Source organism: Rhyacophila brunnea, unplaced genomic scaffold (genome assembly GCF_057557595.1).
Source record: "Rhyacophila brunnea isolate RB1 unplaced genomic scaffold, BYU_Rbru_1.0 scaffold_1, whole genome shotgun sequence".
In the NCBI taxonomy this organism is placed as follows: domain Eukaryota; kingdom Metazoa; phylum Arthropoda; class Insecta; order Trichoptera; family Rhyacophilidae; genus Rhyacophila; species Rhyacophila brunnea.
This window is the reverse complement of record NW_028232751.1, coordinates 62,240,561-62,312,649: the sequence shown is the minus strand read 5'-3', so window position 1 is coordinate 62,312,649 and position 72,089 is coordinate 62,240,561. Positions and strand designations below refer to the sequence as shown.

Sequence of the window (72,089 nt, the reverse complement as noted above, 5' to 3'; positions counted from 1 at the left end):
TGGAACTTTTCGATCATCTAATTTTTTTTTAATGTGCAGATTTATTATTTTCCTGTGTAATGTTATTGCCTGCTGGGAATTTTAATCAACTTTTAAGATAACCCATTTTCTTTAAAATGTAACTTACATATATATAAAACAGTTAATATTTTAAATTAAAACACAAAACTTACCAGAATGTAGTGACGTCAGTATAAAAAGAATTATTATAAACTTATAAACAATGAAATAAAATTACTTTTAGTTAAATTGAAGTAGTTATGCAAGTATACAAAATACTTACAAAAAAGGTATAACATGATATATAAGGTATATAACTTAATAGATAATCACACGACACAACACTTAAATATAGGTATTACCTATAACCGCAATGAATAATTTAAATTATAAAATAAAATTAATGTTTCTGTCTAGAAATTTATTAATTGGTGAATTATTAAAAAATGTATGAACTCGCCAAAGGGAAAAACAAGACTGTATTAACAATTACATATTTAATTTGAAATATTTCAACCCCTTAAAAACATGTAGGTTATTTAGGGAAAACTTTTTACTATTTACTACAAAGGCTTTTGTCAGGGCACACATTTTGTCGGTAATAAAATAATTTAGCGAACTCATCTGCGAAGGTCTAACTACCTAGTTAGGTTTTTTCATGTATGCAATATTTATTTAGTTTACACTTTACAGCTTTAGTGTCTTTAGACAATGCATTTCGCCCGGTCGCCCGGAAGAATACGTAGAAGGTGAACACAAAATTTATGACATGCATTTGTTTTTTTAACACACACGCTCTTAATATTTCGGTGCGTACCAAATTCTTTTTAAAAATGAAATGTTTTTTCTGTGACTATAAATGGAAACAATTGAGAGAAATTATACAATTCTCTCCAGTACATAATATGCTCGTGTTTTAAAACAATTTTTTTTGAAGCCCAGTTTCATATTGTCTTGAAAAAATAATATTTTGTAGTTTACCCACCGTTTAAAACAATTTCGGACATTCTTAAGTACGTAATATGTACGGGTCATAGAAAAATCAGTGGTTCTAAACCAGTAAAATTATTTTTTAATTAAAAAAAATATTTATGTTTTTTATTTACCTATCAATTTATTCATTTTCGTCAATTTTAAATCTGACCCGGAACGTAATAATATTAAGTATGACGCTTGAGGATTTTACTAGACGACTCGCTGTCCGTCGGATATTTTACGAACCGGTACGCCATTTTCGAATTTTTAACGAACAGGAACGCCATCCTCGGAAATCCCACGAACAGGAACGGCGCTCCGGGGCGTTCCGCTCCATTCCGAGCGCTGATTTCAGAAAATTTAATTTAAAGGACGACCCGTTGACAAGGTGACCAATTATTCTTCTTCTTATTGGTGCGGTAATTCACAACTCGATGTATCAATCGTACCTAGTAAATGGATTTCGTATCCAGTCATAATTTTCTATATTTATTTTAAGGAGGGAAAGTAATGTGCAATATTTTCTTCCAATAAAGCTAAAATATTCTAATGTCGGAAATAATTCCCTAGGCAATGTTTTGGAAACATATCTTATGTTCCCCTATTATTCGATTATTTTTTTCCGAATTCCTGTCAATTTGTCAGTGGATGTCAATTTTTTTTTCGTTTTTTCCTTGAATGTTTGTGTTAACGTTGTGTAAGTAATTAAAAATATCTGCTAAATATGCCATTTTAGTACACCAATCAATCATCATTCTGAAGACATTTTACAAAATCATCAATACTTTCATTTTGTAATAAGATCATAGATGAGGAGTTCCCATACAAGTGTCATTTTAAAAAGGTACCACAAAAGAAGATAATAATATTACGAATATTATCATCTTATAATATTTCCTTGTAGGTATAAAGCGTTAAGACCGTTAACATGGATTACCGAATTTCACCCGTATTGTTATTGTAAATTGAGACTAATGTTTTATTTTAATAAGAAATTCGCCAAATTTAAGTATCATCACAATGTCATTCTCATTCCATTTTATTTTCGTTATTGTGAGTTTTGTCCTGTACCCAAAGCTTGCAAGCTATTATACCAAAAATTCAAGTCTGAGCGGACAGAGAAGTCGTCACCGGGCGGCTCTGGTTCGAGACCAGTCGCCGAGACCAGACCGATGTATGCTTGCTTGTGCGACTACTGGGCGACCAGGTGTGGCATGGTCCATATAACTGCATACATCGGTCTGCAGCCCTATGTTATAACTAGTGATATGAAGTCACCCGACGACATGGCGTAATTGTAACGTCAGCCAATACACGCTCGAGGAGTGCCGCCCAACGCACACGGCTCACCATATATATTATTATGCTGAAACACCTACTTGTGTATGGGGACAATGGATAACGCCAGTATTTTAGTAGCGTTAATTTCTCGAATGCTATTATCACTCCGGTAGTACGTCACAATGATGTCATATGACGTCATGTCGACCGGGCGACTTCAACTCGCAAGTTATAACATAAGGCCCCTCGGCGACTGGTCTCGAGACCAGAGTCGCTCGGTGTGCCTCGGCTCAAGCTAGATCGGGCTTACTCATAATTATTGCCAGGTCATTTTCGAGACAAATATTAAGTGAGCTTATATCGAGTTAAGTCCGCTGATATTAAAACAGTAAGTTTTAACACTGGCCGAGTCGCTGAATATGATTCATCCAGTAGTAATCAATGAATAAGATTAACAATTCATTCTTAAGTTCTATGAGTCGGCATAAAACTTTACCCCTAGATAACTAGGTACCTCACTTCAGTGTGAAAAAGCAAACATTCGTACATGGGTTCCATAGAAATAGAATGTTTTTTTTTTTAAAATGTGTGTTTTTAAAGGTCTCGATTTGGTTACAACATGGTCTAGTACAGGTTTTAGTGCTACTGGTAATGTTTTCGAAAATAGAAATTCTCTGTGTAAAAAACACTGCGTAGATATAATATTAAGGTTTCTTGTCTTTACGAGGGTAAAAAATCCTTTAAGTGAGCCTACCACTGACGGAGTACAAATTCCTACACATAACTCTCATCATGGGAGTTACGATCCCATGATGAGATGAGATCTTTCGTCTGATTTTATAATTTCGCGATGGACTTTTTCGGTTTTCACTATTTCGCGGATTTTTCTGCTTTTATCATTTTTTTCGCGGTGCATTTGCAACAAGCTGGCGGTGCACCGGTTAAGAACCACTGCTTTAAAATGAAAAAAAAAAATCATACCTACTTTTGTGTGGTCACCCGAGTGACATTTTTTTTCAAACACTTTGATACTTATATTTGGAAAGAGCATTTTAGAAATACCATATATGCCCCATCCTGGTACGTGGTAGCAAAATTTGCTATAACTAAGGACCGAAAAGAGTGGAGATGGTTATGGGGAGGCCTTCATCCAGTAGTGGATCGACCGAGGTTGCTAAGCCAATAGTGTGTTAGAGTCATTACAGGGAAAATGAGTTTAAAAAAGTACATCAGCAAAATTTATTCCGGGACAAATTTACAACAAAATACCTATATGTATATGAAAAAACCAATAAAAAAAATTTCAAATTGCTGCAAATTGTCACTAATGCCTTCATGGCATAGCACCATAGAGATATTAAATAAAAAGAGGGCAAGCAATCGGCTTTCTCATACAACTGAATGAAGCAGGCCAACAATAGCCAACTTACGAGAAATGGCGACGCGATAAAAAAAAATCAGGGCATCACGCAGGATTTATTTCGGTCATTATAATGTATTCATATAACATAATGTTAACGTGGAAATTTTGCCACAAATTGATCACCAGCCTGCCTCACCATACTTTTTCACCATACTTGCCTGCTTCACCATACTTTCATATAACCTGCCGCCCCTAGCATAGCACTGTTGATAATATATTTGTGCAGTATCTTTTTATTGAAACTGGAGGAGAACTTTTTCATGTTGCCATTCCCCTATGCGTGTGTGATTTGTGATAATAATGTATTTAAAAAAATGTTTTAAATGTCAAATACCAACTTTTCAATATTTTTAAACATGAATCATTTTGTTATATTCTAGGAGTTTATACAATGCCAAGGAATGGAAGACGTTATCGAGTTAACTCGACTTCATCGACGCCCTCTATTCATTCCAGCAGCACTCAGGATGACACCGGGGAGCAGCAGCGGTTCGTATAATTCTAAAAAATACCATCATTGTGTGGTGCTATTTGACAGGTTCATAGATAATCGGTAAACGTCAAAAACATGTTCTGTGCGGTGTAGTTCATATTTATTCCGCCAGGTTCGCCACTATATTTCTACTGCGCATGCGCAGTATCGTGCAAACATTCAAAAGCCGCTGAACCTAATAATAGATTCAAACATGTAGTCTTGCAACTTGCACGATAACACATGTTTACACTTGCATTTTCTTATGGCCGCGATAATACTTATTGTCAGCAGTAAACCTATGCACGTGTAAAACTGATCTATCCTTGAGTGTAACGAGAAATGCTTCAAACAACAAATCTTACTTACCTTTGCGCATATTATTGTGAAATGGCTGTTTACGCACAGCGATCTGAGTACTCTATCTGCTAAGAGGGACCATCATGGGCGCCAACAGGATTTTGTGTAAGGTAGTGCATGTGAGAAAATTTACATTCTCCTTCCACCAAATGTTGGATATTTCGCGTAGGCGTCGCAGTTTATAATTTGCAGCACCCCATAGTTCCCTGCATGACCCCCACACCCTGAAGCGGGCCCTCAGACCAGGATGTAAGACGGCCCCCCTACCTATCGCTAAGGTTAAGAGCGTTGTGGTTTTCTACAGTAATATACCCCAAAAAATGGTTTTTGCGAAACCTATTGATTGTTAAGGGTATTCCGTGTAATTTTAGCGGATTTTAAATAAATCTATTTGGTTTATTGAATTGTCGGCACTCAGCATCACATTATGAAGCACTAATATAAGTCATATTGGATAAATAGCCATTTTTGATTATTTTGATCTATTCTGCCAAGATAATAAAAAGACGGTACAGGATTTTGGATTGGATCTGCATAATATGTTGGTTGGCCAAGGATACGATGGATGTGCCAATATGTCTGGTCATATAGATGGAGCTCAAAAAATAATACGGGATTCATCATACTCAAAAGCCATGTTCTTCCATTGCGCAAGTCACCGTTTGCAAAATGTTAATAATTAAATTTGTTTTTTCTACGTAGAACTTGCTTCAATAAATAATATTGTTATATTTATGTATTATACAACAATTGTTAAATTTTAAATTAATTTTAATTTAATTTTTTTTTAAAACCACCATAATAAGGGCACGTAAAAATCGCTAATTCAATTATTATCAAACTAATACCGATACGTAAAATACGTTGCGTGGTTGGACAATAATATTTTTGTTAATTCTACATTTTTTAAATAATAAATAAATACTTTAAATAAGTACTTTTAAATTAAAAAAAAACTAGTGATGAGCTAACAAAGCTAAGCTAAAAAAATGTGGAAAAGTCCTGCCTTACTATTTTAACACTCATATAAATCCGAATAAATAAACCGCAAATAATCCAGTATAAATAATATCCCAGTACCAACAACACACTATCACTCTCTCCTTGAATCCAATATAATAGGGGATAAAAATAAGTAAAAAATAAATCCGACTGAGCCACTTTTGTACGCAAGATGCAAGGTATTCAGACCAAAACTCAATATCTAGTATTTAAATTTAGTTATAGTTGAACCATTCGAAGGATGCGGTTATAGTCTGAAGCAGTTGTCAAAATACTAGAATCAACAAAAAGGATTATTTCAAATAAATTTTATTATTCAAACAATCAAAAAAAGTCAACCTATTTTAAAACAGTTTATAACAGACAGCGGGAACAAATCTAATTATTAATCTAATATTAATCAAATCTAATAAATAAAAATTAAAAATAAATTTTTTTTTTTTTTTTTAACCCAGCTGGCACCACCTTGCACCATGCTGCCGGCGCCCATGGGACCCACTAATAAACTGATATAATTTATAGCGCAAGCTCGACCCGGTGGGGCATTACATTTTATTGTAAAAATATCTATTATAATGCATGATGTCATTTTTTAGTGAAATGTCTTTTATAAAAAAGTAAAATATAATATTTTTATGTTCAGTATTTTTTTGACCCGACATTTGATATATTTGAGATACCTACTGGTTTATTGAAAAGACATGACAATTTGTAGTTGTTATTCATGTATCTTCAGTGTAAAATGATTGCCCATTTCTGTTTAGTCAATCGTCTGAGTTGGCGGAGAATGAACGCTGGGTTGGTAGAGCCAAGTTTGTCGAAGTCTTTGAGCATAATATTTTTGAATCCCCGAGCACATTCTCTCTAGCACACAGCGTCACTAAAGAAATGGATTTGGGTTCTGGTGTTGCCGCTTGTTTCAGGTTTGTTTTATATTTTTGATTATTATTATTTTCTAACATAGATGTTAGTAAAAACCCAGTACCCACTCTAGGTGTGTGCGCGCGCACACAACTCGCCGAGCGCACAAAAGTTACACCAGCGTTAGGATGTAAGGGCGTTAGGATGAGTTCCTAATGGTTCCTAACCTGTTCAAAGTGCAAATATTTTCTTCAGGAGGAAGAAGTTGTTATTCAGCAGTATAATGACTTCAAGTTCTTAGTCTCGGAAAAAGTCAGAGGCAAACTGATAAACAACTTTCCAGATATGGTGACTTTGGCCTTTTAGAATGACTAATTTGCCGAGTTGGCAAAATTGATGGATATTTGCGGAACAATTTTAAGCTTCCAGTGCAGATTGCGAGCGTGGTTTCAGCCTTACGAACAGTTTGAAAACCATATTAAGGAATCGTCTACAGTTAGAACATTTGGAAATATTGATGCGTGTTAAGAGTTTACTTCAAGATGGAGGATCGATAGATCTTGATAAAGTTTATTCAGACTGGGTAAATTTGAAAGATCTCAGAGAAAAACTGCAGTCTGGCTAGCTATTGGATGAGGTTATATACTTAGGCCATTCAAATGTTCTAGGGTGGACGTCAGTAGAGGACCAACGTCCCAGGGGTGTGTCAATATGTATTACATTAAATATAATTTTCTATTTTAATGAATAAATTAATTGACATTACATATATAGTGTTATTTATTACTGTCATTATTAAAAATTAACCATTTCGTTTAGTTGTCTAAATACCGTTATGTGGCGCACAAAATTTTAAATAAGTTGCACAGCCAATGTCTTTTGCGCACATATCCTTGTGAAAAATAGAGGGAACATTGGTTGGTACCTATATTGTACCTGCACCTAATCACACTTGAATGGTCAAAGACATAGCTTATAATTAGTATCTTTAGAGTTATGTACTGAAATATGACTATATTCTAAAACATTAGAGCGAGAGGTTTAAAAGAATACTATTTTGTGTAATAAAAATACTTTATGCAGTCATCAAATGTTTAAAATAAATATAAAGGATAATAAGGCTTCAAAATTCTTTAAATAGATTATCTACAACGTTTAAGGAATGTCCAGGATCATCCTTTGAAAATAGAATAAAAGCCCAATTTTGACCTACGCTGAGCATGTCCCCCCTTAAGTCGTTAAATTAAGCAATATTTACTGTAAATTCATATTCAAATACTGTGCTCTATAATGTCGAGTCCAACTAGCTAGACATTATATATGTGTTATAACGGCCAAGTTCTAACCGTTTTTATTATTTATTATTATAAATCCTAGACTTATCAATTTGCTGATAAAAATAATGGACAATCATATCTAGATGTACCTACTATATTCCAAAAGTGTACTTATGGATAAAAATCTATTTATTATCCAAAGTAAAAAAGTTAACATTGGTCAAAAAATGCTATATTTCAATTGTTTATTATTTATTTATTATATTTTATTGAGATACAATATTATTATTATGATATATTAATCTTCATCAATTATTAGGTAACATAAAAATATGATTAATAAACACTACCATTTATTTGAAAATGTTACTCAATTGACAAAAATACAATACATATTACCCAGTATTCATGCACATGGAATGATCTTTCCCTGACCACCTGTACTAGAAACACCTTTTTATATGACAAAGATTTATTTTTCCGAAAAAATTTATACACAGAAAAATACGTTAAGAAATTCTCCACAAGATGGCATTAACAGTTAATTTTATACAAAAAATGGAGTTGGAATTATATGTGCTTGTGGTCTTCACGTGTAATACGGGCAGTCTCGTTTTGAAGCCGAGGATTAACGACATTATATGAATCCGAATTCGAAAGTGAGAGCGGTGCTCCCAATACACATATTAACGTATACAATATTATAACAGTATTGCTATTTCACTCATTCTCATTATCTCAAATCAGGATTACTGGAGCGCTTTGAAAATTCGCTCCCATGGACATTGTATACAGGATTTATAATAGGCGGTTAAAACACATATTAGAATTTGTTTTTGTATATGAATTAATGACTACGGTAATAGATCAGAACACTGTCTTTTAATAAATCAAATATAAATGAAATATTCAAAAAAAATATTTTCTTTACTCATAAATTGGGTGGGTGTTCAGCGCTCTAGCGCTCTCAAGGGCGCATCGCCACTGAATGTATCCATGTGTTACAACGGTCAACTTCTAACCGGTTTTCACGAAAGTTCACAAAACTATAAGTTATTGCTATCTGACAAAATTGATATATGTAATTCCGTGTTATTTTTGAAATTATGCAAAAACACAAAATCAATTTCAGTATTTGTTGGCTTGAATGAAAGGCCTGGGTTGTTGGAGCAAGCATATGGCAATTCATCTACCTACCAGCGGGTCTATTCTATCAAATCACTTAACTAAAGTCAATAAAAAAAATGATAAATAATAATTATTGCTATTATAACCGCTTTTTATACGGAATTGACCCGAGTGATATACGTGTTATTTCAGATAAAGAAAAATAATGGAAACATGTTTAGTGTTAATAAGTTGGAATAGCTGGTATGCAATCATGGAACTCTTTTCTTTTTATGAAATTGGTGGACACGTCCTGGCTTGCAGTTTGAGTAATTCTATTGATAATATTATGATTCCAGGAAGACGTTCAAACAAGTCGGAACTTTGATGGATCAGAATGTAGATACTGGCGGGGTGGCTGTGCTCAAGCGTTATGAAAACAATAACCAGTTCATTTACTACCTTGTTACTAGGCAATCCAGTACTCAACAGCTACACATTGAAGATCTTAAGTCATCCCTTAATGCGATGAAAGAACATATCCTATTGAATAATGTAAAATTCTTGGCCTTGCCTGAGATTGGTCATGGGAAAGAGAATCTGCAATTGGAAAAGGTCATAGAAGCTTTGGAAGAAACCTTCTGTAGCATTGATATAATTATACGGATCTATCACTATGTAAGTTAACCTTATTACAACGTTTTTCTTAGCTCGTATTCTTATTTGTCCGGTGGTTCATTGTCCGGTACAAATCTTGCAATCGATTTTTAACTATCTTCTCGACTAACATTTGAAACTTTAAGAATATATCAGAACACGATGCCAATGCATTTTTTTAATACTTTTAGCCATCTTTAAGTAGAATTGAATTCATTTTCAGTTAATTCTGTTTTGTATGAAAAGTTATTTCGACACCATTATTGGTTTCTAGGGGGTCTGGGGTCCTAGCAACTAAATTATTAATATATACGTGCGTTACTATGGAAATCAATGACATGTCAAAATGACATTTCAGTATCATTTCTATCAAGTACAAATTATTTTGATCGTTTAAGCTAGTCAAGTCAAGTTTATATGATTCAACAGAAAATTTAAAAACGTCGTATATAAAAAGTTCTTTTTATCTTGTAATTATTTTATAACTATTTATTAATTTATTCAACGAATAATTCACAAAATCGTCGGTTAGTAATTAAAGTAATGCCTACTTTGATTTAAAATACAAAACCCGATCGCTAATAGGAACTCAATTTGGAGAACGCTTCAAGAGTATTAAGAGCCTTTACTTAAAATTTGTCGCAATTAAGTATGGCGCCTATAGCATAGTGGTCTATGTGCATGAGCGCGAAACCCGAGAGATGCAGGTTCGATCCTGCTGGGTGTCTTACTTTTTTCAAAAAGGTTTTTTCTATTGGTTATAAGTGTTTTCAAAATTATGTATGTTCAATAATTAGAATGTTACATTCTTAAATCTGTTATGTGCCATTCAAATTCTGTAACTGTTAGTGAGTCAGCCAGTGGATTCGACCGGCTGAAATGAGTTCATTATTATTTTTACATGTTAAATCTTGTTCATTTCTTAAGTTCGTTGCATCATCTTTATTGTTCCTTTTTTGTAGTATTCCAGTATATAAAACACTCTTCAGCCGGACTTCTCACAAGAAACACACATTGTGTACCTAGTAATATTCAACCTTATATTAGTATACCAGTAAAAATATGTTATGTGATTTTGTGTTATTAACCGGAAATAAAGGACAACATTAAATACAATTAATAATATCTTTTAATAATTCCAACCCATAACAAATCTAGTGAATTATTCGTTGAATAAAATAAATAGTTAATTAAACATTAAATTTTACACACACCTCAGTGTGACAACTAATTTTTCTTCAGAATACAATCTCGCATTCGAGTATCAGTTCCCATGATTGATTCTCGAACAGTATCCATCAGCTCGTTAAACGACTGCTCTGACATTCTTGCATAGCTAACAAAGATTTCAAGTGTTATTTTAAGATTATTAATGTAACTTTCAAATACACCTTTTGAGTGCCGTTCGAGAAGCGGGGGGTGAATCCAATAATGTTTCTTGTTTCCCCCTTGGGTTTGAGAGGTAAATAATAACTGCATCTTCTACATCCATCTCGAGGCAGCGACCAGTGCGAACTGGCTGCAAGAATTTCCTGCTCCTTATTATGGTTGCCTAGTGCGCGGCCAGCCTTACGATACTAGACGTACCTAGTTATTTCTAAAATATAGATTCGATGCTACAATTGATGAATGTACAATAATGACAATGACATATGCCCTTAACCATTTTTGTATCATAAATTATTTTTATTATACCTACTGTAAAAGAAACTATGACTAAAATAAATTGTGAAATTATTCTGTTTCCCAGTAATACACGAATGCTGCCAGTTTACATGTTTCATAAATTTCAAAGTTTTCCAAAGTTAGGTTTTTTTAAAGAACACACAATATACGTTAATAACTTATAATCACAGCTCAAAATGGACCAGGACGCACCGGAGCCTGGAGCAGGTTACACAATTATTAATATATTTTTTAGTAAATTGTCGAGTGCTCTGGTTCGTAAAATTTTCTAATTCGAGCGCTGATTATAATAATACACGTTATGAGTTTTTACATGAATAATCTGGTTTGTGTCATTTCACTGTTGAATAAACGTGTCATGCGCTTGCAGTAATGAAATGATAGTTCAAAATTTGTTTGAAAGTTATTACTTAGTTCTGCGTAATGTACGTCCTCGTGCAGCTTTATTTTGTTTTTTAATTTTCCTTGCCCCGAAAACAATGGCGAGATGAATTTATGTACTTCAATTCCAACACATGTTGTCAAAGTCTTTTTTAAATGAGAGTGGGGAAAACGGAGAGGGGCTTAACCATATTCGAAAAAAAGAACACAGTTATATTGCTTCTTCAAACTATCGATCTCAATATAACAAAAACTTGCCTACTGATACCTATATAAATTGTGATACTAAACAAAGGTTATTTCAGTTAAATTATTCTCAATCATAATAATACTTATAACATTAATAAACTATTTATTTAATTCAACGAATATTAACACAATTTGATAAGCATGTCATTTAAAAACTACTAATTAATTTCATCGTAGTTAAGTAGGAGGCCCGCAGCTTAATTGGTAAAGCACATTGGCGTGAATCCAGTGCTTATAGGTTCAAGTCCCATTGGGCGTCGAATTTTTTCTAAAAAACACTTCACTTATAACATTGTTATATTTTCCAGAGGTCATCCACTGTTCGGCGATTAGAGAAGAAAAATAATATTCTTCAAAAGCAAATGGATGTAGTGGACATGGAGAGAGTTTCGGCCCCGATATATATTGCTTCCGTTAATGGTGATGTTACAGATGCGATGAGATGCCTTGACAGAGAGCACCACTTTATTGAAACATATTTGACAATACATAAGCAATTGGGTAAGGTCATCAGAATCCCCGGAGTGGACATTGTGACATATGGGTTCATCTGCTTGAATGAAGATGGAAAATTGTCATATGAAATGTTCGATAAATGTCTTCAACAATTTGCTGACCTGTCTATAATGGATTATTATTTTTACGTAGGTATGAGAATTATTCTATCGCCTACTGATAGTCTCATGATGAAGAAAATTGAAAACCTTGTTCGTTATTCAAATACCTCACATTCACTTAATATTGAGTTTTGGGAATGTTTAAAGCAAATTGAAAATATTGATGTAATTAATTCTTAAAAGTGTTGACAACCAACCATTTGCAAATTTATATCCTCGTGTTAATTTAAGGAATTTATTCACCCGATTCAGACCGGCCGTGGTACAAGGCATTAACTATTTTTTTTAGTCTATATTATTATGTAGCGGTCAATGGTCTCGGCCCTTGTCTGCATTATTTCTGGAATATAAGAATTAGCAAGTCATTTAATTATTGCATAATCATCACAGATAGTCAGTATATTCTACACACTTGACATTCTTAGATGGCGTTCTACTGCCTCGGGCTAGGTCATCATAACGCTCGAAGTTGCAATAATTCAGAGGCTAGCAGATTTTCCAATTACAAACTATATCAACAATGTTTATAAATAGCGAGTCATAGTTGATGAGATAGTCGTAGTCTTAACCTTAAGCTCGCTCAGTACAGTAGTCTTAGTATCAATCTTAATCTCAGTTCAATCTCAGTCTCCGCATAACATCTCATCCACCAAGCCTTGGACCTCGGACTGGTAACGTAACATTGAATAATCATTTCACTAATGGCTACGATACTGAATAAATCGTCATTTAAAAAAAAATGATTTTGAATACCTACTGAATTAATCGTTTCTCCTACCTATCGATCGATTCCTTATTTATATTTTTTGTTGTCATCGCATGTTTTTCACCCCCTTTTCCTTGACGCTTTGTCTCGTTGCAGATAATGTAAAAGTATCATTTCCACAATTAATATTAAAGGAGGTCTTATAAAACCTTCCAGTAAATATTTTTCTTGCTTGCCAAATGTTCTCCATTATTTTACGAACCACCAACAACTAATAATGTGAACGTATAATGTATTCTATAACTTTTTTTTGTCAGTGGGATTCGAATGATAGCAATGCTTTTTACATTTGTTTTGTTCATCTGGCATGTCATAATGGGATTGAAAAATAATGATTTTGAAATTGAAGCTGCGCAGAAGACCAGTGCACATTTCAGATTCTAAAACTATAATAATTATAAAAGATTATATTAATCAATTAAGGTCATTTTTCTAGAGCTCTATTATATTTACATAAGTATATTTGGTTGCCAATCAATCAACCTGTTTATAATTAATTTAATTTTATATAATATCTATTGGCTTGCTCTCAATTTCTAACACCCTGTTTTTATTTCATTCATTATTCATTCAATTCATTTGTTCATTTTTATGCATTACCAAAAATTTACACATATTGGAAGTACCTATAGTGTTAATACATATTAGACCCCTGCAAATATATCCCATTAAAATGTATTTTTTTTAAAATACATACCTATTCCTCTTTTGTAAAATAACTAATTTTTAGAATTGGGCTCTCACCTTCTAAATTCTAGAAGCTTGTACATTTTTGTATTCTTTCTCTGCAAGGTATTTTGTGATTTCATTTCCACGAAAAACTTTTCTCAAAAAATTGTATTATCCTCTTTTCATTCATTCCCTTAACATCTACCTATCTTACGAGACGTCACTGCTCTATGGCATCACCAGAGAAAATATCTTAGGACTGGCAATCTTAAATTAATTATATCGTGATTTAATTTCCCACCTACCTAACTTATTTGAGGGTTGGTAACAAAATACAACCCCATAGATCCACACATATTTATCATATTATCGTTGCTGTAGGATTAGTTTGTCGAATAGACCAAATAATATAAAATGTTCAGGAGATAAAAAACAAATTGCATCATCCTATATTTAAATACATGGAGTTATTTAAATTGTTGTTTTTACAGCATATGAATGCTATTTTCATTACAAAACAATTTAAAGAAAAGGATGATTCTGGTCCATTTAGATACAAAAAATCATTCTGCATTAAAAGGTCGATTTCTACAAACCAATCCTATAGCGACGTTGTGTAAAATCTGTCTAACCTTTACATATCTACTTATTTGAATAATTCATACTTATTAATAAAATCAGCAATCATAAATATATAAATAATTGTCTAATCTATATCAAGCATAGTAGCCTATCTTTGTCAATAGTGTCAAGTAGTATTGTACATAAATAAAAAAGCCTTTTTATTTCTTACAAACAAAAGTAAATCACTGTTAAATGACTATAGCTAATGAATATATATATATAACCTATGAATATATATCTATCTGTTATCTACTTATTTTCTAGTTTATATACTATTAATTATTATTTTTTATATTTTTGTATAATACATATATATATATATTAAGATTTTTTATTTTTGTACATAATACTATTAGATAATGTTTATAAATTAAACAATGGCATTGTACATAAGTATTCCAAATGAAATTTGACTATAATATAGAAAGTCCAAGGTATGCTAAATGTGAATACGTGAGAATGTCATTCCATCCCTACAAGTGTTTTTAGTCTAACTGATCTTGCTTGAACAACTAATAAGTTTTAATAATGTTTCATTCTACACATTTTGCAGTAAAAAAATCAACAATAATTATTGATAGGTAATTGAATATTTTGAAAACTCGGCTTCAGTGGATTGTATTGTAAAGATACCGCACTTCTACTATTTTGTTTTAATATGGCAATAAATGCAGATAATTTTTCCATAGCCTACGTCCTCCACTCATCATCGGTTTGTGATAATTTTACAGTCCATTACTTCTATCCTTTATAATTAGTAGTTTATAAACAATTGTTTTCCTAGTGCATATTTTCATTTTGACTGACATGTTCAGATCTAGTTCTTATCCCAACATTGGATTCAACTTAACGTTCTTAAATAATCACAAATTTCGAATCCTAGAATATACCTACATATTGTTTTTCAATTTGTGTTTGCAGTCAGAGTATGGACCTAATAGGTTGAGCAAGTAGCTAACATCCATTTCTCGTAAAAACAAAAATCTGTCAATACAAACCTCTACATTGTGGAGGTCCATATGATCTTATTAAGATCGCACATGGTATAAAAAATTGTTAGTAGTAGAATGATGGAGTAGAAAAACAACAATATTTTTTTCAATAAATTTATTTTAAAATCGTTACTATACCTACTTAATTTCAAAAATTACAAGTTATAATGTAATGTAATTATAATGTACAATGGTAACTAATTATCTATACGAAAAAACAAAGTTATTATACAGAATAGATCGTAAGTAGATTATATAATGATTAAAATTCATTTGTGTAATATGTTAAGTTTGACAGGGATTTTAGAAGTACAAAAATTTTAAGTCTTCCCGATTGAGATATAATAAAATTAAGCGTTATACATAGTAGTCAATGAAACATCTCGAAAAACCATATGCAAGTGACTGATAGTTCTTAAGAAAATATTATATAAATTTTACTGTCACCAACTGCCATTGACAGAAATATGCAGAAACAAACGATTGTTGGAAATGTTATTGATGACATAATATGAAGCGCGCATTTTGAAATAGCCATACGCCTGCGATTCATTTTTTAATGACATTTTTGTGTCTCAAGCGTGGCATCAGTAAGCAGTTGTAACGTTCCATTATGTTTTATTCATTGTATTGTATTTTAAAATGGCATTAAAAGGCATTTATCTATAGGTATTATTTTTGCATTTGGCGGGTTCTGGAAGTTATGGATACAATAATTATAATATTGTCTTAGATTGCATAGAGAGACATGAGGATAATATCCTACATATTATTATAATGTACTTATTTTTTGATAGATTTTGACCATATTATTTTGGTATACGTATCTATTTTTGGATGTTGTCACTTCATTATATGATAATCACGGTATAGACAGGATTATCTTTTCTGAAATATTTTATTGCAACTGACAGGATGTTACAATATATGTATTGAGATTGCAACTTTACAGCATGGATTTACAAAAGGAAATGATAATATTTTGTAATAAGTACATAAAAGTCAAAATATGTTTGGATGTTGATATTTATTTTTTGTTCCTTCCAATTTTGAAACATATTTAAGATACTGTTTGAAAGTTTGATGCATGATTTTAATTAAATTTAACGCTCTTTTGTATTGCTTTTACTGTTGTCAGATTATTATTTTCATTTGACATAATAATATTATAGTCCCTATACAGTATACTACCGGTTAAGAAACTATGGTCTAGTGCAAAACCGCATACTTCAGCTGGTATGTATATATATTTTTAATAACATCCTTTCAAAAAAGTTTTGCCACGGAATATCTTTTACAAATGGGAATTATGCAAAAAAAAAAGAAAATAAAATTATCAAAATTTTTAATCCTCAAAGATAGTTACTTAATAATTTTTGCCAAAATGTTTTCTCCACCACTTTTGCATAACACTATAATTTATTATTTATATTGAATTGGTACCTGGGCACTGTTTTTATTAAATTTCTTTGGTTTAGTTACATAGAAAAAAAATTGTAATAGAATAAATATTTTAGAACTGTACTGTCAATGTAACTAAGCGAATATATATATAAATCCATGCTTATAATTCATGTTAACATGCTGTATATTTTTTAATAGGTAAACCAACATTTTGAATTATGTAGGTACTTATTATTTTTAAATACAGTACTTTGAATTGCGCTGTATCTTGCGTGCGTTGCTATTGCTGAGTCGATTGATTGAGATTTTACTTTATTTTTTAATAAAACAGTGTATCCTAAGCGTATATTCTTGCTTAAATATCATTATGAAGAATGTGTTATCAAATAATATACAAATAAATCATTTTTTTTATACATATGGTGCATTTTAATTTTTCATTCACCAAAAATGAATAAGTGTGACGCTTGACTGATTCCATTACATAAAACGTCTTGTTTTTCCTACATTACTTTCCTGATCATCTCTCTGCTAATCAATTTATCCAACTTTAAATTTTCCTTGGCAATCTCCAAATGCTTCCTACCACCCACTTTAAACATGGTTTTCAGTGCAAATGGTTTATGTACGCTGATTGAATGATGTTCTTAACTTAATATTCTCTAAGCCTTACGATATTACTACGGCAGTATCTGACAGACTGCAGATTTTTAACGATACACGTTGAATGTTACTGTAGAGCTTCGCTCTTACTACTATCGTTATAATACCGATAATTTGTGGCTTAGTATTTCATTATTATTGAAACAGATGTCATTGCGTGTTTATTCTTTTTAGATTATGCAAATCAATCGACAGTGGCTAGTAATTTGAGTTTAAAGTCGGGCGAGATAACTGGCGAAATTTGTAAGTATGGCCTCATAGAGCGAGGTAACTCGCTGAAGGCATAGAACACATATTTTTCAATATAATACACTTATATTCATTATATATTTCAGTCATTCCTGAGATTCAGTGTAAAAGATATTTTTTACCTGAAAATTTTCTTTTCTTTGATTTTTTTTTGATATAGACACGAGATATGACTATATTATGGCAAATGATTATTTTATGAAAAATAACTCGGTAATAAAATCAGTTTATAAAATAATTGTTTATACGATATACATTACATGGCAGTTGGTATTAAAAATAAAAAGACTTATAAAATAATATACGCTTTAAACTAATGGCACATTATAACACCACTCGCATTTGGTTTTTGTAAGAAAATAAAAAAAAAAGTTTTACATTTAAACGTAGTACTTACATAGCTTTGTTAAATCACTTAAGCTTCCTAACACTACATAGTTGCGTACTAGCATGATAATAATATATATTAATTATACTTTTAAATTAAATAAAATTCAATATAAAATTAACAATAAACAAATATTTATATAATATGTATTTAGTACTAAAAAGTAAAGTGTACATAATATGGATTATAATAATATATTTTAAAATATTATATTACGATTTAAAACGTTCTTCATATAAAACTAATATTCTTAAGATAATATTATTTTAATTTTATGTAGGTATCCGAGAAGTTTCTACTTTTCCAAAGAAAGAATGCAGGCATATATTACAATATTGTGTTTCTTTAATTAAACGTCATAATAACTCGGCAAATGCAATTGTATACCTACATGCATTACGTCTTATAAGTAGTACTGGAATTTCAAATTATTATTCGAATAAATCTTGTGATGGTGGAATTGGATTGACAGGCTTGACATTTGAAATAACAATAGCACGTGTGTATGAACGTAGGTACATTCCGGTTGGCCGAATTTCGCGATTGTGCCTGTATTTAAATATTTTCATAATTATCTACATACCTATGTTGCTATGTTATTATATTAGCAATAATAAAATTGCAAGTCTCAAATATAAAAAATTCGAACATTTATTATATAAGTATAATTAAAATAAATAATCATCGCTGACCACCCCTGAAAGGTGATACAATATTAAAACAAAATGTTTCATTTCATTTTTTGATAACCTTTGGAGAAACGCTTCATCTTAGTCATGTCGAAAGTAATTATAAATTACTAACAGAGCCAGCCGGCGGTCGCCAGTTTGTCTCGCTAGGTCTTGCAGACGGCTTGGCTGTGTTGGATATTAATATAATTGTGAAGTATGCATAGACGGCGCCATAGTTTTCCCTTCGGGATGGATTTACATTTACCTCAGAACGTTTGACATTTCGCTGATTTGTCAGTTTTACGATTTGCAAGTCGTCACTGCCAATCTAAATTTTGGGTCATGTGCGAAGTCTATTCAGGATGGCCTTCACAATATCGTCTGACACCACTTCAGATTGATAGCCCTAGCAGAACAGCTGGCAATCGCCGATTGCTACCACTGACATTTTAATAGAATATAATATGTTTATATATTGCACTTTTTCATTCATACTTATTTGTTTTCATTGAACTAAGAATACATATTACACATGTTGTTGGTTAGTTTTGTATAATTCATTAAACCCTGCCTAAACCAAATAATAGTAGTTAAAAATATTATTCTCTCTATTAAATATCTAAAATGATGTATGATTTAATGGCATAATTTTAAATATTTTATAGACAGATGCACATTATGGCTTGGGTTCCCAGGGTTTAATTGAATTTTAAAAACTAACCAACATCTGTAAATTGTAGTCTTAGTTCAGTGTAAACAAATACGTATAACCATGGCCCCCACAAGGGGGGGGGGGGGGGGGCTGATGGAGCTCTAGCCTGGGGGCCCGGTGTGGCGACCAGCTAAATGAGATGAACAGAAAAAGAGACTTTATAAAATATATTGACCTTAATTTAGTCATGCAACTAAAATTAATTATTTTATTAGGCACAACACAATTATTCCTTCCATCATACCGACTTATTTCGGCTCTTGTGATTTACAATATTTATCGCTGTCTATAAGCAGTACGCTGTACGCACTCTTGATTTTTAAAGCTCAAATTGCAAAAAACAATAAAAATACGTAGCGACAAAAAGCGATTACTTTGCCTGTGGTATTTATGAATTTATGATATTAGGTTTTGGGTGTTTGTTTTGATAATTAAGAGCATTTGAGTTAATGCATGCCGGACAGTGTTGCCAACCGTACTATAATTTTCGTCTGCGTACTATTTACGATATAAAACAGGTAAAGTACGCCCAAAATACTATAATTTTGAGAAATCGGAAAAAAAATTGCCAATAGAAGCAAAACAACGCCAAACTAATCCATGAGAAGAAAGAAAAAATAATCCACATGTCTAAAAAAAGGTGACGTTAATTACTTAAAACAGCGATTTCCAAACTGGGAGAAGCAGAGTGTTGCAAAGAGAGGCGCGAAAAGTTTAACACAATTAATGTACCACAGGTTTGCAGTTTGCAAATGCATAGTTCATAAAACGGCCGCTAGATATAAACTACACAAAAAAACAGTCCTATAAAAGGTTGTTTGCAAACCTTTCTGCAAATATGGAGACTAATTTTATAATCCCTCACTTCTATACTAATGTGAAGCGCAATGGCTATCTCGTAAAAAATGAAATAAAAGGGTCAAATTAATCATTATGTTGAAATTTGAGGCAAATTTGTTTAGGAACAATAATTTTGTTGTTAAACTTGTCTATTTGGTTGAAATTTAAAAAAAAAATGAGTGAGTAAATCAATCCAAGGACCACTAATGCATTCACTGATTTAAAACGACAAAGTGAAGGCATTCATAACAAAATGGAGCTTCGGAAATCAAATGACAAAAAAAAAAGTTCGTCATGTCTCCACTTTTAAATGATTTCTACGCCAGATATATTGAAGCAAACAAAAATCTATATACTGAGTTCTTGGTTAGTTTGCTAATGTACTTTTCACATTATTTTATTAAAAGTAAATAAAGTCGCCTATGGCGCTGCTTTGTTTCGGAACTATTAAATATTTTAAATATGTGGTTGAAAAATCCTGACCGGGGGGTCTGCTTCAGGATGTGGGGTCCATGATTGAATCCATTTGTCAATGAATAAGATGAATTTGGATTGACTACTATTGAAATTGATTGTGCAAATAAACAAGCGCATTCGTCAAAAAATAATGTAATATTATTAGTAAAACCTTGTTTATTTTTTTTTCATTTTTGTATTTGCAAGTAGGTACATTGTTGACTATTTAAAATGTGTCTGTATTATTTAATGAAATAAGGGGGGGGGGGGCGCCTAGATTGATTTTTTTAAAAGGGAAGCGGAGTAACATAAAGTTTGGAAACCACTGACTTAACATTTTAATTTTGTCTAAAAAACGAGACGTTAATAAATTACCCTTCATGGATATTTTGTCTAAAAAAAACAAAAACAAGACGTTAATTACCCCACGTTTAATTTTTTGAAAATGCAGAAAATTATTGGTCACTTAACGCGTACTATATTTTTTGCCGAAATACTATAATTTTGAAGTCACTGTACTATAACTCCACTTTCAAAATATGGCAACACTGCTGTGCAACAAAGTGAAGTTCATTCGTTGTACTGTTGTAGTGCGAGTGCATTCCCCCTGCCCTGCCTCATAGTGCAATAGTGAATAGTCATGTGTAGCGGTCAGCGGAGCAGGTTGCTTGTGTATGTGACGTGTTAAGTTGATCTATCCTGCACAGTCTACTACAATAGGTATATATAATTCGTGTGATATTTGACATTGTGTTATGTGTACTTAATGTTGGCAATCTTTAAACAATTCGGCTTCTAATTAATTGAACATACACAATTTTGAAAACACTTCTGAGAAAATATATTATAACCAACAGAAAAAATCTTTTTGAAAAAAATAAGACCCCGCAGGAATCCAAGCTGCATCTCTCGGGTTTCGCGCCCACGCATATAGACCACTATGCTAATGACGCACACTTAATTTTCCGCCCCTGTGGGGGGCGCTCCCATAAGGAGTAGTGCCTCCCAACCGCTCGGTCTGATCCTGGTAGTCAATGCGCCACCGGTTAGATAATTACGACCCTCGACAAAGCAGAACAATTTTAATACATGTAGAAGTCCCGCAGTTTGCTCTGGCAAGTCCCACCACTTCTCAGAGTGAACTGTGGAAGAGATAAGTCGGTCGCAGACCATGTAAATATAAGGTAATAGGATTAAATTTAGATTAAATACATGTTTAGTTAAAGGGTTAATTAAGTTAGATTAAATGTAAGATATGATTTGATTTGTAATTGTAATGTGTAATGTAAATTGTAATATAATAGGTAAATTTAATATAGATATGCAATGGGTTAGTCAAATAATAAAGCGAGATGTATAGATGGGCGTTAGTGGTATATAGTAATTAAGGAATTAATGTAATTAAAGTAATATTAATATTAATCATATTATGTACATCGATATCGCTATATGTTTGGTTGATAGACTGACATCCGTCAACCTTATATAAATGTGTAGCATATGGCGGTATCGGTGATCGGTGTGAATTGGTAAGAAATACGACCACCCCTAACGGATAAAAAGGCCAAGATCAGTCTGTTTTGTGGGTTCCGGGAGTCGCCTCTGCAACGCTTTGTTGCCCCGGGACCCTCTCGATCTCGTCTGCATAACTAATTAGAAATAATTAAGTTTATGTTAAATAATTAGTTAATAATAATTAAGTTGATTTTAAATTAATTAATTAATAATAAATGGATTAATTTTAATAATTAAACCGACAACAAACCATCAAATTCAAGTGAATGTATTAATAAATACAAAAAATCGCAAAACATACAATAAATACCATTTGAAAAAACGCTATTTCAGAGTATCAGACTCTCTTTGAGCTTAGCGATAGGTAGGGGGGGCACCAAAGATCCTGGTCTGGGGTCACCCTTCAGGGTGTGGGGTTCATGTTTTGGTGTATAAATTGTTTTACGTGTGGTGCGCCGCGGAATTCTGGGAAGACCTTTGGTGCGCCGTGGGTGAGAAAAGGTTGCAGAGCACTGCTATAAACCACAGGTTCTCAAACTTATTTTGACCACCACCCACATTGAGATTTAAAAAAATCTAGTGCCCCCTAGATGTATCTATAGTCTAAGAGTGCCCCTCAACATATATTTTTCAACTTACCTTTTTACATTACCATCTGTTGCGTATCTTAAAAACAGTTATTGCAAATATAATTTTTAAACATGCATTATTATATGGATAGGATAGATAGGGTGTGACTCATATCCTATTTCTGAGATCAAAAAATGTTTCAATGAGAGGAAATAAAACTCATACTTAATCATATTTAGAAGTATTTTTAAAAAGAAGGCTTTGAATATAAAACTTATCTAACGTGAAGGATGAATCTTCGGATAGGGATGGGATCGCCGCGACGACCGAAAATTTTTGTATGAAAAACCATGGACTACGTACCTACATGAAATATAAAGCTGCATCCACATTATTACATGCGTAAGCGACACTAATTTATCGCATCTCAAGTGGTGTCGTTTAGATTCCGTCGGATTTTTATACATAAAATTTTTCTGCCGTCGCCTCTCTAGATTTCCTTAACGCCCCCTAATTTTCATTGAACCTTCTACTGCTCCCCTGAAAGCCTCCAGCGCCCACAAGGGGGCGTTATCTCCCACTTTGAGAAAGACTGCTTTTGACAGAATAATCTTACCACACAATACACATATACAAGCCTTTGCTGACGATACAGAAAAAGACACCGAGGAACTGGAATCAAAAACCAATAGTGTGCTCCAAAAAGTAAACTCGTACGGAGAAGATGCAAAACTAACTTTCTCAGATATGAAGCGCTTACTTTCAAAAGCGGCTAAAACGGTTTATGCAATTTTGAGATAAATTGAAATAACTTAATAAATGTTATTTCAATTTATAAGACGAATATAATGTTTATCAATAAAAGGAAAATACGGCCACCACAAATGGAGAGGTGTCGGCGCGTGATCGTCCAGGATGGAGGAAGTTTTTGAAGGAGGCCAAAACCCGCCAAAGGTTGAGTGATGATACTTACCCTGCAACTAAGATTCCTCGACAGCCAAATCTTCTGGAACATGACTCTCAGTCATGAGACCTGACGAAGAAGAAAAATTCACCAACATTTTTTGTAGTCTTTTGTTCCAGACTCTAGGAAACTGTGTGTGCATGCCTGCCAGTATTCGATATTTTGTTATTTAGTATCGTGAGGTTTATGAAAGGCTCTAAGAGCCCTTTTTAATATCGGGCAATCGTTAATGACATGCCACCCTAATTAAGAAGTGTTCAGACATGGAGAGCAGTCATCATCTCAGTTTGAATCTTTTTAAATAGGCTATCAAGGCTGGTTCAGACTGGTCGAGTAATTTAGTCGAGTGGCGAGTGATTCAGTTACCACTAAATTATTTAGTAACTGAAAAGTGTCCGAACACAAAACATCAGTGAGTGACGTGTCAAAATGAACAAAGCAAAAATAAATAATGAATTCAACGAATAACTCACAAAGTATTCTTATTATTGAAATTGGTATAATTAAAAAAAAAAATAGTTAATAACTTCATATATTAGAAGAATGGGAGGAAGAAATTCTACGACAATTAATGAACTTGACTAAAGATAACGTGTTCAGGCTTGTCTCATATTCGCTACTCGACCGAAAAAATGGATCGACTCGACTAAATGATTTTACTAAATTTAGTTTAGTTACTAAATTACTTGACCAGTTTGAACCGGCCTTCAGTGCTCTGTGGATTCTTGTCATGTAATGATGTATTTGTGTAGATTTTGGTGAATATTGTATACTTAGTAATTAAAATAAATCACAATAATATTATGTGATACTGATTTCCCATAATTTAATAATCATGATGACCGGTCTCGTTTATGTTAAATTGTATGGTTTGAATATTGTGTTTTATTTCAATTACTACAATGTTTTTTCATCAAGAAATCAGGCGTCTAATAACAAAAACTGATAAATCACACGTCATATCGATTAAAACCTAACAAAACATGTGCAAACTCACATTATGAAAAAAATATTTAAAAACGATTTATAGAAACCAATTATTTAAAATGATATAAATAATCTTGTCATGTATTTATTGCAGAAAGACCTTCATCAGTTAATAGAAATGGACATACTGTCCTAGTTTGAAAATAAAAGAAAAAACTAAGGTTAAAACCAATCAGTTACACTTGACGCAAAAAAACATCATTTTCGTCCTCCTTCTTTTGCCGACGTTTTGGGCTCGTTGCAGAGCCTATTCTCAATAGAGGAAGAACACACAGCGGAGACCCAAAAATTCATTACGATAACAAAGAATCGTGAATATCTGTTATTGAATTATCGGTTTTTATAATCAGACGCCACAATTGACAGTCAATATTTAAAGAATATGTATATCAAAAGGGAAATGGAATGTGAAATAAAAAGGCAGAAAATAATTGCAAAAGTTTATTAAATTTTTTAATACAACAACAATATCAATGTCTACTAAAACGAGACATTCGATCACAGCAAATAAGTTTCATACTATATATTTATCTACTATCCACAGTCAAGATTTTATCACATATTAAATGGCAAGGTAATTCAAAATTGACTATAAAACTATATTAATATCACGTGAATAGTAAGTACCCAGTAGTAAATTGTAAGTTTTTAAATATTATATCTTAAATTATGACAAGAATAGTATTGCTAATCAAAAAACTCCTAAAATTACAAATTCAAGTGTTTGATAACTTTTTAAACATTAACAATATAATAATAACTAAGTAGTCTTGTAAATTCTTTAAAGTCTTCATTCTCGTCTTACATATTAGCGTAGTACGGTATGGTATTGGCAGGTTCAGGACAATTTAGTCCGAGTCGGAGGAGATAATTATTACCTCCGCCCGATTATACTTTACCCACCCACGGGTTTCATATACCTGAAAAAAAAAAGAAATAGAAACATTAGACTTTTTGCTTTAAAACTCTAAAGAATGTATACAACAGCACAACGCACAATTAATTATTGATTCCTAATTATTGATGACTAATCTCGACAACAGATGACATTAGGAGTATGATAGTTTAAATCATTAATATCTCAAAATTAAGAATAAGGATAATGCTATTTTTCCAGAGAAGGGTTCAATTATTACTCGTGTGCCACTATATTTGACAAGATAATCAGAAATGTCGGCAGAAACATCTCCGCAAGACAATGCTGATCGAAGATTTATACTCGTAAATTGGCTAGGTATCAAATATTTTTGTTAGTCATTACAACCATGCACTCAATGATTATCAAAAACAATTAAAATAATAACTTACTCCCGTGAACTCCGGCGCTAGCCGAACCCGTCTTCTCCTAGGCCTCCTCGGCTCGCCATTTGGCACTAGCCGCGGCCGTCCCCTTCTCTGTAACAAAGAAAAGCATGTTGTAAGTGATATTATCAAATAATTAAGAGTCAGTTTTTTAGTATTGACCGACACACACCTGCCTGTAAACAAATGCACACTGTTTAAATGCTGTTTTAATTAAATTGAGCAAAATACTGTCCAGATTATATTTAAGTCGATAGCAATGCTTACAGTGTTTCTGCGAGTCCACTCGTATAGAGGTAAAAGTATACAGACAATTGTACAATTTATTTACACGAATGTGTACATCGGCCTGTGCTAGAGTTATTAAAAAATGTGGCAATATATAATAGAAAAGTATTGCAAACTACACATACGATAATAATATGGCGATGGGGCTTTAATAATTAAATAATGTTATTCAGAGACAAAACCACATTCTAAAATCTAATCAAAATATAGATATTAAATACCCGGCTATCGTGTGATAGATAATTTTTATCGATACCATTTTCATTCAGATTTAACTTTCAAGACGGCAGCTCAATATTTTATTTTGAATAAAAATAACGTTAGGAAAGTCAACAAAAACAAATTTGAATCCGCCTAATACAACGATAAATATTTCAAAGTATTACGCAACCCGAATGCAATATAAATTATCATACAAACAAAATAAATTATGTGTTACGTCGGCGTGTCACACGCCAAAAATACACTCTGATCTGTTTTCCCAAACACGCCTAAAGAAGTATAACTTCAAAAAAACTACTTAAATATATTTCATTTTAAAAAATTGCTTACCCTCGCCACCAATGGCTGCGGCTCTTCGGGTTGTATTTGGACATTATTATACGGCGGGGGGGGCAGTACTTCCCCTTGAGCCATCTCTGGCGATGCCGGTTGGTGTCGCCTCATCAGCGCCACCACCTCGCTGGCCCCTAATCCTTCCCAAAAACGGATAATATCTGCCACAGGGCTCTGAAAATAAAGAAAAATACATTTTTAGCTGTGAAAAAATTATAGTACTACAATAATACGGTTTAAGTTTGAATGATATTATACAGAAACAAAATCACAAGCACCGTCACAAAATATAGATATTAAATCGTGCCAAAAATGGAGCAGAAAATGTTTAATAAACAACAATCCTAATGTTGTTAAAAAACCTACTTAAATATATTAGAAAACATATACAAAATAGCTGTGTACCGATGGCGACTCTGGGAGGTGCTGGTCTGCGAGGGGCTCGTCTGCGAGGGGCTCGTCTGCGTGGGGCTGGTCATTCACCAACACAGCCGGCACCACCACGTCTCTGGACGGCGCTCTTCCCCGTCCTTGCACTTCATCGGCAATGCTCTGAAAATAAGGAGAAATACAAATTTAGTTATGCGTGGTATTTTTTACTTAACGGGAGACCAATTTCAAATATGAATTTCATATTTCAAATATTTACGCTAACTAAGTTACGGAACACTGTTATGCTACAGAAGATGACATTCTAAATAATCTTACTCATTTACTTCGAAATGTCTTTTACAATCTTAGAAAAATACAAAATCGTCAAAAAAATACTTGTGTATTAATGTAAGAATCAAAATGAACGTATGCAATGAATTATTAGAAAAGTTTTTTCGCTTACCCGTTCCGATTCAGGGAAATCTCTGCTTCTCGGCATTGTTTAATGATTTAGATCTTAAAGCGCACCGCACAATGACAAATGTCGACCGACCTCAACGATATCAATTGTCAGACTGAAGTCTGACAGTTCTTTGTTTTCATTTTTCAAACAATAGATAAAAGATAGAGTATTGTGGTAATAAACAAAAATATTTGCGAGACTCTGAATATCTATGATCTATGAATGATTATTAATAAATTATAATTTACCCACTATTATCACTAGTCAAACTCTCTATTTAAAATATGTTTTCTTCTTCCGATAGATTTTTTTTTACCTCCTACCTAAAAATATTGTAAACTTTCAGAAAACCATAGACTAATATAGTTTTGGAAAATTATATCCACCGCTTGGTAGGTAATTAGTAGTAGGTAGGTAAGAGTGAACGCAAATGAAAGTGAACTATTGTGTTACGCCGCCTTAGAACTAATACAAGGGGGGGGGGGGGAAACTGCATTTTTGATTTAACTTAAATAAAATAATAATTACTATTTATATTAGTTTTCATATTTTAAAAAAAATCGCTAAAAGTAAGTATGGCGATATTACATATTATTACACATCAAATTAATAGGCATTTCCATGTAGGTATCAAGTCATAGCTAACTTTGTGAATCAGTGACCGCGACAATAATCTTTGTATATCTGTTCTCACTTAGTTAGTTAATAGCCTAATTATTACATAATTATAAGTTGATAATATAATAATCAGTACATCATGATTGATAAAAAGAGAATTATTCGATTGTAAGTTTTCGACCGAAGCACATCGCTCTGTGCTGTGATTCACATTATTGTAACAATTGTACATCTGTACTTATGCAATTGAAATAAACTCACACCCTTCATAATCACGACAACGACTTCTCATCTCTCCTCGTCACAACTCCATCGGCCCTCACATCGACGACCCCCTACAGAGGTGAACCCGACGTTCCACGCAACCGCAAATTCAACATATTCAAGACAATGCCGAGAGGATATGACGACACCCACAGCCCCGCCGCAACCAGTAACAGCGAACTTATGGAAGAACTGATTGAGACCAGGATGCGGAAACTCGCATTGTCATTGCAGGAGCAAATGACAATGATCCGAGATGAGACGGGCAAAGAACCACGGCCGGCGATTCCACAGCCGCTCACGAAGCCGTACAAGTGGACGTTTATCCAGCCGCAACAGAGAAGATACCCAAGGCAAATGCTGGTACCACCATATGTTCGGAGCAGCCGCACAGAAGTGCAGACAACCCTGCAGCCATCAAGAGGGAAACGCTCCGGGCAACCACTGATAGCGGCCAGTGAATACAGCCCAATGCCAAGCCGCTTATTTGTCACCTACCGCAACACGAAAATACAGTTTCTAGTCGACACAGGCGCCGATCTCTGTGTGTACCCACGTTCTAAGGTTCCGGGACGTTTAACAAAAACAACATACGAGCTGTCAGCGGCGAACGGTACGGTAATCGCTACATACGAGAACCTTCCGTTGACATTAAACTTGGGCCTACGACGAGACTTCACATGGAGGTTCGTCATTGCCGTTGTTAATAAGCCCATAATTGGAATTGATTTTGATTGGAATTGATTGTTAGTCGACGCCAAGAATAGACGTCTGTTGGACCAAACCACTCATCTCACCACTTCCGGAAACCGCAGTACGGGAGAGGTCCTGTCGATCAAAACCGTTTCAGGCAGGTCTGCGTATCATGACCTGTTGCAACAGTTTCCAGATATCACACGTCCCGATGGCAATGGTCAACATAATCACAGCATGTAAGACATTTTAAATGAAATTTATGCTAAAACATACTTCTTGGTTAGCTAATCCATGGAGCGGTCCGGCAAGTCCATTCATACCAGCAGCAAACGATAGGTAAGGATCGCTAAGCGCAGACCCAACCAAGTGGACAGTATGGGTAGATATATTTCCTCCCTCGTGGTCACTGAAAGAAATAATCATATCCTCAATTGCGTGATGTTGGTCTATGTCAATAACAAGGACGAAAAACATATCCACAAAAAATGATCATTATGGCAATCATGTTATGATCGTTCATTCCAAAACATGATACCATTATAGAAAACCAAGACATTATTTTACCCAAGCAAAAGCGCTTGCCATATTATGCTTAACTGATATAATAACATCCTACAAATGAGATATTAAATAATATGATAATCCTCATTGTTTTATTCGTATAATAATGTATGTTTAGAATGATTAATCACCAGCTAATGTATCCGCCATTGAAATCTATTTTTTTTTCGATAAATAAATTATCTACATTTATATGTTCGTAATCATTGAAATTTTCCATTAGAAAATTTTAGAGAAGAGAATAGAAAAAATATTGAATTCCGTATTATATTCTATACATACGAGTACATTGTTTTTAAGTGACATATTTTGTGTTTGCGGTGAAATTAGATCATTATAACGACCTAAAATCTGGATATGACCTATAATTACTAAACATAGCATGAAGTAAAATCATTAATGCAACATTTATAAAAATACTTACTGTCGTATTATTCTCTGCCGTGATACTGACTTGCAAGAATCTAGAAAAAACAAAATACCAATGAAGTAGTCTGAGTTAAACGACTGTCTTTCCTCTACGATGTTATGGACGAGTTTACCAAATGGGTAAAAATAGCCACAGACATGTACCTTTGATTTCATTGGACGGCCAAGAGAACTTAGAAACAGATTGATTACATCAGTTTATGGGTGAAAATACATTAGTACCTAATAATATGCATACATACAAATCCCACGATATTTAAACCTGTCAATGAGTATGTACTTACTTGGTAAATTATTATTTAGTGATGTTTTGAACGAGAAGTATTTAAAACTATCACTAAAAATTACTAGCAGTCTTGCAATAGAAGAAATTTCTCTATGACAGCTTAACCAACATAATACTTTTTTCCGGACTCTCGTATCAAAACCAGTTTTGCATAATGTGCATCCATTAAATTATTTTTTGTCCGTAGGTACCTACTATTACTGCTGTTAATACTTGAACAGGCAAAAAATATGGTAATTGTGTCGCAAATGTTCGCATGAGCTTTTATGGTTTTTTTAAACGAAAACAGTTTAGGTATGCCATATATATAGAAAATTGTATTAAATTTTAAATTGATACCTTTTTCTGTCGGCGCTTTTAGATCCAATAATTGTTAATTTTAAATTTTCATACATTTTAATGCATCATTATCATAAACTAAGATTGTATTAGGTTGGGGTAGATTAGGTTTAGTTAGGTTAGGTTAGGTTTGGTTTTGTCTAAAAAGAAAATGATAAAATCTCATGCGAGCATCTGCGGCATATTTACCAAAAATATATTTGTCCTTGACTGCTCAATTGAATTTAGCATAACAAACTAGTGGCCCTAGCATTTTTTAATTTTAATTTGACACGACGTAGTGAAACCTAAATAAGTTGATAGTTTTTATTTACTGCTGAAACTACATTCATGATGTTTCGTAAGGTCTGAGGCGTGTCAATAAGCGGTCCTCAAAGTCATCAGAATCATTATTCCTATAAACTGGTGGGGGGCTACAGCAAAATAAATTGTAACAGCAAAAACGATTAACAATCACAGATTTGAAAACTTATCGTTATCATGAAACGCGATGTGTCCTAAGATTGTGCACGGGCTGTTTGAATGATAGTTGGTTTTGGCCGTGTTCGGAAATTTGTACGTATGCACTTCCTGTGAAATGTTGTATCAGAAATATAATAATAATTATGGTCGTATATTAAAGACCGTCCAACCTATTTGGGTCACATATTACTGAGATAAAATTCATGTCTAAATAAAATACGGTTCTTGTCGGTATAGTATTTGTATATAAAATTATTTGACAAATAAAAAAACATAAATTAATCTAATTTTGGTGCATGGCCCCTACAAAGAGTGAGCTGACAGGACTCTTGCCTATGGGCCCAGGCTCAGGGGGGCCGACGTGGCAGTTCAACCAGGTAAGTGAGATAAATACAAATTACAAATTTGCTCTAACAGGAAAAAAAAAAGTATACACACTATTTGACTATGTTGGTGTTAATATTTTAAAACATGTGATTGTAGGTAACAATTTATTATTATTATATCAATACTTGACAAATAATAAAATTATTCTTAATTAAATAATAAATATATGCCGATTTTTTTTTGTGAACTTCGGGAATGACAATTCCGACTTTTTTCTCTTTTGAATAATTGTGACTTACGTCCGATTAATGAATTTTACATTCGACTTATTGTGATTGTTTAACAAAATAAAATTTAATTACCTAAGAACATTAAATAATTGGACCTCTTACGATTAATTGTGAATTACGTATGTGAACAATATTGATAATATACTCGTTCTGAAGTTAACTAGTGTTTTCTTGTGTATCGACTTTCTTTTTCTACCGTAACTCCTTGGTTACTCCACGTCCATGAGGTTCCTGCCTGTTCCTCCACATTAATGAACCTCCACTTCCAAGTGCCTGAGCTAGTCAGGAAGTCGGAGGCCTTCACTAACTTACCTTTTTAAATAAAAACAACGATAAATACTTATATAATTTAGTAATATAAGTTAAAGTGTATAGAAATAAACCAACAGCGTTAAAATAAGCGGTCTTTTTTCTTGAGTGTGTAATTTAACAAGATAATTAAGAGCTAGTCGAGGAATCTAGTATATTACAAGTTTGTTTTTGTTTTGTTACGACAAATAAGTATAACTTTTAACGCGCGTACATAAGTAAACACACCGATTTTTTTCTATTGGTTATGCTCATTCTACTGGTCATTGTGCTTAGATTATAGAAAAATTGGTTATGTTATAATATATTTTCTCAGAAGTGTTTCCAAAATTATGTATGTTCAATAATAATTAGAATGTTGCATTCTTAAATCTTGTGAATTATTTGTTAAATAAAAAAATAGTTAATTTAATTATTAATTGTTGCTTTGCATGGCTTTGCAATAACTGATAATATAATGGATTATATTATATCAACTTTGCAGAAGTATTTCATAAACAGATTTAACGATTTACAAAAACATTTTTTATGTGTTGTGTTGAATTTTGAACATTGAGTAGATACATAATTATGTACCCACGGTGGACGCGCGGCTTAAGCGTTGGACCATCACGCCGTGGGTCTCAGGTTCGAATCCTGGGTCTGGCAAGTACACATATTGTTTTTCAATTTGTGTTTGTCAGGGTATGGACCTAGTAGGTTGAGCAAGTGGCTGACATCCATTTCTCGTAAAAAATAAAATCTGTCAATACAAAACTCGACTCTGTGGAGGCCCATATGATCCTATTAGTATCGTACATGGTCGAAAAATATAATAATTGTGGATTTAGAGTTAATCGAATTTAACAATTCTGAAATTTGGAAATTAAACTTCAAAACTGCCAGAGATGAAATTATGAAAAACGAAGACAATTATCTTGACATGATTACCAAAACGTGGAATGAACTCCCAGACAGATTTCATTGCATGAAAAAAGTCACATTCGCTCTTTTAAGTGTTTTCGGTACAACGTACTACTGTGAGAAAACATTCTCAATTATGAAATATAGGTATTATAAACCCGTATCGAAGTTGTTCAACTGAAGAAAATTCGGAAATGTGCATAAAATTAAAAACTTCAAACAATGAACCAAATATTGAGGTGTTAGCTTCCAAAATTGAGTCTCAAGGGAGTTACTAATGTTTAAATATTGTAATTTTTTCATGTTTTTATGTAGCGTAGAGTGTATTATTATAGTCAAATAAAATTGTCTATAATAATTGTCTGTAAATAGATTTAAGTAAGTACTAGTTTTATTTCAATGGCACGCTGAGTGTCCAGTACTTTGAATTACTTGTTTTGTGGCACGCCAATGCATATTTGAGAAATTTGAACATATTGCATGAATAAATTGAACGCATATTTTTGGGCTTTCGCATTTATTTATAAAACATTGTAAGTATATTGCTCGACGATAGAAGGCTATGATCGAGACCCATTTTTCTTTTTTACCCAAAGTAATCACAAAACTGGAGACACGCGGACTTCGCTTAAAGCATACATCAGTGAAATGGCAAATACTTTTCAACAGTAGGTGCCACGAAATTTCGCACTCGTCGCCGATTAAACACATTATTGTAACTACGTAACTTCTTGTTTCGAACAAAAAAATAGTAATTAACAGTTTATTTAGGAATAGTTAAGTTCGCAATAAAAATCGTTTTTGTGTCGTGTTTAGTATATTAAATTTCATTGAATTTGTAGTTAAATTGAATGGGATATTGCAAGACAATGATATGCCGCAGAAACATAGTTTGGAGATATGAGCAATTTAATGTTTTTGTTCGTTCATTATTGTAACAGGAAAAATTACTGTCCTCATTAAAATGATCGATATATCTCATCTAATTATACCGTTTGGAGCAGAATGCGTGGATCAATTTTGACTGGCATGGCATATCATATTATTGTTATAACCATTTTTTTAGCAAAATTTGAATTTGTAAGAACCACACATTGATCATAATTATTGAGACATCAGTGTATTTTTTTTTTAAAGTGTCTTAAGTAAAACTTGAGTGTATGCTCTGGGAATTGGTTTTATTCAAAATCAACAAATTCATAAAACTTTATATTGATAATTTTCTTTTTTTGTTACTGTATTAGGTATATTAATGACGAAGATTATTATATTTGTTATTCGATTTTTTTTATCAGTAATATTTGGTGAAACGGATACTTAATAATATCAACGATTTTTTTTTCCATAAAAAACTCAATTTTTTAACCGAATACTTTTTAGTGAATATTTTAATGATAATGATATTATTTTGTTACATAATGAAATCCTCACTCTTATTTGATCGATATTTTGATTTTAAAAAAATTCATGAGAGAAAATGATGAGTCACATTAATATGTATAAAACGTCATGATAAAATTCGAAGATAGACGTACTTACCTACTTTAAATATGAGTTAGATATTCAGTACTTTCCATATACCTATTTCAAGTGTGTCAACCTAACGTCATTTTGAAGTTCAACCAACTGTAAATCGAAATTCACCACATCCATTGGAAAAATCATTGCGATGGTTTGAGCTAGACTTGCCACTTGCGAGAGGGTGAGTTTAGGTGGACGCCATTTTATAAATTCTTAAAATAGGGCCTCCTTAATAAACTCGGTGTACTTCTTTGAACTTCTATAGATGTATAATTGTATTGTCAGTATTGTCACTGCTTTTGTATGTTTATATTATGTTCTCTTTTTATATTTTCAATTTTATCGCTTTTATTACCTTTTTTCCCTTCTTTATACTTAATAATGTTTCATGTCATGTTATGAACGTCTTAAACTTATAATTTGTAATGTCCACAATATGCTAAAAATAAATAATTTGAAATTTGAAATTGAAATTATTTTCGTTTATATTTAGAGGTGATCGAGGTGATCATAAGACACAACAAATTTTATAAAGCTCATAAACCAGTACACCTTTTGTTAAATTGATCTAATATTTCTTATAACGTAGTGGATATAGGTAATTTCGTTTTTACCAATCGAATTTCATTTCAAATTTTAAAAAAATTAGGTCCTTTTTTTTGTAGTTTTGATAATATCCTGGGTCATAATTAATTCATTTTGAACGAATTGACTGATGATATCATATCAGAAATTTAGGATGTATCATAATCTAAGCTTATAATATAATAGCGTCTCGGCCAGGGAACTCAGAAATATCTGTTCTGTGGTCTCGGCCTTCGCCAACAGAATATGATAAGCAAAAAAAGGGTCACTCGGGGGCCAGTGCCAGTGGCACCCGTGGCATAGGTTGCCGGGCGCTGTCCTATTGCATGTTTTGTTAGGGTGTATGCACAGTTATCAGAGTTACATAGAAATCCGTTTTGAGACACGTAGAATATTTTTTATTGTGCATATAAACGTATATTTGAGACGTTAGAGCGTATATTTGGGACATTAGTGCATATTTCATAAATTAATGCATATTTATGGGCTTTTGCTCTTATTTATAAAACATCGTAGATTGCCCGACGATAGCTGTGATCGAGACTCATTTCTTTTTAACCCAAAGTATTCTAAAAACTGGAGGAGACACGAGGATTTTCTTTAACAGTCACTTGGCATTGTTAGATGTTAAAACCATATTGTCTTTTGTCTTCCATCCCAGGTGTGATAGGAGGCAAATACGAAAAATTCTCCAATATAACTGAACAGGTGTGGATTTATCAGAAAATTGAAAACTTTATTTAAATTTTGCCCAATCATCTCTGTGGACGTTGAGAGGTCGTTTTCCGTATATAAACAAATACTGGCAGATATGCAGGAAACAATAATGCCAAAACGCATTAAAAAAACCTTTTTTTTAAAGTTAAGAATATAATAATATAGTTAAGTGTGTCGTTTTTGTTTTTTAAAGCTGTGTTTGGTTTATATTGTATTTCTTATTTAATTTTTTGCACTTATAAAAAAACAATTTTGAAAATAGAATGTAACTGAATGTAACATTAGGTATATTGATCATTTAAATTTGTACATAAGTACATAATTTTGAAAACACTTCTGAAAAAATGTAGATATATATATGTATAATATATAATATGTATAATATAACCAGGGAACTTTCTTTTCTGTGAATATAACCAATAGAAAAAATCTTTGTGAAAAAAGTAAGGCAACCCGCAGCAATCGAACCTGCATCTCTCCAGGTATTGAGCCAGCCGCCCAAAGACCACTATGCTAAAGCTGTCATACTAATTACGAAATATTTTAACTATTATTGGCTCTTATAATACTCTTTGAAGCGCTTCCCAAATTGAGCTACGATTGGCAATCGACTTTTGTATTTTAAATCAAAGTAGGTATTACTTTAATTACTAGCCGACGTCACGGATTACTCCAAGATATTTTTGTGTTGTAACTTACTTGAATTTGCTAATAATTTAATAAACTATTTTTAAGATCTAATTAACTAATATAATAAACTATCTATAAGATTTTTTCTATTGGTTATAAATACATTTTTTCAGAAGTGTTTTCAAAATTATGTAAGTATGTTCAATACTTAGAATATTACATTCTTAAATCTTGGGAATTATTCGTTGAATAAAAAAATACGGTACTGTTCGGTTATACCGGAGACAGCGGAAAACGCATTTTGAAAATAGCCGATAAACTGGATTATTTGTTAGTTTGGGTTAGTTTAGGTTCGGTTAGGTTGGGTTAGGTTAGGTTAGGTTAGGTTAGGTTTGGTTAGGTTAGGTTTGGTTAGGTTAACCTAACAAATAATCCAGTTTATCGGCTATTTTCAAAATGCGTTTTCCGCTGCCTCCGGTATAACCGAACAGTACCAAAAATACTTAGTTTATTATTTTAAATTTTTGTTTTTTTTTTGTTATTGTATTATAATGATTAAAACTTCGATTATAGGATTAAAACTAATAATTCGTTTTCCGTTTTTTCATCATTTGGGCGTATTGCCTATCTACATTTTCCCCATATAAAACTCCCCTTTTAACTGCAATTTTTTTCGTTTTAAGTGCTCATGTGCATCCATATAATCATGTTTTTTTGTTGCATATAAATCCGCTCCCTAGATATAACTTCTAATTTATAAAGAAAGTGGATAATAAAAAAAGAACAATATTTTAAGTACTTATTAGGAATAATTACTTTCTCAGCATTAATAATTTGACCAGAAGCCTTGCCATTAAATTCGTGCCTAGCATAAAAAAAATCATTGACAGCTTTATTCCGCAAAAGCACTTACCTATTTATATTAAAGTCGTGCATAATAATAATTAAACACCTATAAATTCATTTGTTCCAAACCATCCAATGTCTAATGAATGCATTATTAATAATTGATGAATGAACTCATTCAAAAACTCAGAACATTACATCACCTTAAAAATGTGTGTCCGAAAGATTTAAGACAGTACTTACATAAAAAATATCCCTACCTAATTGTTTCCAAGAATTTAAGTAGGTATGAGCTTCGCCCAAGACAATATTTATATATTACAACCCCATGTGGCATCCATGTGTTTGGGACTTTGGGCAGTTTGGAAGTATTTTAGGCGATTTAAAAGGCAGCAAGGCCTATTGTTTATTTAATTGGTATGCCGGTCTTTGTTATTGATACGAAACATGAATTTGGTAGGTATATAATAATATGCTTTGAAATAAGTAGGTATATAATATTTATAAAAATTACTTATTTATTTGACACCCCTAAAACAATGAAAAAATAATAGCGTACATAAAAGGAATGGATATTAAGTGTATATAGGCGGGTACTTTTTGTAGTTATACCTATGTTATAAGTGTAGATATTATAATTTGCGCAAGAAAAAGAAAACAGTTGGTCAGAGTGGGTACTAATACAAAATACAATAGTCATATTAAAATACACCTTTTCAAACACTACTTAGAAATCAATGTCTTTTTGACACTATTACAAGAAATAAAAATAAAGCTTCATTTTTTCTTTAAAAAATATCAAACTAAATTTTAAATTATTGAGTATATTTTATCAGTGTATGGCAACATTAACATATATAGCAAGACCGTACATGTCATCATGGACGCTCTAAGACAGTCTAAGAATTGAATTTTGCAAAGGGATAATGACTTGCTTAATCTTTTTTTCTTCATCGCAAAATTTTGCAACGTTATAAAACAATCTCCCTGGCAGGTTCGGGTATTGGTTTTCCAGACTTTGAAGTCATTTTGTATGAGATATTGTTAAAATACTGGAGATGTTCGCGGTAAGTGTTTACTGAATGGAATGTGTCGCTGCACATGAGTGGACCTACCACTACCCCCACCTTTCGCACGTCTTTCCTCTCACCCCGCTTCATCTCGCGGGTCTTATTATGCCGGTAGAGCTCTACAAGCTTCGGGTTGAAAAGCGCTACCCTTGTCATTTCCAGCGAAAGAATTTTTGCAGATTATGATTTTTTTTGTTGATTTTCGAGAGTTGATTGAAGCCTCGCGGACAAACAAAGGACATTCGGTGATCGGTCCGCGACCCTCGGCAGCGTCGCAGCCAGGGAACGTCGCAGCTATTTATTGGTGGGAATTAGGAGAACATTATTATTAGGTAGCTATTCAAATAAAACACAACAATAGGTACCTAGTTAGTTAGTGTTCATTTCCAATGATTCAGATAGGTACCTACCTAGGGATATTATATTATGTTAACCGAAATTATAAATGTGATGCTGATTTTAATCCTAAGATGTCATTTTAGTACCGTTATTACGCGTGTCCTCCAACTCATAATTCAGGGAAAGGTAGAGGGTAGCACCAGTAGTGGAAAGAAATTATCTTTATAATTAGAAAATTATAGTTTAAATGGTTTAAACAGATTCATTTGCAATGTTTGAATAAAAAAACATTTGTTATGTGAAAAATGTCCTCTTAGGTAGGTATATAAAAATAAATCAAATGTTTCTCCTACCTACTGTCGCACACTGAATTTTCTGCCCCTGTGGGGGGCGCTCCCATAAGGAGTAGTGCCTCCCAGCCGCTCGGTCTGACCCTGGTAGTCAATGTGCCACCGGTGGAATAATCACGACCCTCGACAAAGCTGAACAAAATTAACATATGTAGAAGTCCCACAGTTGGTCTTGTCGAGTGTTAGCACCCCGCAAGGTGAGCTGTGGAGGAGATAAGTCGGTCGCAGACCATGTACATATAGGTAATAAGGTAATAGGGTTAAAATTTTGATCAAATATAATATGCTTAGTTAAAGGGTAATTAAATTAAATTAGATATAAAATATGATTTGGATGGAAGATAATATGTAATGTAAATTGTAATATAATAGGTAAATTTAATGTAATATGCAATGGGTTAGAGAAATAATAAAGTAGGACGTATGGACGGGCGTTAGTAATATGTAGTAGTTAAAATAATTAAGATAATTAAGGAATTAATGTAATTAAAGTAATATTAATATTAATCATATTATGTACATCGATATCGCTATATGTTTGGTTGATAGTCTGACAATAATTCCGTCAACCTTATATAAATGTGTAGCCAGCATATGGCGGTATCAGTGATCGGTGTGAATTTGTAAGAAATACAACCACCCCTAACGGATAAAAAGGCAAGATTATTAAATCCAAAGTCAGTCTGTTTTTGTCACTTGTGGGTTCCGGGAGTCGCTTCTGCGATGGCTTGTTGCCCCGGGACCCTCACGATCTCGTCTGCATAACTAATTAGAAATAATTAAGTTAATGTTAAATAATTAGTTAATAATAATCAAGTTAATTTTAAAATAATTAAATAATAATATTCGAATTAATTTTTAATTAATCAGTAATAAATGTGGTTATTTTTGTGACTTCGGATATTAGTTGACTCTTGTTTATTGAGACTTCGAACTGTGAACTTCGAATATTAATTGATTTGACTTTTTTTTTCCTTACTAATTGTGGTGTATGGATAATAACAATAAATCGAGTTTCTTTTAATTATTATAAACTTTGGGACTTTCGATACCAATGTGAATGATACCATTGGACTATAATCCTTGATGAAGGAATGCCATAAGGCCAAACATATTCTAATAACAATAAAATACGAGTTCTGAAGATTTCATCTGGTGTTTAATTGACTTTGTGCCCCGTGACTTCTTGGTTACTCCACGTCCATGAGGTTCCTGCCTGTTCCTCCACATTAATGAACCTCCACTCCAAGTGCCTGAGCTAGTCAGGAAGTCGGAGGCCTTCACTACATATAAAATTTGCGTCTGGACGATGGACTAGTTGATTTGGAACTTATTGTAGGTAAGTAGGTATTATTGGAAATACAAATATGGTAATACCTGCTTTAATATAAAAATAAATGTACCTACATATAAAGATTAATAGTGTTATTTAATTCATTTTGGATATCATTGACCGTTATAGATAAGTACGTAGTATTTACCTTAATTTTTACATATTCTGATGATAATACATCCATGGTGGCAGTTGGTGGAGCGGTCATATTTCAAGAAGTGGGCTCGATCCCGCGGATATAGAGAAATACATGTTGTTTTTTAAATATGTGTTAATCCAGCGTAAAGACCCAATGTGTTGGGCGAATGACTAATAAGTCACAACTCTTCTTTGTAGTAAGTCGATTAATATAATCTTCATTTTGTGGAAACCAATACGTTCCGCATTTCTGTTGATTTAATTCATTTTAATATTATGATCATGAGGACAGGCAGACAGACTATGCGCCTCATATGGGCGGCCATTGTCCAAAAGGTTACCCGAGAAGGAACGAAACAGTTCATTATAAATTATTCATACACATTTTACATGTATTAATTATTTAATAATAAATTCAGTTTACTTTGTGAAACAACATTTTCTAAATATAATTTAAAAAAATATAAATAAAAAGGATTTTAAGTTATAGGTACACATTTATATTTTTATAAAAATCAATGTTTTTTAAAATAAATATAAAAAATAATAAAACGATGAATTAGTCAAAAATCTACAGGGTAAAAAATTGAAAACTTAATAAACTAAATTTTAATAATGACCATAAATGTAAATAATAACGTAACTCGTGACATAAATATTATGTAAGTAACAAATTTACATTTTTTTAAATTAAGTAAGTACTTATTTTTAGTTTAGACTTTGTTGGCTATGACTATAAAATTTCGTTATTACATCTAAACTTACGGGCTATAAATTTCTGTCTGATTGATGCCATGCTTTAGGCGGTAACAACATGATACCAATATATATTACAAAAGGAATTATAAATCTGGATTTAGGTAAAAGAAGTGGCTTTGTCAAAATTTTCTAATATGTAAGTACTAAGTTAAGTGTTGAAAAGTTCTTAAAAATGTTCAAAAATGCTTTATTTTTTAGTCTTTTCCAAATTATTTACTTACTTGTATTAAAAACAACAAAAAATCTATTGTGCATCATTATTGTTATAATTATCAATTAACAAGTCTGAAAGGCATTAAACAATCGCTTGTACTGGAAACATGACATCGATATAGGTACTTCTTTTACCAAAAGTCCAGAAATATAATAGGTATTATTATTTATTTACAATACTGAAGTAAATAATGCTATTTCGGGTAACCTGTAATATTCATGTATAAATAAAATATATAAAACTACGTAATAAAACCATCGGAATATAAGGGAAAGACAGAAGAAAATAGATAGGCTACATTATAATTACAAACATATCGTATAATATTTAATTTATGTAGTTTAATCAATTAAATTATTTAAAACCAATAAAGACATCTCATAAAATTAGTATTAAATCTAATTGGAATATTACTATTTGCAAACTATTGCCGCATTTTGTAAGATACGTGTACAAATGTATTCCACGGTGAAATGTTCAACGAAGAGCTCGTCATTTGATTAAATGTTACATGAAGACAATATGTTTCACGTACTGCGGCACACGAATAAATGTCCTGCGGTGAACTGTATACGTACAAATTTCCGAATACGCCAAAATCAAACGACATAACTCTTATTACAAATTAAACAGATTACATAACAGTCAAAGAAAAGAATTGTTAAAGAAACGATATATATACATTTAATTTGGTATATGGAAGAACTGTAGGTAACTCAAATTACAAAATGGAATTTAATTTTTTCCATTTCGAACGCTGGTTAAAATCAATTAATGTGATACCTGAGATTCTCGGATTTTGCAGATTTTAGAAATATTAGGTCGAATATTTGATATAGCTATCCTCAATTCTTCGTCTAACTATGTAAGTCTTTCTCGTTTTATAGTTTTTATATTAGTTATTTTATTCTTGAGAAACCGAGCTCACACAAATATGATGTTGAAAACTGTAACAGATTTTCAGTGCCAGATGTTCGACTTGGACAGAAATCCAAAATTTCTCCATAGTTACATATTTCAGAAAATTTAATTTAAAGGACGACCCGTTGACAAGGTGACCAATTCTTCTTCTTATTGGTGCGAAAATTCACAACTCGATGTATCAATCGTACCTAGTAAATGGATTTCGTATCCAGTCATAATTTTCTATATTGAAGGAGGGAAAGTAATATGCAATATTTTCTTCCAATAAAGCTAAATGTTCTAATGTCGGAAATAATTTCCTATGCAATGTTTTCGTTAAGTGAAGGAAACATAATATCTTATTTTTCCCTATTATTCGATTTTTCCACGGAGTTATTTTTTTCCGAATTCCTGTCAATTTGTCAGTGAATGTCAATTTTTTTTTCGTTTTTTCCTTGAATGTTTGTGTTAACGTTATGTAAGTAATTAAAAATATCTGCTAAATATGCCATTTTAGTACACCAATCAATCATCATTCTGAAGACATTTTACAAGTATTTCATTTTGTAATAAGATCATTGATATACTACTAGATGAGGAGTTCCCATACAAGTGTCATTTTAAAAATGTACCACAAAAGAAGATAATAGTACGAATATTATCATCTTATAATATTTCCTTGTAGGTATAAAACGTTAAGACCGTTAACATGGATTCCCGAATTTCACCCGTATTGTTATTGTAAATTGAGATTAATGTTTTATTTTAATAAGAAATTCTCCAAATTTAAGCATCATCACAATGTCATTCTCATTCCATTTTATTTTCGTTCATGTGAGTTTTGTCCTGTAGGTGACATTTTTTTTCAAACACTTTGATACTTATATTTGGAAAGAGCATGTTAGAAATACCCTCTTCTATTCTTGATGTCTATGAGATACATATATATGCCCCATCCTGGTACGTGGTAGCAAATAACTAAGGACCGAAAAGAGTGGAGATGGTTATGGAGAGGCCTTCATCCAGTAGTGGATCGACCGAGGTTGCTAAGCCAATAGTGCGTTAGGGTCATTACAGGGAAAATGAGTTTAAAAAAGTACATCAGCAAAATTTATTACGGGACAAATTTACAATAAAATACCCATGAGTATATGAAAAAACCAATAAAAAAAATTTCAAATTGCTGCAAATTGTCACTAATGCCTTCATGGCATAGCACCATAGAGATATTAAATAAAAAGAGGGCAAGCAATCGGCTTTCTCATGCAACTGAATGAAGCAGGCCAACAATAGCCGCCAACTTACGAGAAATAGCGACCCGATAAAAAAAAATCAGGGCATCACGCAGGATTTACTTTGGTCATTATAATGTATTCATATAACATAATGTTAACGTGGAAATTTTGCCACAAATTGATTAGCAGCCTGCCTCACCATACTTTTTCACCATACTTGCCTGCTTCACCATACTTTCATATAACCTGCCGCCCCTAGCATAGCACTGTTGATAATATATTTGTGCAGTATCTTTTTATTGAAACTTGAGGAGAACTTTTTCATGTTGCCATTCCCCCATGCATGTATTATTTGTGATAATATTGTATTTTAAAAAATGTTTTAAATGTCAAATACCAACTTTTAAATTATTTTTAAACATGAATCATTTTGTTATATTCTAGGAGTTTATACAATGCCCAGAAATGGAAGACGTTATCGAGTTAACTCGACTTCATCGACGCCTAATGTTTATTCCAGCAGTACTCAGGATGACACCGGGGAGCAGCAGCGGTTCGTAAAATTCTAAAAAATACCATCATTGTGTGGTGCTATTTGACAGGTTCATAGATAATCGGTAAACGTCAAAAACATGTTCTGTGCGGTGTAGTTCATATTTATTCCGCCAAGTTCGCCACTATATTTTTACTGCGCATGCTCAGTATCGTGCAACTTGCAACTGTCGCATGAACATGCAAAAGCCGCTGAACCTAATAATAGATTCAAACATGCAGTCTTGCAACTTGCACGATAATACGTGTTTACACTTGCATTTTCTTATGGCCGCGATAATACGAGGGTGGGTCAATAAGTCCCTAGAAAAGCCGACAGGTGGCGCGACTAGTACTGTAAGCGGTTTGTTTTCATGCAGCGGCACTACCGATTCAGTATGCTGCGAAGTTTCAATCAGATTGGTCGGGTTGTTGTGTGTTTCTCGTACATTTAAAAAAAAAAATTGCTTGTGGAAAATGGAAAAATGGAAAATGGAGAAAATTTAGTTTAGAGCTGTTATTAAACATTTTAATATAAAAGGGTTAACAGCAAAGGAAATAAAAAATGAGTTGGATTTAGTTCACGGCATATCTGCTCCTTCACTTGCAACTATTTATAACTGGTTAAATGAATTTAAACGTGGTCGTACATCAACAAAGGATGAACCACGCTCAGGACGTCCTGTAGAGGTGACTACACCAGAAATGATCAATAAAATCCACGATATGGTGTTAAGTGACCGAAGATTAAAGTTGAGTGAGATAATTGAGGTTACAGGGATCTCAAAAAGTAGCGTCATTTCTATTTTACATGACAAATTGGGCATGAAAAAAGTTTCTGCAAGATGGGTGCCGCGTTTGCTCACAGTCGACAATAAACGCAATAAGGTGGTGGCCTCTAAAGCCCTGTTGTCGCTCATGCAACGCAATCCGGATGATTTTTTTCGTCGCTTTGTGACTGTAGATGAAACATGGATACACCACTATACTCCCGAGACGAAAGAACAGTCAAAGCAGTGGATTGCGAAAGGCGAACCATGTCCAAAGAAGGCGAAAACCGTAAAATCAGCTGGTAAGGTTATGGCTACTGTATTTTGGGATGCACGTGGAATTATTTTCGTTGACTATTTGGAAAAAGGAAAAACAATAACAGGGGATTATTATGCATCTTTATTGGACCAGCTAAAAAACGAAATTGAAGAAAAACGGCCTCATTTAAACAGGAAAAAAATCCTCTTTCATCAGGACAATGCCCGTGTTCACACATGTTTACGATAAATGGCTAAAATTGAAGAATTGAAGTTCGAATTGGTCGACCACCCACCGTATTCGCCAGATTTAGCCCCCAGTGACTTTTTCCTTTTCCCAAACTTAAAAAAATGGCTAAGTGGACAACGTTTTTTTTCAAATGAAGAAGTCATCGATCGGACAAATGCTTATTTTGAGGACCTTCCGAAAACTTATTTTTCTGACGGTTTAAAAAAAATTGAGAAACGTCTAACCAAGTGTATTGAGCCCCAAGGAGATTATGTTGAGAAATAAAAAAAAAATACAAAAATAAAAACTGTTTTAATGCTTTTTTCTAAGGAATTATTGACCCACCCTCGTACATAAGTATTCCAAATGAAATTTGACTATAATATTGAAAGTCCAAGGTATGCTAAATGTGAATACGTGAGAATGTCATTCCATCCCTACAAGTGTTTTTAGTCTAACTGATCTTGCTTGAACAACTAATAAGTTTTAATAATGTTTCATTTTACACATTTTGCAGTAAAAAAATCAACAATAATTATTGATAATTGAATATTTTGAAAACTCGGCTTCAGTGGATTGTATTGTAAAGATACCGCACTTCTACTATTTTGTTTTAATATGGCAATAAATGCAGATAATTTTTCCATGGCCTACGTCCTCCACTCATAATCGGTTTGGGATAATTTTACAGTCCATTACTTCTATCCTTTATAATTAGTAATTTATAAATAATTGTTTTCCTAGTCAGGGGCGGCTCTTCTTTTGGGTACCTAGGGGACAGACCCCGGTCCCCTCATCGTCATTCTATAATCAATATTCAATTGATATTCATGTTATACGTTCCTACCATAATACATTGATTTTGTATAAATTAATTAAGTATATATTTTATTTGCACTGTTTACCCATCCCTAATTCTTGTTTCGTGGCGCAACCCTGTTAATGCTTCAGTCTATCTACGTAGCAGGTACGTACAACGATAATGTCGGGTCACAGTTCTGAGAACTTTCCGAGTTCCCTTGTAGCCGGGACCGTCTGGAATGGACCCCGTCAAATCAAAACAAATATTTATGCAAGCAATGCAATTATGAGACTGTGTAGAGCATCAAGCACGTCATATGCACGTTTAGCTGTACATGTATTGGTGCTGGCTAGGGGTCGCCACTAGAAATACCCACTCCTACATAAAAAATGTTAGTACCTAGGTAAAAGTTGACGTACATATTATTATTATTATAATATCTTGTTGGTCGGCGCATATCCTGTCACAAGTTGTTTTAGTTTGCCAGTCAGACGTCAGTGATTAACGGTCATCCATCTATTTAAATAAGTTTTAAATTATAATTGTTAATACATACTCTCTATTAGTATTGTGAAGTTTGATTAAGATTTGATTTTTGAAATTTGTAGATAGTTTTCATCTCACGTTACTAAAATAATTTTGATAAATAATATTACGTAGGTACTATGATGAATGAGGTGGATTATTTATTGAAATATAAGTTCAGTACATTGACATTTGAAGATAAACTAGAAGTGAAACGATTAGGAGCTCACCAACCTAGTGATTTAGTTATTGTGAATGAACTAGTGAAACCAAAAAAAAAATTGACATTTAAATCGGAATGGTTTACTAAAAAAACGTGGTTGACTGCAAGTGTATCCTTAAAAAGACTATTTTGTTTTCCCTGTTTAATTTTTGGTGGTGAAACTGTTTGGGCTCAATCTGGTTATTCAGATTTAAAACATTTATCAGAGAGGCTAACTTCACACGAAACTTCGTCGTCTCACATGAAAAATGCTGTGACATTAAAACTTTTTGGTAAATCAAATATTGTTGAAAAATTAGACAGTGTATATAGGCGTAATATTCAACGCCATAATCAAGAAGTTGACAAAAATAGATAAGTATGTACTTTCAAAAATAATTTCTGTGTTAAGACTTTGTGGTTCGTGCGAAATTGGAATCCGTGGCCGCGATGAGACTTCCGAATCCTTGAAGCCGGGAGTGTTTCGCTCAGTGTTCCAGTTACTATGTGAAGATGATGTAATATTAAAAAACTATTACGAAAATTCGCCGTCATTTAAAGGGACTTCAAAAACAATTCAAAATGAGCTTTTGGACTGCATGTACGATTTATATAGAGAACTCCTCAAAGAGGAGATATCTACCACGAATTTTGTTTCAATCCAAGCGGATGAAACAACCGATGTTTCTTGTAAAGCACAGTTGGTTATAATATTAAGGTATATTACTAAACTTGGGACTGTTACTGAACGATTTGTGCAGTATTCTAAACTAGTGGATAAATCGGCCAGTGGCCTGACAGCAGAAATAAAGTCAGTACTGAGTGAATGTGGAATCAATCGCGAGAAATTGATAGCTCAAACTTATGACGGGGCGGCAGTAATGAAAGGAAATTTAAATGGTGTACAGGCACAGATTAAGGTTGATTTCCCATACGCACATTTTGTGCATTGCTACGCTCATCAATTGAACCTTGTAATGCAGCAACTGTGTTCGAAAACACACAAGGAACTAAAAATATTCTTCGGTAATATTTCTGGCTTCTCATCATTTTTCTCAGTGTCCACGAAACGCACCTGTTTATTAGACAATGTTGTGAACCAGAGGATGCCAAGACCTAGCGCAACAAGGTGGAATTTTTCTGGGCGTATGATAAACACTGTTTATGAAAATTTGAATGAGATGCGGGAGTGTTTTTTGAAATTTCAAGAAGATCCAGGGTGGGATGCAGTAACTTTAAGTGAAGCATGTGGACTCTTAAATCTTTTATACGATAGGTTATTCTGCTGTCTTCTTTCATTTTTCGCGCAAGTTATGCCGGAAGTTGACATTTTATTTCAAAAACTTCAAAAAGTTTCCATAGATAATATTTCAGCAAACTTAGCTATAACACACTTTAAAGCAGCCATATTAAAAATAAGAGAGAAAACGGATGAATTGGGAGACCTCTACGCTGATTTAACATGTAAAAGAAATTTTTCCGCTAGTGATTTGAAGCGCGTGATGAAAGAAGCATGCGATGTCATTGTTGTGCATGTCAGCGATAGATTTTCGAATACTGACCATCTTACCGCTGCAAGATTGGTGGATGTGAGATTTTTCAAAGATTTTTCAAAAAAATTTCCCGATAAAGATTTTGATATAGCGGTTAAATATTATCCATTTCTACTTAAAAATAAATTAAGAACAGAATTACAAATTCTGTATGGACATGACGAACTCACTAGTGATGTAAAATCCGCCGCTTCTCTCTTAGCGTCATTGGACGAGAATAATGTAAAAGAGATATTTACTGAAGTCACCAAACTTTTAGAAATTATTATCACGATCCCAATGACGACTTCAGAATCAGAAAGGTGTTTTTCGACGCTGAAACGTATAAAAACATCTTCAAGAAATACAATCGGTGAGGAACGGCTGAATGCGCTTTCCATGTTATCAATAGAAGACGAATTCATCAAGTCCGTTCCTGATTTCAACAACAAAGTGATTGACCGGTTCGCCAAACTAAAAAATAGAAGAGTAGAATTTAATTATAAGACTCTTTCGGACACAGGAGGCATATGAAGATGAAGTAATAGCTACAAAAGGTATGTTTTCTTTGAATTATTTATAGAATCTGAAGCAACAGCTACTATACAAAATAAATCACTTAAGTACACACAATTAATGTTAGAATTCAAAATATTAATAAAAATAGAATATACGTTTTGATTGACATTAATTAGGTATACATATAATATGTATTTCATATGATATTTCACGCCATGTGACCCCACTTACTAAAATATGCTAGAGCCGCCACTGTTCCTAGTGCATATTTTCATTTTGACTGACATGTTCAGATCTAGTTCTTATCCCAACATTGGATTCAACTTAACGTTCTTAAATAATCACAAATTTCGAATCCTAGAATATACCTACATATTGTTTTTTAATTTGTGTTTGCAGTCAGAGTATGGACCTAATAGGTTGAGCAAGTAGCTAACATCCATTTCTTGTAAAAACAGAAATCTGTCAATACAAACCTCTACATTGTGGAGGTCCATAATATGATCTTATTAATATCGCACATGGTATAAAAAACTGATAGTACTAGAATGATAGAGTAGAAAAACAACAATATTTTTTTCAATAAATTTATTTTAAAATCGTTACTATACCTACTTAATTTCAAAAATTACAAGTTATAATGTAATGTAATTATAATGTACAATGGTAACTAATTATCTATACGAAAAAACAAAGTTATTATACAGAATAGATCGTAAGTAGATTATATAATGATTAAAATTCATTTGTGTAATATGTTAAGTTTGACAGGGATTTTAGAAGTACAAAAATTTTAAGTCTTCCCGATTGAGATATAATAAAATTAAGTGTTATACATAGTAGTCAATGAAACATCTCGAAAAACCATATGCAAGTGACTGATAGTTCTTAAGAAAATATTATATAAATTTTACTGTCACCAACTGCCATCGACAGAAATATGCAGAAACAAACGATTGTTGGAAATGTTATTGATGACATAATATGAAGCGCGCATTTTGAAATAGCCATACGCCTGCGATTCATTTTTTAATGACATTTTTGTGTCTCAAGCGTGGCATCAGTAAGCAGTTGTAACATTCCATTATGTTTTATTCATTGTATTGTATTTTAAAATGGCATTAAAAGGCATTTATCTATAGGTATTATTTTTGCATTTGGCGGGTTCTGGAAGTTATGGATACAATAATTATAATATTGTCTTAGATTGCATAGAGAGACATGAGGATAATATCCTATATATTATTATAATGTACTTACTTTTTGATAGATTTTGACCATATTATTTTGCTATACGTATCTATTTTTGGATGTTGTCACTTCATTATATGATAATCACGGTATAGATAGGGCTATCTTTTCTGAAATATTTTATTTGCAACTGACATGATGTTACAATATATGTATTGAGATTGCAACTTTACAGCAGAGCAAAAGGAAATGATAATATTTTGTAATATGTACATAAAAGTCAAAATATGTTTGGATGTTGATATTTATTTGTTCCTTCCAATTTTGAAACATATTTAAGATACTGTTTGCAAGTTTGATGCATGATTTTAATTAAATTCAATGCTCTTTTGTATTGCTTTTACTGTTGTCAGATTATTATTTTCATTTGACATAATATTATAGTCCCTGTACAGTTTATCTTGATGTTCAAAAATCTAATTAAGTACTATTTTTGTTGTGTTAAGGAGATAAATATATATCGATCACGAGGTGGTCTAAGTCTAGTGCAATGTTTCTTAACCCTTTTACATTCGCGGATCACAAAAAAATCAAAAAATATTTTGCGATTTACGCTTACGATTTATTTTATTATTAAAATACGAAGCTTGCAATTTGAGATTTTTTTTTGATAATTTACAATTTCAACTATATTAATTGATAAATATGTATCTGAAAACATTAAAAAGAAAAAAAAAATATTTTAAGTCAAAGATAAACTTACAATTGTAAAAAATGTGAATTTGTTGAATCGGATCGCACCCTATTAATACATCTATTTTATGGTCATATTTATTATTAAAATTTAGTTTATTAAGTTTTCTAAGCATCACCTAAGAAATTTTTGACTAATTCATAGTTTTAATAGTTTTTATATCTATTTTAAAAAACATCGATTTTTACAAAAAATATAAATGTGTATAACTTGAAATCCTTTTTTATTTATATCAAATCAAGCTTCAATATTGGGACCATACATAAATAAAAAGGATTTCAAGTTATACATATTTATATTTTTTATAAAAATTTATGTTTTTTTAAATAGATATAAAAAATATTAAAACTAGGAATTAGTCAAAAATCTCTTAGGTGATGCTTAGAAAACTTAATAAACTAAATTTTAATAATAAATATGACCATAAAATTTATGTTATAGTAGGGTGCGGTCCGATTCAACAAATTCACATGTTATTACATTTTTTACAATTGTAAGTTTATCTTTGACTCAATATAAAAAATATTTTTCTTTTTAATGTTTTCAGATACATATTTATTAATTAATACAGTTGAAATTGTAAATTATCAAATAAAAATCTCAAATTGCAAGCTTCGTATTTTTCCGCTAGGCTTAAAAACGGCTCAGTAAAGGCTTCACCTTAAGAAACTATGGTCTAGTACAAAGCCGCATACTTCAGCTAGTATGGATATATATTTTCAATAACGTCCTCTCAAAAATGTTATATAACTGTGCCACGGAATATCTCTTACAAATGGGAATTATGCAAAAAAAAAAAACTAAATGAAATTATCAAAATTTTTAATCCTCAAAGATATTTACTTAATAATTTTTGGCAAAATGTCTTCTCCACCACTATTGCATAACACTATAATTTATAATTTATATTGAATTGGCACCTGGGCACTAGTTTTTATTAAATTTCTTTGGTTTAGTTACATAGAAAAAAATTGTAATAGAATAAATATTTTAGAACTGTCTGTCAATGTAACTAAGTGAAATCCATGCTTATAATTCATGTTAACATGCTGTATTTTTTAATAGGCACACCAACATTTTGCATTATGTAGCTTACTTATTATTTGTAAATACAATACTTTGAATTGCGCTGCATCTTGCGTGCGTTGCTATTGCTGAGTCGATTGATTGAGATTTTACTTTATTTTTTAATAAAACAGTGGTATCCTAAGCGTATGTTCTTGCTTAAATATCATTATGAAGAATGTGTTATCAAATAATATACAAATAAATGATTTTTTTTTATACCTGTGGTGCATTTTAATTTTTCAATCAACAACAATGATTAAGTGTGACGCTTGACTGATTTCATTACATAAAACGTCTTGTTTTTCCTATATTACTTTCCTAATCATCTCTCTGCTAATCAATTTATCCAACTTTAAATTTTCCTTGACAATCTCCAAATGCTTCTTACCACCCACTTTTAACATGCTTTTCAGTGCAAATGGTTTATGTACGCTGATTGAATGATGTTTTTAACTTAATATTCTCTAAGCCTTACGATATTACTACGGCAGTATCTGACAGACTGCAGATTTTTAACGATACACGTTGAATGTTACTGTAGAGCTTCGCTCTTACTACTATCGTTATAATACCGATAATTTGTGGCTTAGTATTTCATTATTATTGAAACAGATGTCATTGCGTGTTTATTCTTTTTAGATTATGCAAATCAATCGACAGTGGCTAGTAATTTGAGTTTAAAGTCGGGCATGATAACTGGCAAAATTTGTATGTGCAGCCTGTCGATCACGGCCGCATAGAGCGGGATAACTCGCTGAAGGCAATGACATATTAAATGGACAACTCATTTCATATCGGCGAGCACGAGAAATAGGGCATGAAAGTCATTCACAGATGCATAGGTAGACGTCACGTGACCATATGACGTTGCATTTCCATTATACGATATCACGCTTCGAGAATTTATAGTAATATAGCCTTTATTGTAATGGCGTATTAATGTCATCGCGTTAGAAGCAGATTTTCGGTTACTTACAACTTCTCAGAGATTCGACGCAAGTCAGTCAAACGCATCCAGACGCAAACTGAGAATTTTGCCCTTAATTAATAACTTTAAATATTTTTGTAACTCGTCATTTATATTATTATTCTTTTTGTTGCGCAGTGTATAACAAATAGATGCCTTTTATCAATTAATAACACAGTTTCGAAGTATGAATACAAAAGTAAGTAGGTACCTATGATAATATAAGAGAACGGAGGTAGATAAATATAATAAAAAAAAGAAATACTCTAACACAATTAAATTGTTGTTGAACGCCATTTATTCGAGATAAAAACAAGTTATAAAAATATTTTATTATTGTATGTTTGACGTATGTACCTTCGCACATTTATTTTCAAACATGCGATACCAGTATCATCCAGAAAGTTGATCCGTGATTCCGTCTTCTCCGATATCCATATCATCCATATTCACACTGGTATTCAATCGGAGGGTCGACTTCGCTAACATTAGCTTGATTTTCAATACAGTCACTATTTTGTGAATCGTCATCGTTATCGAATTCCAATAATGGTGTTTTCAATTGTATATCAATATACTAAAACAACAATAAAATTATTTAATGATTCAGTCAGTATTTACTTGGCAGAACTCCATTTTACAAAATGAATAAGTACCTAGGTACTTAATATTAAACTAGCTGCCCTGTGTTCGTCAATTCGATAATCATCAGAAATTCTTAATTTGGCATAACCGCCGCGACGGAAGTGATTACATACCTTTATCTGAAAAAGTCTGATGATTTTAATATACATATATTATATATTATATTGATCAATTATTGTTCGCGTAATCACCAGCCAAAATTTATTCGATAATATGTATTTCAATATTTTGTAGAATTTAATAATAATATATAATATTATAATATTAACTATATAAATTTATGATGGCATTTATATATAATAAATTTCTTTATAATATTAATTGGATATTTGTATGCAATCTTATAATCACCACTAAAGAATTTGTTAATCGACGAAGTCCATTCCTTGTCGTGATGAAATGTTTTCTATCAAAATGATCGGAACAAATTACACATTCATCCGATGGTGTCCAACATGGATCGCATCTTAATACTCTAAGTATATATGTCCAATGTAATCGCCTTTCTGCTTCGCGAGGAACTCTAAAATTCAATGAGAGATAATAATGACAATAAAAACGCTAAATCCATTGACATAATACTAATATTCTCCCTTGATTATTTCACTTTTTAATTTGCAGCGATTCAATTATAAAAATATATACTTCCCAATACATTTATCGATTTCACGACAAAAAATATTTTAAATTAAACAAACGTTTTCACAAAATATGTTTAATTACATATAATAAATTAAAAATAATATTACCAGTCCGTTCCTGCAAGCAAGTTCCTAAAGTAAGGTGCAAACAATACTACCGTGTTTGAAAAATCTGAACGAATATATATCTTACCAACTGTCATTACAATACGGACCAATTTTATAAATCACCGTTTCTTGTGCGTTGAGCCCTTATAGGAACGGAGAAATCATCGCAGCGATGCGTAAAAAAGTTCGACCATTTCTGTCCAATTGTTCTGTCATTTAATTGCATCGAATAAACATTCATCAATATCTTAAAACGGCATTTTATCACTAATAAATAATACTTACACATGAAAAGTTATCCCATCTTTCTTGGAGTGTTAAGTAGAATTTTTTTTACAATTTTTAACTAGGAACATTGGCATTTTGTAACACAATAATAACGGCGGAGTCAAAACGTGTCGGGCGCAAACGGCAACTAGTCCGATATTTTCTATGGGCAGACCCAGCGGTGTCGCCAGACCGCTTGCAAGCGGAATGTTCATTTGAGCGAAGGATACCGATATTAAAATATGAATTTCCTCATCCGGCAGACCCGACACAAAGTGAGTGTCATCTTATTTTCCAGATGATTCGTCCATATTAATGTCATTGGCTGAAGGCATAGAACCGGTTAACACATATTTTTCAATATATAATACACTTATAGTCATTATATATTTCAGTCAGTGTAAAAGATATTTTTAACCTGAATATTTTTTTTTTGATATGGACACATGAGATATGACTATATTATGGCAAATGATTTTTTTATGAAAAATAACTAGGTAATAAAATAAATTTATAAAATAATTGTTTTTACGATATACATTACATGGCAGCTGGTATTAAAAATAAAAAGAATTACGAAAATAATATACGCTTTAAACTAATGGCACATTATAACACCACTCACATTTGGTTTTTGTAAGAAAATAAAAAAAAAGTTTTACATTTAAATGTTTTATGTTTTGTAAGCAATACTTACATAGCTTTGTTAAATCACTTAAGCTTCTTAATACTACATAGTTGCGTACTATCATGATAATATATATTAATTATACTTTTAAATTAAATAAAATTCAATATAAAATTAACAATAAACAAATATTTATATAATATGTATTTAGTACTAAAAAGTTAAGTGTACATATGGATTATAATAATATATTTTAAAATATTATATTACGATTTAAAACGTTCTTCATATAAAACTAATATTCTTAAGATAATATTATTTTAATTTTATGTAGGTATCCGAGAAGTTTCTACTTTTCCAAAGAAAGAATGCAGGCATATATTACAATATTGTGTTTCTTTAATTAAACGTCATAATAACTCGGCAAATGCAATTGTATACCTACATGCATTACGTCTTATAAGTAGTACTGGAATTTCAAATTATTATTCGAATAAAACTTGTGATGGTGGAATTGGATTGACATGACATGACAATAGCATGTGTGTATGAACGTAGGTACATTTCGGTTGGCAGAATTATTGTGCCTGTATTTAAATATTTTTATAATTATCTACATACTTATGTTGCTATATTATTATTATTAGCAATAATAAAATTGCAAGTCTCAAATATAAAAAATTCGAACATTTATTATATAAGTATAATTAAAATAAATAATCATCGCTGACCACCCCTGAAAGGTGATACAATATTAAAACAAAATGTTTCATTTCATTTTTTGATAACCTTTGGAGAAACGCTTCATCTTAAGTCATGTCGAAAGTAATTATAAATTACTAACAGAGCCAGCTGGCGGTCGCCAGTTTGTCTCGCTAGGTCTTGCAGACGGCTTGGCTGTGTTGGATATTAATATAATTGTGAAGTATGCATAGACGGCGCCATAGTTTTCCCTTCGGGATGGATTTACATTTACCTCAGAACGTTTGACATTTCGCTGATTTGTCAGTTTTACGATTTGCAAGTCGTCACTGCCAATCTAAATTTTGGGTCATGTGCGAAGTCTATTCAGGATGGCCTTCACAATATCGTCTGACACCACTTCAGATTGATAGCCCTAGCAGAACAGCTGGCAATCGCCGATTGCTACCACTGACATTTTAATAGAATATAATATGTTTATATATTGCACTTTTTCATTCATACTTATTTGTTTTCATTGAACTAAGAATACATATTACACATGTTGTTGGTTAGTTTTGTATAATTCATTAAACCCTGCCTAAACCAAATAATAGTAGTTAAAAATATTATTCTCTCTATTAAATATCTAAAATGATGTATGATTTAATGGCATAATTTTAAATATTTTATAGACAGATGCACATTATGGCTTGGGTTCCCAGGGTTTAATTGAATTTTAAAAACTAACCAACATCTGTAAATTGTAGTCTTAGTTCAGTGTAAACAAATACGTATAACCATGGCCCCCACAAGGGGGGGGGGGGGGCTGATGGAGCTCTAGCCTGGGGGCCCGGTGTGGCGACCAGCTAAATGAGATGAACAGAAAAAGAGACTTTATAAAATATATTGACCTTAATTTAGTCATGCAACTAAAATTAATTATTTTATTAGGCACAACACAATTATTCCTTCCATCATACCGACTTATTTCGGCTCTTGTGATTTACAATATTTATCGCTGTCTATAAGCAGTACGCTGTACGCACTCTTGATTTTTAAAGCTCAAATTGCAAAAAACAATAAAAATACGTAGCGACAAAAAGCGATTACTTTGCCTGTGGTATTTATGAATTTATGATATTAGGTTTTGGGTGTTTGTTTTGATAATTAAGAGCATTTGAGTTAATGCATGCCGGACAGTGTTGCCAACCGTACTATAATTTTCGTCTGCGTACTATTTACGATATGAAACAGGTAAAGTACGCCCAAAATACTATAATTTTGAGAAATCGGAAAAAAAATTGCCAATAGAAGCAAAACAACGCCAAACTAATCCATGAGAAGAAAGAAAAAATAATCCACATGTCTAAAAAAAGGTGACGTTAATTACTTAAAACAGCGATTTCCAAACTGGGAGGAGCAGAGTGTTGCAAAGAGAGGCGCGAAAAGTTTAACACAATTAATGTACCACAGGTTTGCAGTTTGCAAATGCATAGTTCATAAAACGGCCGCTAGATATAAACTACACAAAAAAACAGTCCTATAAAAGGTTGTTTGCAAACCTTTCTGCAAATATGGAGACTAATTTTATAATCCCTCACTTCTATACTAATGTGAAGCGCAATGGCTATCTCGTAAAAAATGAAATAAAAGGGTCAAATTAATCATTATGTTGAAATTTGAGGCAAATTTGTTTAGGAACAATAATTTTGTTGTTAAACTTGTCTATTTGGTTGAAATTAAAAAAAAAAATGAGTGAGTAAATCAATCCAAGGACCACTAATGCATTCACTGATTTAAAACGACAAAGTGAAGGCATTCATAACAAAATGGAGCTTCGGAAATCAAATGACAAAAAAAAAAGTTCGTCATGTCTCCACTTTTAAATGATTTCTACGCCAGATATATTGAAGCAAACAAAAATCTATATACTGAGTTCTTGGTTAGTTTGCTAATGTACTTTTCACATTATTTTATTAAAAGTAAATAAAGTCGCCTATGGCGCTGCTTTGTTTCGGAACTATTAAATATTTTAAATATGTGGTTGAAAAATCCTGACCGGGGGGTCTGCTTCAGGATGTGGGGTCCATGATAGAATCCATTTGTCAATGAATAAGATGAATTTGGATTGACTACTATTGAAATTGATTGTGCAAATAAACAAGCGCATTCGTCAAAAAATAATGTAATATTATTAGTAAAACCTTGTTTATTTTTTTTTCATTTTTGTATTTGCAAGTAGGTACATTGTTGACTATTTAAAATGTGTCTGTATTATTTAATGAAATAAGGGGGGGGGGGGCGCCTAGATTGATTTTTTTAAAAGGGAAGCGGAGTAACATAAAGTTTGGAAACCACTGACTTAACATTTTAATTTTGTCTAAAAAACGAGACGTTAATAAATTACCCTTCATGGATATTTTGTCTAAAAAAAACAAAAACAAGACGTTAATTACCCCACGTTTAATTTTTTGAAAATGCAGAAAATTATTGGTCACTTAACGCGTACTATATTTTTTGCCGAAATACTATAATTTTGAAGTCACTGTACTATAACTCCACTTTCAAAATATGGCAACACTGCTGTGCAACAAAGTGAAGTTCATTCGTTGTACTGTTGTAGTGCGAGTGCATTCCCCCTGCCCTGCCTCATAGTGCAATAGTGAATAGTCATGTGTAGCGGTCAGCGGAGCAGGTTGCTTGTGTATGTGACGTGTTAAGTTGATCTATCCTGCACAGTCTACTACAATAGGTATATATAATTCGTGTGATATTTGACATTGTGTTATGTGTACTTAATGTTGGCAATCTTTAAACAATTCGGCTTCTAATTAATTGAACATACACAATTTTGAAAACACTTCTGAGAAATTATATTATAACCAACAGAAAAAATCTTTTTGAAAAAAATAAGACCCCGCAGGAATCCAAGCTGCATCTCTCGGGTTTCGCGCCCACGCATATAGACCACTATGCTAATGACGCACACTTAATTTTCCGCCCCTGTGGGGGGCGCTCCCATAAGGAGTAGTGCCTCCCAACCGCTCGGTCTGATCCTGGTAGTCAATGCGCCACCGGTTAGATAATTACGACCCTCGACAAAGCAGAACAATTTTAATACATGTAGAAGTCCCGCAGTTTGCTCTGGCAAGTCCCACCACTTCTCAGAGTGAACTGTGGAAGAGATAAGTCGGTCGCAGACCATGTAAATATAAGGTAATAGGATTAAATTTAGATTAAATACATGTTTAGTTAAAGGGTTAATTAAGTTAGATTAAATGTAAGATATGATTTGATTTGTAATTGTAATGTGTAATGTAAATTGTAATATAATAGGTAAATTTAATATAGATATGCAATGGGTTAGTCAAATAATAAAGCGAGATGTATAGATGGGCGTTAGTGGTATATAGTAATTAAGGAATTAATGTAATTAAAGTAATATTAATATTAATCATATTATGTACATCGATATCGCTATATGTTTGGTTGATAGACTGACATCCGTCAACCTTATATAAATGTGTAGCATATGGCGGTATCGGTGATCGGTGTGAATTGGTAAGAAATACGACCACCCCTAACGGATAAAAAGGCCAAGATCAGTCTGTTTTGTGGGTTCCGGGAGTCGCCTCTGCAACGCTTTGTTGCCCCGGGACCCTCTCGATCTCGTCTGCATAACTAATTAGAAATAATTAAGTTTATGTTAAATAATTAGTTAATAATAATTAAGTTGATTTTAAATTAATTAATTAATAATAAATGGATTAATTTTAATAATTAAACCGACAACAAACCATCAAATTCAAGTGAATGTATTAATAAATACAAAAAATCGCAAAACATACAATAAATACCATTTGAAAAAACGCTATTTCAGAGTATCAGACTGTCTTTGAGCTTAGCGATAGGTAGGGGGGGCACCAAAGATCCTGGTCTGGGGTCACCCTTCAGGGTGTGGGGTTCATGTTTTGGTGTATAAATTGTTTTACGTGTGGTGCGCCGCGGAATTCTGGGAAGACCTTTGGTGCGCCGTGGGTGAGAAAAGGTTGCAGAGCACTGCTATAAACCACAGGTTCTCAAACTTATTTTGACCACCACCCACATTGAGATTTAAAAAAATCTAGTGCCCCCTAGATGTATCTATAGTCTAAGAGTGCCCCTCAACATATATTTTTCAACTTACCTTTTTACATTACCATCTGTTGCGTATCTTAAAAACAGTTATTGCAAATATAATTTTTAAACATGCATTATTATATGGATAGGATAGATAGGGTGTGACTCATATCCTATTTCTGAGATCAAAAAATGTTTCAATGAGAGGAAATAAAACTCATACTTAATCATATTTAGAAGTATTTTTAAAAAGAAGGCTTTGAATATAAAACTTATCTAACGTGAAGGATGAATCTTCGGATAGGGATGGGATCGCCGCGACGACCGAAAATTTTTGTATGAAAAACCATGGACTACGTACCTACATGAAATATAAAGCTGCATCCACATTATTACATGCGTAAGCAACACTAATTTATCGCATCTCAAGTGGTGTCGTTTAGATTCCGTCGGATTTTTATACATAAAATTTTTCTGCCGTCGCCTCTCTAGATTTCCTTAACGCCCCCTAATTTTCATTGAACCTTCTACTGCTCCCCTGAAAGCCTCCAGCGCCCAAAAGGGGGCGTTATCTCCCACTTTGAGAAAGACTGCTTTTGACAGAATAATCTTACCACACAATACACATATACAAGCCTTTGCTGACGATACAGAAAAAGACACCGAGGAACTGGAATCAAAAACTAACAGTGTGCTCCAAAAAGTAAACTCGTACGGAGAAGATGCAAAACTAACTTTCTCAGATATGAAGCGCTTACTTTCAAAAGCGGCTAAAACGGTTTATGCAATTTTGAGATAAATTGAAATAACTTAATAAATGTTATTTCAATTTATAAGACGAATATAATGTTTATCAATAAAAGGAAAATACGGCCACCACAAATGGAGAGGTGTCGGCGCGTGATCGTCCAGGATGGAGGAAGTTTTTGAAGGAGGCCAAAACCCGCCAAAGGTTGAGTGATGATACTTACCCTGCAACTAAGATTCCTCGACAGCCAAATCTTCTGGAACATGACTCTCAGTCATGAGACCTGACGAAGAAGAAAAATTCACCAACATTTTTTGTAGTCTTTTGTTCCAGACTCTAGGAAACTGTGTGTGCATGCCTGCCAGTATTCGATATTTTGTTATTTAGTATCGTGAGGTTTATGAAAGGCTCTAAGAGCCCTTTTTAATATCGGGCAATCGTTAATGACATGCCACCCTAATTAAGAAGTGTTCACACATGGAGAGCAGTCATCATCTCAGTTTGAATCTTTTTAAATAGGCTCTCAAGGCTGGTTCAGACTGGTCGAGTAATTTAGTCGAGTGGCTAGTGATTCAGTTACCACTAAATTATTTACTAACTGAAAAGTGTCCGAACACAAAACATCAGTGAGTGACGTGTCAAAATGAACAAAGCAAAAATAAATAATGAATTCAACGAATAACTCACAAAGTATTCTTATTATTGAAATTGGTATAATTAAAAAAAAAAATAGTTAATAACTTCATATATTAGAAGAATGGGAGGAAGAAATTCTACGACAATTAATGAACTTGACTAAAGATAACGTGTTCAGGCTTGTCTCATATTCGCTACTCGACCGAAAAAATGGATCGACTCGACTAAATGATTTTACTAAATTTAGTTTAGTTACTAAATTACTTGACCAGTTTGAACCGGCCTTCAGTGCTCTGTGGATTCTTGTCATGTAATGATGTATTTGTGTAGATTTTGGTGAATATTGTATACTTAGTAATTAAAATAAATCACAATAATATTATGTGATACTGATTTCCCATAATTTAATAATCATGATGACCGGTCTCGTTTATGTTAAATTGTATGGTTTGAATATTGTGTTTTATTTCAATTACTACAATGTTTTTTCATCAAGAAATCAGGCGTCTAATAACAAAAACTGATAAATCACACGTCATATCGATTAAAACCTAACAAAACATGTGCAAACTCACATTATGAAAAAAATATTTAAAAACGATTTATAGAAACCAATTATTTAAAATGATATAAATAATCTTGTCATGTATTTATTGCAGAAAGACCTTCATCAGTTAATAGAAATGGACATACTGTCCTAGTTTGAAAATAAAAGAAAAAACTAATGTTAAAACCAATCAGTTACACTTGACGCAAAAAAACATCATTTTCGTCCTCCTTCTTTTGCCGACGTTTTGGGCTCGTTGCAGAGCCTATTCTCAATAGAGGAAGAACACACAGCGGAGACCCAAAAATTCATTACGATAACAAAGAATCGTGAATATCTGTTATTGAATTATCGGTTTTTATAATCAGACGCCACAATTGACAGTCGATATTTAAAGAATATGTATATCAAAAGGGAAATGGAATGTGAAATAAAAAGGCAGAAAATAATTGCAAAAGTTTATTAAATTTTTTAATACAACAACAATATCAATGTCTACTAAAACGAGACATTCGATCACAGCAAATAAGTTTCATACTATATATTTATCTACTATCCACAGTCAAGATTTTATCACATATTAAATGGCAAGGTAATTCAAAATTGACTATAAAACTATATTAATATCACGTGAATAGTAAGTACCCAGTAGTAAATTGTAAGTTTTTAAATATTATATCTTAAATTATGACAAGAATAGTATTGCTAATCAAAAAACTCCTAAAATTACAAATTCAAGTGTTTGATAACTTTTTAAACATTAACAATATAATAATAACTAAGTAGTCTTGTAAATTCTTTAAAGTCTTCATTCTCGTCTTACATATTAGCGTAGTACGGTATGGTATTGGCAGGTTCAGGACAATTTAGTCCGAGTCGGAGGAGATAATTATTACCTCCGCCCGATTATACTTTACCCACCCACGGGTTTCATATACCTGAAAAAAAAAAGAAATAGAAACATTAGACTTTTTGCTTTAAAACTCTAAAGAATGTATACAACAGCACAACGCACAATTAATTATTGATTCCTAATTATTGATGACTAATCTCGACAACAGATGACATTAGGAGTATGGTAGTTTAAATCATTAATATCTCAAAATTAAGAATAAGGATAATGCTATTTTTCCAGAGAAGGGTTCAATTATTACTCGTGTGCCACTATATTTGACAAGATAATCAGAAATGTCGGCAGAAACATCTCCGCAAGACAATGCTGATCGAAGATTTATACTCGTAAATTGGCTAGGTATCAAATATTTTTGTTAGTCATTACAACCATGCACTCAATGATTATCAAAAACAATTAAAATAATAACTTACTCCCGTGAACTCCGGCGCTAGCCGAACCCGTCTTCTCCTAGGCCTCCTCGGCTCGCCATTTGGCACTAGCCGCGGCCGTCCCCTTCTCTGTAACAAAGAAAAGCATGTTGTAAGTGATATTATCAAATAATTAAGAGTCAGTTTTTTAGTATTGACCGACACACACCTGCCTGTAAACAAATGCACACTGTTTAAATGCTGTTTTAATTAAATTGAGCAAAATACTGTCCAGATTATATTTAAGTCGATAGCAATGCTTACAGTGTTTCTGCGAGTGCACTCGTATAGAGGTAAAAGTATACAGACAATTGTACAATTTATTTACACGAATGTGTACATCGGCCTGTGCTAGAGTTATTAAAAAATGTGGCAATATATAATAGAAAAGTATTGCAAACTACACATACGATAATAATATGGCGATGGGGCTTTAATAATTAAATAATGTTATTCAGAGACAAAACCACATTCTAAAATCTAATCAAAATATAGATATTAAATACCCGGCTATCGTGTGATAGATAATTTTTATCGATACCATTTTCATTCAGATTTAACTTTCAAGACGGCAGCTCAATATTTTATTTTGAATAAAAATAACGTTAGGAAAGTCAACAAAAACAAATTTGAATCCGCCTAATACAACGATAAATATTTCAAAGTATTACGCAACCCGAATGCAATATAAATTATCATACAAACAAAATAAATTATGTGTTACGTCGGCGTGTCACACGCCAAAAATACACTCTGATCTGTTTTCCCAAACACGCCTAAAGAAGTATAACTTCAAAAAAACTACTTAAATATATTTAATTTTAAAAAATTGCTTACCCTCGCCACCAATGGCTGCGGCTCTTCGGGTTGTATTTGGACATTATTATACCGCGGGGGGGGCAATACTTCCCCTTGAGCCATCTCTGGCAATGCCGGTTGGTGTCGCCTCATCAGCGCCACCACCTCGCTGGCCCCTAATCCTTCCCAAAAACGGATTATATCTGCCACAGGGCTCTGAAAATAAAGAAAAATACATTTTTAGCTGTGAAAAAATTATAGTACTACAATAATACGGTTTAAGTTTGAATGATATTATACAGAAACAAAATCACAAGCACCGTCACAAAATATAGATATTAAATCGTGCCAAAAATGGAGCAGAAAATGTTTAATAAACAACAATCCTAATGTTGTTAAAAAACCTACTTAAATATATTAGAAAACATATACAAAATAGCTGTGTACCGATGGCGACTCTGGGAGGTGCTGGTCTGCGAGGGGCTCGTCTGCGAGGGGCTCGTCTGCGTGGGGCTGGTCATTCACCAACACAGCCGGCACCACCACGTCTCTGGACGGCGCTCTTCCCCGTCCTTGCACTTCATCGGCAATGCTCTGAAAATAAGGAAAAATACAAATTTAGTTATGCGTGGTATTTTTTACTTAACGGGAGACCAATTTCAAATATGAATTTCATATTTCAAATATTTACGCTAACTAAGTTACGGAACACTGTTATGCTACAGAAGATGACATTCTAAATAATTTTACTAATTTACTTCGAAATGTCTTTTACAATCTTAGAAAAATACAAAATCGTCAAAAAAATACTTGTGTATTAATGTAAGAATCAAAATAAATGTATGCAATTAATTATTAGAAAAGTTTTTTCGCTTACCCGTTCCAATTCAGGGAAATCTCTGCTTCTCGGCATTGTTTAATGATTTAGATCTTAAAGCGCACCGCACAATGACAAATATCGATCGACCTCAACGATATCAATTGTCAGACTGAATTCTGACAGTTCTTTGTTTTCTTTTTTCAAACAATAGATAAAAGATAGAGTATTGTGGTAATAAACAAAAATATTTGCGAGACTCTGAATATCTATGATCTATGAATGATTATTAATAAATTATAATTTACCCACTATTATCACTAGTCAAACTCTCTATTTAAAATATGTTTTCTTCTTCCGATAGATTTTTTTTTACCTCCTACCTAAAAATATTGTAAACTTTCAGAAAACCATAGACTAATATAGTTTTGGAAAATTATATCCACCGCTTGGTAGGTAAGAGTGAACGCAAATGAAAGTGAACTATTGTGTTACGCCGCCTTAGAACTAATACAAGGGGGGGGGGGGGGGGGGGAAACTGCATTTTTGATTTAACTTAAATAAAATAATAATTACTATTTATATTAGTTTTCATATTTAAAAAAAAATCGCTAAAACTAAGTATGGCGATATTACATATTATTACACATCAAATTAATAGGCATTTCCATGTAGGTATCAAGTCATAGCTAACTTTGTGAATCAATGACCGCGACAATAATCTTTGTATATCTGTTCTCACTTAGTTAGTTAATAGCCTAATTATTACATAATTATAAGTTGATAATATAATAATCAGTACATCATGATTGATAAAAAGAGAATTATTCGATTGTAAGTTTTCGACCGAAGCACATCGCTCTGTGCTGTGATTCACATTATTGTAACAATTGTACATCTGTACTTATGCAATTGAAATAAACTCACACCCTTCATAATCACGACAACGACTTCTCATCTCTCCTCGTCACAACTCCATCGGCCCTCACATCGACGACCCCCTACAGAGGTGAACCCGACGTTCCACGCAACCGCAAATTCAACATATTCAAGACAATGCCGAGAGGATATGACGACTCCCACAGCCCCGCCGCAACCAGTAACAGCGAACTTATGGAAGAACTGATTGAGACCAGGATGCGGAAACTCGCATTGTCATTGCAGGAGCAAATGACAATGATCCGAGATGAGACGGGCAAAGAACCACGGCCGGCGATTCCACAGCCGCTCACGAAGCCGTACAAGTGGACGTTTATCCAGCCGCAACAGAGAAGATACCCAAGGCAAATGCTGGTACCACCATATGTTCGGAGCAGCCGCACAGAAGTGCAGACAACCCTGCAGCCATCAAGAGGGAAACGCTCCGGGCAACCACTGATAGCGGCCAGTGAATACAGCCCAATGCCAAGCCGCCTATTTGTCACCTACCGCAACACGAAAATACAGTTTCTAGTCGACACAGGCGCCGATCTCTGTGTGTACCCACGTTCTAAGGTTCCGGGACGTCTAACAAAAACAACATACGAGCTGTCAGCGGCGAACGGTACGGTAATCGCTACATACGAGAACCTTCCGTTGACATTAAACTTGGGCCTACGACGAGACTTCACATGGAGGTTCGTCATTGCCGTTGTTAATAAGCCCATAATTGGAATTGATTTTTTAATCCATTTTGGATTGTCAGTCGACGCCAAGAATAGACGTCTGTTGGACCAAACCACTCATCTCACCACTTCCGGAAACCGCAGTACGGGAGAGGTCCTGTCGATCAAAACCGTTTCAGGCAGGTCTGCGTATCATGACCTGTTGCAACAGTTTCCAGATATCACACGTCCCGATGGCACAGTCAAAACGCCGCATCACACAACGAAACATCATATCAATACAACACTGGGACCACCAGTGGCTGCGCGCCCAAGGCGACTCGCTCCGGACAAACTACAGATTGCGAAGAGGGAGTTTCAAGATATGATGAGACTTGGGATCGCTCGATCATCAGGTAGCAGTTGGGCATCGCCGTTACACCTGGTCGCCAAATCGAATGAACAATGGCGTCCGTGTGGTGACTACCGAGGTCTGAATGCCAGATCCATACCAGATCGATATCCGGTACGTCACATCCAAGATTTTGCCCAAGCTCTCCGCGGGAGGAAGGTATTCTCCACCATCGACCTGGACCTGGACCTACGAGTTCTTAAAATTTGTCGATAGATGGACAGCATACCAGTCTAGAGAACCGAGGTTTTGATATGATTTAAAATTTTGTCGAACAAACTTCATTTTTCCATAATATCGAATTTACGAGGTCTTAATCATAATTGGAAATAGACTTAATTCAGTTATCTATTAATTTAATTCAATGAAGAAGAGTAGCATGACTTGATTTCTAAATCTAATGACAATTAATGCAGGTTCGATCCTGCTGGGTGTCTTACTTTTTTCAAAAAGATTTTTTCTATTGGTTATAATATATTTTCTCAGAAGTGTTTTCAAAATTATGTATGTTCAATAATTAGAATGTTACATTCTTAAATCTAGTGAATTATTTGTTGAATAAAATAAATAGTTAATTAAACATTAAATTTTGTTTTATGTACACATACCTCAGTGTAACAACTAATTTTTCTTCAGAACACAATCTCGCATTCGAGTATCAGTTCCCATGATTGATACTCGAACAGTATCCATCAGCTCGTTAAACGACTGCACTGAGATTCTTGCATAGCTAACAAAGATTTCAAGTGTTTTTTTTAAATTATTAATGTAACTTTGAAATACACCTTTTGAGTGCCGTTCGAGAAGCGGGGGGTGAATCCAATAATGTCTCTTTTTTTTCCTTTGGGTTTGAGAGGTAAATAATAACTGCATCTTCTACATCCATCTCGAGGCAGCGACCAGTGCGAACTGGCTGTAAGAATTTCCTGCTCCTTATTATGGTTGCCTAGTGCGCGGCCAGCCTTACGATACTAGACGTACCTAGTTATTTCTAAAATATTAATTCGATGCTACAATTGATGAATGTACAATAATGACAATGACATACGCCCTTAACCATTTTTGTATCATAAATTATTTTTATTATACCTACTGTAAAAGAAACTATGACTAAAATAAATTGTGAAATTATTCTGTTTCCGAGTAATACACGACTGCTGCCAGTTTACACGTTTCATAAATTTCAAAGTTTTCCAAAGTTAGGTTTTTTTAAATATATATAATCACAGCTCAAAATGGACCAGGACGCACCGAAGCCTGGAGCAGGTTACACAATTATTAATATATTTTTTAGTAAATTGTCGAGTGCTCTGGTTCGTAAAATTTTCTAATTCGAGCGCTGATTATAATAATACACGTTATGTGTTTTTACATGAATAATCTGGTTTGTGTCATTTCACTGTTGAATAAACGTGTCATGCGCTTGCAGTAATGAAATGATAGTTCAAAATTAGTTTGAAAGTTATTACTTAGTTCTGCGTAATGTACGTCCTCGTGCAGCTTTATTTTGTTTTTTAATTTTCCTTGCCCCGAAAACAATGGCGAGATGAATTTATGTACTTCAATTCCAACACATGTTGTCAAAGTCTTTTTTAAATGAGAGTGGGGAAAACGGAGAGGGGCTTAACCATATTCGAAAAAAAGAACACAGTTATATTGCTTCTTCAAACTATCGATCTCAATATAACAAAAACTTGCCTACTGATACCTATATAAATTGTGATACTATTTTACTGAACTAAACAAAGGTTATTTCAGTTAAATTATTCTCAATCATAATAATACTTATAACGTTAATAAACTATTTATTTAATTCAACGAATATTAACACAATTTGATAAGCATGTCATTTAAAAACTACTAATTAATTTCATCGTAGTTAAGTAGGAGGCCCGCAGCTTAATTGGTAAAGCACATTGGCGTGAATCTAGTGCTTATAGGTTCAAGTCCCATTGGGCGTCGAATTTTTTCTAAAAAACACTTCACTTATAACATTGTTATATTTTCCAGAGGTCATCCACTGTTCGGCGATTAGAGAAGAAAAATAATATTCTTCAAAAGCAAATGGATGTAGTGGACATGGAGAGAGTTTCGGCCTCGATATATATTGCTTCCGTTAATGGTGATGTTACAGATGCGATGAGATGCCTTGACAGAGAGCACCACTTTATTGAAACATATTTGACAATACATAAGCAATTGGGTAAGGTCATCAGAATCCCCGGAGTGGACATTGTGACATATGGGTTCATCTGCTTGAATGAAGATGGAAAATTGTCATATGAAATGTTCGATAAATGTCTTCAACAATTTGCTGACCTGTCTATAATGGATTATTATTTTTACGTAGGTATGAGAATTATTCTATCGCCTACTGATAGTCTCATGATGAAGAAAATTGAAAACCTTGTTCGTTATTCAAATACCTCACATTCACTTAATATTGAGTTTTGGGAATGTTTAAAGCAAATTGAAAATATTGATGTAATTAATTCTTAAAAGTGTTGACAACCAACCATTTGCAAATTTATATCCTCGTGTTAATTTAAGGAATTTATTCACCCGATTCAGACCGGCCGTGGTACAAGGCATTAACTATTTTTTTTAGTCTATATTATTATGTAGCGGTCAATGGTCTCGGCCCTTGTCTGCATTATTTCTGGAATATAAGAATTAGCAAGTCATTTAATTATTGCATAATCATCACAGATAGTCAGTATATTCTACACACTTGACATTCTTAGATGGCGTTCTACTGCCTCGGGCTAGGTCATCATAACGCTCGAAGTTGCAATAATTCAGAGGCTAGCAGATTTTCCAATTACAAACTATATCAACAATGTTTATAAATAGCGAGTCATAGTTGATGAGATAGTCGTAGTCTTAACCTTAAGCTCGCTCAGTACAGTAGTCTTAGTATCAATCTTAATCTCAGTTCAATCTCAGTCTCCGCATAACATCTCATCCACCAAGCCTTGGACCTCGGACTGGTAACGTAACATTGAATAATCATTTCACTAATGGCTACGATACTGAATAAATCGTCATTTAAAAAAAAATGATTTTGAATACCTACTGAATTAATCGTTTCTCCTACCTATCGATCGATTCCTTATTTATATTTTTTGTTGTCATCGCATGTTTTTCACCCCCTTTTCCTTGACGCTTTGTCTCGTTGCAGATAATGTAAAAGTATCATTTCCACAATTAATATTAAAGGAGGTCTTATAAAACCTTCCAGTAAATATTTTTCTTGCTTGCCAAATGTTCTCCATTATTTTACGAACCACCAACAACTAATAATGTGAACGTATAATGTATTCTATAACTTTTTTTTGTCAGTGGGATTCGAATGATAGCAATGCTTTTTACATTTGTTTTGTTCATCTGGCATGTCATAATGGGATTGAAAAATAATGATTTTGAAATTGAAGCTGCGCAGAAGACCAGTGCACATTTCAGATTCTAAAACTATAATAATTATAAAAGATTATATTAATCAATTAAGGTCATTTTTCTAGAGCTCTATTATATTTACATAAGTATATTTGGTTGCCAATCAATCAACCTGTTTATAATTAATTTAATTTTATATAATATCTATTGGCTTGCTCTCAATTTCTAACACCCTGTTTTTATTTCATTCATTATTCATTCAATTCATTTGTTCATTTTTATGCATTACCAAAAATTTACACATATTGGAAGTACCTATAGTGTTAATACATATTAGACTCCTGCAAATATATCCCATTAAAATGTATTTTTTTAAAATACATACCTATTCCTCTTTTGTAAAATAACTAATTTTTAGAATTGGGCTCTCACCTTCTAAATTCTAGAAGCTTGTACATTTTTGTATTCTTTCTCTGCAAGGTATTTTGTGATTTCATTTCCACGAAAAACTTTTCTCAAAAAATTGTATTATCCTCTTTTCATTCATTCCCTTAACATCTACCTATCTTACGAGACGTCACTGCTCTATGGCATCACCAGAGAAAATATCTCAGGACTGGCAATCTTAAATTAATTATATCGTGATTTAATTTCCCACCTACCTAACTTATTTGAGGGTTGGTAACAAAATACAACCCCATAGATCCACACATATTTATCATATTATCGTTGCTGTAGGATTAGTTTGTCGAATAGACCAAATAATATAAAATGTTCAGGAGATAAAAAACAAATTGCATCATCCTATATTTAAATACATGGAGTTATTTAAATTGTTGTTTTTACAGCATATGAATGCTATTTTCATTACAAAACAATTTAAAGAAAAGGATGATTCTGGTCCATTTAGATACAAAAAATCATTCTGCATTAAAAGGTCGATTTCGACAAACCAATCCTATAGCGACGTTATGTAAAATCTGTCTAACCTTTACATATCTACTTATTTGAATAATTCATACTTATTAATAAAATCAGCAATCATAAATATATAAATAAATGTCTAATCTATATCAAGCATAGTAGCCTATCTTTGTCAATAGTGTCAAGTAGTATTGTACATAAATAAAAAAGCCTTTTTATTTCTTACAAACAAAAGTAAATGACTATATCTAATGAATATATATATATAACCTATGAATATATATCTATCTGTTATCTACTTATTTTCTAGTTTATATACTATTAATTATTATTTTTTATATTTTTGTATATAATACTATTAGATAATGTTTATAAATTAAACAATGGCATTGTACATAAGTATTCCAAATGAAATTTGACTATAATATTGAAAGTCCAAGGTATGCTAAATGTGAATACGTGAGAATGTCATTCCATCCCTACAAGTGTTTTTAGTCTAACTGATCTTGCTTGAACAACTAATAAGTTTTAATAATGTTTCAT

The 72,089-nt window shown here is 32.8% G+C and overlaps 3 protein-coding genes across 3 annotated transcripts; 1 reads left to right on the top strand and 2 right to left on the bottom strand.

Annotated features, from left to right (window-relative positions):
• The first annotated feature begins 4,070 nt into the window (after nt 1-4,070).
• On the top strand, nt 4,071-9,445 carry LOC147080043 (ADP-ribose glycohydrolase OARD1-like). The gene is made up of 3 exons (XM_085946338.1): nt 4,071-4,168; nt 6,278-6,436; nt 9,118-9,445. Exons 1-3 carry the CDS (start codon nt 4,071-4,073, stop codon nt 9,443-9,445), a joined length of 585 nt encoding a protein of 194 aa, XP_085802464.1.
• Nucleotides 9,446-25,332: 15,887 nt separating this feature from the next.
• LOC147080042 (uncharacterized) lies at nt 25,333-38,807 on the bottom strand. The gene is made up of 7 exons (XM_085946328.1): nt 38,732-38,807; nt 30,362-30,455; nt 29,650-29,782; nt 27,369-27,515; nt 26,961-27,137; nt 26,127-26,213; nt 25,333-25,738 (listed from the first exon to the last, which is right to left on the bottom strand). The coding sequence occupies exons 1-7, from the start codon at nt 38,805-38,807 to the stop codon at nt 25,667-25,669; spliced, it is 786 nt and encodes a 261-aa protein (XP_085802454.1). The 3' UTR covers nt 25,333-25,666.
• Nucleotides 38,808-62,741: 23,934 nt separating this feature from the next.
• Nucleotides 62,742-65,420, bottom strand: LOC147080041 (uncharacterized). The gene is made up of 5 exons (XM_085957283.1): nt 65,292-65,420; nt 64,862-65,008; nt 64,454-64,630; nt 63,620-63,706; nt 62,742-63,231 (listed from the first exon to the last, which is right to left on the bottom strand). Exons 1-5 carry the CDS (start codon nt 65,325-65,327, stop codon nt 63,160-63,162), a joined length of 519 nt encoding a protein of 172 aa, XP_085813409.1. The 5' UTR covers nt 65,328-65,420; the 3' UTR covers nt 62,742-63,159.
• Nucleotides 65,421-72,089: the final 6,669 nt, after the last annotated feature.

Coding starts and splice junctions, on each gene's coding strand:
- LOC147080043 (XM_085946338.1), top strand. CDS start 4,071: ATGCCAAGGAATGGAAGACGTTATCGAGTTAACTCGACTTCATCGACG. Junction 4,169..6,277: donor GACACCGGGGAGCAGCAGCG/GTTCGTATAATT, acceptor ATTTCTGTTTAG/TCAATCGTCTGAGTTGGCGG. Junction 6,437..9,117: donor GGTGTTGCCGCTTGTTTCAG/GTTTGTTTTATA, acceptor TTATGATTCCAG/GAAGACGTTCAAACAAGTCG.
- LOC147080041 (XM_085957283.1), bottom strand. CDS start 65,327: ATGCCGAGAAGCAGAGATTTCCCTGAATTGGAACGG. Junction 64,631..64,861: donor ACCTCCCAGAGTCGCCATCG/GTACACAGCTAT, acceptor CTTTATTTTCAG/AGCCCTGTGGCAGATATAAT. Junction 63,232..63,619: donor TAGCGCCGGAGTTCACGGGA/GTAAGTTATTAT, acceptor TTTTTTTTTCAG/GTATATGAAACCCGTGGGTG.
- LOC147080042 (XM_085946328.1), bottom strand. CDS start 38,807: ATGACAAGGGTAGCGCTTTTCAACCCGAAGCTTGTAGAGCTCTACCGG. Junction 30,456..38,731: donor GACCCGCGAGATGAAGCGGG/GTGAGAGGAAAG, acceptor ATAACATCGTAG/AGGAAAGACAGTCGTTTAAC. Junction 25,739..26,126: donor TAGCGCCGGAGTTCACGGGA/GTAAGTTATTAT, acceptor TTTTTTTTTCAG/GTATATGAAACCCGTGGGTG.